Raw genomic sequence first — 72,089 nt, forward strand, 5'->3', positions numbered from 1 at the left:
TAATTGGTTGCTAAAAAGCAGGCCAGGAAGCTGGCCACTGCATCCTTGACAAACAATGAGTCATCAGCTGCTTGCCCCCAGATCCCAGCCCCCCCCCCCGCATGTGAATGAGTAGGGGTACATTGTACCCCTGCTCATTCATCAAAAAAAGTTTCAAAAACAAATAAAAACACACGCACAGTTTTTGACAATTCCTTTATTAACAATAAAAAAACAATGTTCCCGGGTGTAAATCCATTATCAATCACACTGGCAGCCACACGAAAAAAGAAAACAAGCCTGCGACGAAGGCTAACCGCCGACTGCCTTCTCCTTCTGACAGTCCGTAAATAGGTAAGGGGCGGGGCCACCCAGGGAAGTCACCCAGCATGCACCACTTGCTCGTCCCCTCTTTTTCCTGACCTGACGGGCTGCATGCTCGGGTAAGGGGTCTGGTAAAGATTTTGGCCCCTCGGTTGTGATATGGATTTGGAGGGGAACCCCAAGGCAATTTTTTTTTAAAAATGGTGTAAGGCCCACATAGTTTTCTTCTCGATTTTTTTTTTTGCTGGCAATCCTTTTTTTTTTTACATTCAGCTGTCAGGGGGGACCCCACTGTCAGCGGGAAACCCCACTGACAGCTAATGACTCATCAGTTATTAAGGACTTCGGGGCCAGCTTCCGCTCCTCAGCAACCAGCTATGTGTTAAAGAGAAAAAAAATGCAAAACGCATTTAAAACGCAACACTTGTGTTTTTGGTGCGGCTCCATTGAAGTCTATTACACGCAAAACGCAATCTGCTGCAGGGAAAAAAATCCCTGACCTTTCCAAAAAATGCAGCGCCGCAAACGTACAGATGGGAACTACATCCATAGGAAATGGACTGTAGCGCGTTTCTGGAAAACGCATACAAAATGCATAGGTGTGAACGTAGGGCTAGAGACTGCAGAAGCAGTGTGAAAAATTGTAAAGACACAAGGCAGAGGCAGGTATTTTCATTGAACAATTTGAATTTTTTAAAATAAATCCCAGGGGATACATCACTATAATATACAGAATTTAATAAAAACCTACCCGAAAAACAGGGAGGAGTATTAGGCAAATTGGGACTTTCAATGCATCTCCCAGGGCTATCCATAATACATATAGTGAACTACATGTAATATTAAAACAATTACATGACATGCCCATCACTTAAGATATATATATATATATATATATATATATATATATATATAGACGCTTTTCATTACATTGCTTTGCTTCTTCAGTATTGGTGCTTAAAGGGGTTATAAAGTCCTGAGGTTTTTCACCTTAATGCATTCTACGCATTAGGGTGAAAAACCTCCTGTGGTGCAGCAGCCCCCCAGAGCCCCCCTTTTGCTTACCTGAACCTGATCTTTCCAGTGACAGGAGCAAGCCCAGCAGCTCCAGTCCTCATTGGATAGATTGATAGGAGCAGGAGCCATTGGTAACCGCTGCGGTCAATCAAATCCAGTGGCACGGGAGGCTGGGTGCGGGGTCGAGTCCTGCTGTCTGTGTCAATGGACGCAGCAGCAGGACTTGGGAGCGCGCCCACATGAGTGCCCCCATGAAAAACGTCTCTCCGAGGGGGCACTCGATGCAGAGGAGGAGCGCCTCCGGGGGACCCCAGAAAAGGAGAATCGGGGCTGCTCTGTGCAAAACCCTTGCACAGAGGAGGTAAGTATAGGCATGTTTGTTATTTAAAAAAAAAAAAAAAACCTTTACAATCACTTTAACTCATGGTCCTATTCATGTATCTCATTCATATAGTGCAGTAGGATCTAACTTCATCTCAAACCAGTGAGAGAAGTGCAACCAACACTGCAATAATGTAATATCCCAACAGGTGCCAACAAAAGGATGATGAATACAAAACAGTATATACAGGTGCATCTCAAAATTAGAATATCATCAAAAAGTTAATGTATTTTAGTAATTCAATTCAAAAAGTTAAACTCATAGATTTTTTATAGATGCGTTGCACACAGAGTGATATATTTCAAGCATTTCTTTCTTTTAATTTTGATGATTAAGGTTTACAGCCAGTGAAAACCCCAAATTCAGAAAATTAGAATATTACATAAGACCAATAAGAAAAGGATTTTTTTTATACAGAAATGTTGGCTTACTGAAAAGTATGTTCATGTATAATATAGTATGCACTCAAAAAACTTTTTCATTCCTGGTAGAATGAGTTCTTACCCCAAAAGGGAGGAGCTTTACCTTTCAGGCCATAGGCCAGGGTGATTAACTGGGAATCCAAAATTAAATAGATGCCCTGGAAGCCGCTTGCCCCTTCTTGGGGCCTTCAGGCAAAACAAAAAAATGCATCAGAACTTCTGATGCTTGCAGAACGTTCCAGACTCTGACTGCCCACACCACATCCAAAAGTGGCAACTGTTTCTCCTCTGACGAACCAGGCTGAGAGAAAAAAAGAGGGCAGAACAATATCTTGATTTAAATGAAAAACAGAAACCACCTTAGGCAGAAAAGACAGAAGAGAGCACCACCTTATCATGGTGCAAAATCGAATATGGCTCTCTACAGGAAAGAGCCACCAGTTCTGAGACCTTCAAGACACTGGCGAAAAAACTGAAGTACATCCTTTATGTGAGGGGTTATATAGAGGGGGACTTCCTTTCTTTTTTGTTCTGCCAGTGTGCATTCACCTATAGGTGGCGCATAACCCAGGTAGTAATGTATATGGCTGCTCGGTGTCCTGTGATGTACGAAAAAGAAATGTCATTTTTGGTGAGATACTTTCAATAGGAAATTACATCTAAAGGGATGCAGACCCTGCAATTCTCCCCATTAGAGCCCTGCAGGTGCACAGCTGATTGATAATAATGAAACCACTCCCATTAGATTCACTTTCCCACAAGGCTATAGACAAACACCCAGGGATTTCTTCAGAATAACAAAAGGTAGGAATCTGTAACAAAGTTTGTTAAAATCCTTGTTATGTACATAGATCACCGGGGGGGGGGGGGGTGTTTCTCAACAAAAGTGGAGTTACGCTTTAAATTTTGTAACCTAAGTAATTGGTCATGTTGAAAATAGAAAGACTGGGCTGCTGCTTTGGTTAAAGCCCTGCTACATTACAATTAATATCCCAGTTGCCTAGAAACCAAGGAGTTCACCAACAAAAAGAACAAAAACAGAACTCTGTAGCTGAGCTGGTCCTCAGCAGATTGCATGAGATACATTAAAACTCTAAGACCCCTTTCACACTGGGGCGTTTTTCAGGTGTTTTTCGGGCGCTGGCAGTGTGAAAGGGCTCGGGCCATCGGCGCACCCAGCCCGGTGGCAAAAACACGAAAGCGCTGCAAAGAAGCTGCTTGCAGGACTTTTGACGCCCTGCCAGCGCAGCGCCCCAGTGTGAAAGCACTTGGGCTTTCACATTGGGATTGCAGATGAGGCTTCTCTAAGGCGCTTTACAAGCGCTTTTTTTTAACACTAAAGCGCTTGAAAAACTCCACAGTGTGAAAGGGGTCCAAGTGTGAAAGCACTTGGGCTTTCACATTGGTATTGCAGATGAGGCTTCTTTCAGGTGCTTTACAGGCACTTTTTTTTTAATGCTAAAGCGCCTGAAAAACACCCCAGTGTGAAAGGGGTCTAACTCTCTTTTCACTAGAACTGAATGGAATGGCTGCTCTGTTGTCTGCAGATCCCCTGATATTCTGCGCTTGGTTGTGGCTTTGTATCATGTGACAGTCTGTATAGTCAGATGTAGTCTGAGTCTCTTCCACAGCCACTTCCTGCTGCATCTCTAGCCTAGAATACACCCTTCTGTAGTTTTTCAGAGTCTGCAAATGATGTAACTTCCTTCACAGCTCTGATGGTGGGTGGGATGGAATACAACCTAATTAGCATTCAGTCCCACCCAGTCACACTTACAGAAGTCCGAACCTCCCAAGTGCCACCTCACAGATCACATCAAAGTGAGTGCTTTCTGTGTGGGTTGCAATGCATTCAGAAACACGCAGATGCAAACCCAGCCTAAATGACACAGTGAGAGTGATGTGTTTGGTGGGCGTAGTCATGCATGTTCTGTGTGAGTTGCGTGATGCAAGCATTCATAAGTGCCCTCTTAGCAAACATTACACAGAGCAGGGAAGTAAAACAATCCATGACACAGAGCAGGGAAGTATGATATGCTTATTATTTTTAAATAATAAAAAAAATGCCTATAGAATCACTATTACAATCAATTTTCTGACTAAAGTTTCACTTTCTGCTTGTTCTCTCTTCACTGCAGAGAGGAATGGTGTGTGGGTGGGGATAACACCATTCCATTCTTCCCCCAATCACCACCCACACGAAGGCACAGAATCACCCACAGTAACGCTTAGACACATCAATCCTCAAGCTATACAATGCTGGAGGGGGAAAATTAATTTATCTCTATGGAGATGGTTCACATCTCCACTCCAAAATGCCTGAAGCCAGAAGCTCCAAAATGCCTGAAGCCAGAAGCTCCAAAATGCCTGAAGCTCAAACAAGTTCTGGAACTTTTTTTAGGCAGATTTGGGCTTTTTTTTTGTCTTTTACATTGGTGACCTTTTGACCTGTACAAAATTGCATCAACAATGCGGTAAAAACCACTGGAAAAATTGCGCGACTTTCTGCCTGAAAACGTTACACTCGGGTGTGAATGGGGAACAGGAAGTCAGAGAACTTAGAAATTCAGCCAGGAGGAGGGATGACATCACAGACACAAAAAACTGTATACAGCTAAATGCCCTCATTTAAGATACAGATTAGCTGGCATTGTTGGGCTTGTGGTTCATTTACATGCACAATGCATCTCTTGTTTTATGGAGGAAAAGCTTGAGATCTTCTTTAAGTACCCTCTATAATGGAACTGCTGCCAGTAAAGATTGGCATATACAAGTCAGATTTGGCCAAGTCCAGTCAGGTGCATGCTGCCTGGCTTATCTCTATTTGTATATGGCTGCATTTACAGCTAAAGCGTGTTGTAGCTCAAAGCTTGAAGCTCGAGCTACAACTTTCAGATGTGAACAGGAGCCATTGAAACAAATGGGATTTTGCTTGTTGAGCATCTTCGAGCTTCAAGCTTTGAGCTACAAAACGCTCAAATGTGAAAGCAGCCTAAATAGCACCTGTGACGAACCCCTGTCCTCAACAGGTCTATGTCCGCCATAAATACTTCCTTTGTCCAGAACCAGCACTATCCAAGGCCCTTTAGCCCATCCAGTCACCAGCAGTAACTCAGTGTAGGGTGAACAACATCAAATTCCTTTATTCAAGCACATGTTACCACAGATATACAACTCAGAGACACTCCCCCCCACCCCTGGATTCAGGGCAGTGTAAACTGTCCAATCACAATAGACACACAGGTCAGGTGTATTCAAATTTCTCATCAGTAAACAGTCTTATCAGCAGGGAGAGCTGTTGGAGGAATTTGTCCTCACCAATCTCACAGCTAATCTACATACACATCCCATAATATCCAAGGCAGACAGTGGGGCTGTGTCAGTGGAGACCGAAGTACCCTCCACTTTCACAGGAATTCCCTCTTCTGTTAGTTGAAGGCAGAGGCTAGCAGCACTCTGCCGTGTTGCCAGCCCTTCTGCTGGGTTGCTGTGAGTGGAGACCACAGTCCCATCCACTGATATCAACTCAAGCTGCAGTTGCGCGCAGAGGCCAGTAGCATTCTGCCCTGTTAGCACTTCAGCTGAGGACCCAACATCATCCACTCCGGCTAACTGTTGGGGAGTGACCGTCACCTTCTCACCATGGGCCCCTGGCACTGCTGCAGGTGTGGGGCAGAGGTCTTGGACCCTTTGACCAGTGGCCAATGCTTCAGCTGGGGAAGTCTCTGGTAACTCCACAGATGCTGCTGGCAGAAAATCCCATGTCCCGGTCAGTGCTGTGGGAGAAAGGCCGACTACCTCTCTCTCAAGAAGGCCGAAGCCACTGTAGGTACTAGGAAGAGGTCAGTGGCACTCTGCCCTGTTGCCAGCAATTTAGCTGGGAGTAGAAGCTTCACTACATCCACTTGTCGCTGGGGAGAGGGGCTGACTGTCCCGTCTCCCTGGAACTCTGTAGTTGTTGCCGGTGCTGGGCAGAGGTTGGTAGCACTCTGCCCTGTTGCCAGCACTTCTGCTGGGGACTCCACATCATCCACTTTGGCTAACTGTTGGGGATTGAACGTCACATTCTCACCATGGGCCCCTGGCACTGCTGCAGGTGTGGGAGAGAGGTCTTGGACCCTCTGTCCGGTGGCCAGCGCTTCAGCTGGGGAAGTCTCTGGTAACTCCACAGATGCGGCTGTTGGTGCTGGGCAGAGCTCACTGAAGTTTGGTCCTAATATCAGCTCTTCTTCTGGAGGCTCACCAGGTTGTTCTTCAGCAGAACAGTCTATCAAATCCCCAATCTCTATAACTGGTGTCTGGGGATAGTGATTCACCATCTTCTGTCCGTGTTGCCAGCCCTTCTGCTGGGTTGCTGTGAGTGGAGACCACAGTCCCATCCACTGATATCAACTCAAGCTGCAGTTGCGCGCAGAGGCCAGTATCATTCTGCCCTGTTAGCACTTCAGCTGAGGACCCAATATCATCCACTCCGGCTAACTGTTGGGGAGTGACCGTCACCTTCTCACCATGGGCCCCTGGCACTGCTGCAGGTGTGGGGCAGAGGTCTTGGACCCTTTGACCAGTGGCCAATGCTTCAGCTGGGGAAGTCTCTGGTAACTCCACAGATGCTGCTGGCAGAAAATCCCATGTCCCGGTCAGTGCTGTGGGAGAAAGGCCGACTACCTCACTCTCAAGAAGGCCGAAGCCACTGTAGGTGCTAGGCAGAGGTCAGTGGCACTCTGCCCTGTTGCCAGCAATTTAGCTGGGAGTAGAAGCTTCACTACATCCACTTGTCGCTGGGGAGAGGGGCTGACTGTCCCGTCTCCCTGGAACTCTGTAGTTGTTGCCGGTGCTGGGCAGAGGTTGGTAGCACTCTGCCCTGTTGCCAGCACTTCTGCTGGGGACTCCACATCATCCACTTTGGCTAACTGTTGGGGAGTGAACGTCACCTTCTCACCATGGGCCCCTGGCACTGCTGCAGGTGTGGGAGAGAGGTCTTGGACCCTCTGTCCGGTGGCCAGCGCTTCAGCTGGGGAAGTCTCTGGTAACTCCACAGATGCGGCTGTTGGTGCTGGGCAGAGCTCACTGAAGTTTGGTCCTAATATCAGCTCTTCTTCTGGAGGCTCACCAGGTTGTTCTTCGGCAGAACAGTCTATCAAATCCCCAATCTCTATAACTGGTGTCTGGGGATAGTGATTCACCATCTTCTGTCCGTAGAACGAAGAAGAGGTTACTGGTGTTGGGCAGAGCTCAGTGATGTCTGACCTTGATGCCAGCTCCCCTGCTAGGTTGGTGGCATCATTCTGGGGTGCCATCTGCTGCTGGAAAGTGACCATTTCCTTCTCGCCTTGGGCCTCCAGACCCACTGCAGGTGTGGGGCAGAGGTCTTGGACCCTTTGTCCAGTTGTCAGTGCTTCAGCTTTGGAGATGGCAATCTCCTGAGTTTCCACTGCCGATTCTCTGGCTGAACGTGTTCTAGCAGTTTTCTGTATGTCCTTTCCAGATACTGTTCCTTCCTTAGCAAATAGTCCAGGTCAGGTTTAAGCTCTGAGACCCCTGCAAGACCAAGCATAGCCTCTCTGTATTCTCTCAGATCTTCAAGGGTAGGTTCCCCTTCATCGCCAAACACAAAACAATCCAGGGCCACCAAAGTCATATCCCTCCGGAGAACATTCTGTTGTCTCCTCTAAATATTCCTCCACTGCGTGCCATTGCAGAGCCCAATACCGATTGTCCAGCTATATCTCCTGCTGGACCAGCCTGTCCAACTCAGTCACCCATTGCTCCTGGGGCCGCTTTCTCAGGAATTGCAGCCATAACTCCCGTTGTTCACTGGCCTGTTGTTCAAGGGTTGGAAAGCACTTGCCCGGTTGCATACCAGCAACCTGGATGGCTCTAATCCAGAGTCCTACACGAATCTGCTGCCTGACCTCCAGGTATTCATCTGCAGACACAGACATGGTGTATGCTGAAAGGATGATCCGCAGCAGCCCCTGAAACTCTGATGCCAGATCCATATCTTTGCTATGGTGACTGAAGTCTGCTATCCTGATCTTGGATCTAAGTGGAGGTTTGGACATGTTCACAGCCAGGAAGCATGAGCCCGCTGGTGTCAACCAGTTGTGATGAACCCCTGTCCACAACAGGTCTATGTCCACAGTAAATGCTTCCTTTGTCCAGAACCAGCACTATCCAAGGCCCTTTAGCCCACCCAGTCACCAGACGTAACTCAGTGTAGGGTGAACAACAACATCAAATTACTTTATTTAAGCACATGTTACCACAGATATACAACTCAGAGACACTCCCCCCACCCTTGGATTCAGGGAGGGGTAAACTGTCCAATCACAATAGACACACAGGTCAGGTGTATTTAAATTTGTCATCAGTAAACAGTCTTATCAGCAGGGAGGGCTGTTGGAGGAATTCGCCCCCACCAATCTCATAGCTAATCTACATACACATCCCATAATATCCAAGGCAGACAGACACAATAGAACATTGGAATACAACCCCACCCCAAACGATCACAGCAGAGAGTCCACAACAGCATGAGAAACACACAATATTTACATATATTCCAGTGTGGCTGTACAGTGTGTCTAAATAGCACAGATCATAGTGGGGTTCTCAGTCACCCTGTGCCCCTAATGGACGCAGGGTGATTTACTCATAAGAGGAGCAAGGGGAGCTGGACACGGAGTCTCCAGAGCTCTCCAAGGTAAGCTGAGTTCCACAAACCACCCACCCAAAGTGACTCTTGTCACAGCACTCAATATAATTATGCAACTTTTTACAAATGCCAAAGATGTGGCACCATTTAGTTTAACCAGGTGCAAAAAGTGGAATGATGGCATCATTGCCACAAATCAGCAATGTAATTTGACTCGCCTCTGCTGTTTATGTAATTGATCCCTAAACTTTTAATTAATATAAGTTCCAGAGATCTCAGCAAACCTTTCCAAAGCTGACATGGTTAAGAAAATTTAAGGGTCCTCTTATTCCAATTAAAGTCATTTTATGTTTTCCACAATAAAGCATGATACGCACTTGGCTCAGGGGTTCTGAAAATTAAAACCTATAAGAGCATTAGCAGAGAGCATTTTGTGTTTGATGGTGTTTTAGAGATTTTGTACTGATTTATACCTGTCTTTTCTTTCAGCAGTAACTATGCTATATCACAGGCTCTGCCTATACTTAATAGTACAAAATATGTGTTACCTTGGTTGTAAAGACTCATTAGACTTCTCTCTTGTTTACATTCTTATTTTTCTACCTTTTGTCCTAAAGTCTGCTCCTACTTTTAACCTCATACTCCATCTTCAACATTTTTCAATATTTTTAAAACGGATAAGTACTCCCACAACCTTCCCCCTCCCCCAAAAAATTATTAAAAAAAACACATATTGTAGTTATGCATTATTATCAGCGAGGAGTGAGGAGAAACCTCTCATGTGACCCTTGCTTGGCGCCCAATGAGAGAGGGAAGCATGGACAACCTGACGGACCATCAGTCAAACCCCCCCTTACACGCCCACCCCCAAAGGAGCCACTGAAAATATGCCCAGGTTCCCCTTGCTAGTACAGATGCTGCCTGCCAGTGACACAGTTCCAAGCACACTTACAACACAGGCTCAGTCTAGGTGATGTCTTTTTGTGTATTTTATTTGCAGGAACCTTAACAGGAGGGGCTTTAAGGGTTCAGGATACTGCAAACCAATTCAAAAGGAAGACAAACTTCTTACAAAATCCACTTGAAACAGCCTTGTCTGGAGGTTATAGGGAATGGCCACTAATTCTAGGTTTCTGTAAGAACAGACCCAGTCCGTCTAGTAATCACTGGTGAGAGTCCAAAACTAGGTCTTAAATACAATGTCCTTGGACAGCTGCTACCACCCAGCTTCCACGCAACACTCAGTGAAGGAGACAAAGATCCTACTCCAGACCAGACTCCAAGATGATGCCCTCCAGCAAAAATAATTTTAGCAGATTTTCTACAGGCTCTTAACACAGCACCAGCTGAGGCCCAAACAACAACTCCAGTATACAGGCTGCCTTCCAGGGGCAGCAGACCCAGGCCAAGAACACCCTGAGCATGCATCCCAAACATTTTTCTCCTTGCCAGGAATTAGCTGGGGTCTGATAAATATTCATAAATTACAGATTGACCTTCGTATTCTATTTTCTTGAAGCTTCCTCCAGAAGCAGACAGAAGCAATCTACCACTGACCTTAGAGTAACCCTGACCAGACCAAAAAACAGATCATTTCTTCACTGAGTACAGTGAAGAAAAAAAACTAAATTTAGCCTAGCCTTTGGCAAGGCGCTATATCTAGAAATCTATAAGCAGGAGCTGTATGGCAATATATTTGTTGTCCACAATTGTTGAATTTTGGAGCTGCTGGACTGCATGATGGTTCAAAGGGACACATCCAAAAGGCGCTGGGACTTCAATACTCAATAATACAGAGCAATAAAGAAAAAGAAAGCTCACTTGCTCTGATTAGGTGGCTAACGTGCAACCAGGGGTACCCTCCGATACCTAGGAACATCACTAAAGACTGCATGATGTGACTAAAAACATAATATTCATCTTCTGTAAATTAGCATATTTCTGCTATGTTCTTTTGTTAAAAAGGTCATTTAATAGCCAGATCATGTATGATCCTGGAGGCAATGTGTGATTGTTTATAAGCAAGCCAAATGACTAGCCATTATACAAGTCAAATGACTAGCTGGTCTTCTGTTTCCCAAAGCTTTCTCCAGTGGCGGCCAGATGCATCTTTAAGTTATACTTGTAAACAACTAGGGAGACCTAAAAGACCTTTTTAATCAAGATACAGATCCAATTTAATTATTTTTTGAAACATGCATGGGATATGGCAACTAAAGAACCTATACTGGAGTGCAATTGTTCATTAAAGAGTAGGGGACTGATCTGAAAGCCTGAGTGAAAGTTACCTAACATTACTCCCAATGAATCACAACGACTTAATAATGGAAAGTACATTTTGAAGATGCTGATGATGTGCTACTTCAACACACGATGGAACTATAGATTGCTTGCTTCTTTTCCTAGTCCCCTTAGGATTCGTTTTAAATTGTTCTAAAGCTGAACTCCAGGCAAAAAACTAAAAATGTATTGAGGATCTGGCACATCTCACATGTGATTTATGGAGGATGGCCATGAACTAGAGGAAAAGCCTTCTTTAGGAAGCATTAACAGTACAGCACTGCAGAAATACTTAGTCCAGATTCTTCTCAGCAAGCACCTTACATCACTTCAATCTAAATGAGTTTCTTGGCCACTCTTCCCTTTTTGTGTACCTGACTCTTTGTTTTAATTTTGCAAAGAACCTTTCTTGGGTCTAAGCTTTTTTTCTTTCTACTGGTGCTTGTCCAGTCGGGCATGAACAGATCACCACAGTTTTTCATGCCTCTTCCATGCATACAGCAAGTCACTTTACTCACTCTCTGGGCCTTCCTAGGGTGAACAACCAATTTCCAAAACAAAGACCTCCAAAGCTGGGCAACTATACCCTGGTTCTCTGGCCCTATTCGCCTCTCTGTAGTCTTCATAAACTCCCTTTTCCTACTGAAGTAACTGTATTGCCTTCAGAACAGGTGTTCTCTTTTGACACAATGGGGTTGATTTACTAAAACTGGAAAGTGCAAAATGTGGTGCAGTTGTGCATGGAAGCCAGTTTCTAATCTCAACTTGTTCAATTAAGCTTTGACAAAAACACCTGGAAGCTGATTGGTTTCTATACAAAAATGCACTAGATTTTGCACTCTCCACTTTTAAGAAATCAACCCCAATGCCTGTATCATAAGATTTCTATTGTAATGCAACGGATAGAAGTTCACTCAGCACTCCGTTTAAAGAGGATCTATCACTGGGAAAGCCCAATAAACTTTGGACACGAAGACACCTTCCAGTTTGTTTATTTCTTACTGCAGTCATTTAGCAATGATGCTGATGCACTTAATGACATACAGACAGCCACACGAGGGCATATGTACAGAATATAAAATAAAATTAGAAGTAAGAAATCATAACAGCTCAAAATTATTATATGTTGAAATCTCACAAAAATATTCTTGAAACAGAAGTGGTGGCCATAGGCTATCCACATTTTCAGGATTGCAAAATAGAAAGCCGAAATACAAAGGAGCACTGGATGACAGTTGGAACTTTGAGAGTGAGAGGACAACCTGCAAAGGGACCTTTTAATAGTAACAGGCCCAGTGGGACAATTGCCATGCTGCTACCTAATAAATTTGAAGGAAATTTTCGGTTTGTTTTTCGGTCCTTAGAATGTTCATTTTAAATAGAAAAGATGGCAGTGAACAAAGCTGCACAGTCAATTGCTCCAGCAAAGACTGGGTTAAGTATAAAATGAAAATATCTACTGTGGTGCTGTTCTGAAATGTATTCAGAGCTGGATCGGCTGCAAATTCCACATGGCCCCCTCCGTATAAAAAAAGGAAAAAAATCCTTTAAGAGCCTAATTGCCGGTTTAGGTAGAAATAAAAACTTAATGAGAAAAACAATCTGGTTAGAGAAATTGGCATCACCCGTCCCTTTCCGATTAGCTACCCTCGTCCATATGTGCAGGTCTGAAGTGGCCCTGAGAGGCTCGTCCCTAATACCCTTTTGCGTCTTTTGCATTCACTCTTCAGCGCAGCCTCTCTCGTTTTGGGGAAGGAAGGAAACCCATTTTGGCAGCGACAACCCTCCCGTGCCAGATTCTTTTCCCCTTCTCCCCCCCCTCTCTTGATTCTCAGTAAATATTTTATGCGAATCAAAATTGAATTCTTTTGCTTACTCGAAGCAATTTGCCCTGTAAGTTGTGTGTCTGCATAAGGAATTACAGCATTTGCCTGTTTGTTTATAATTTAATTTTTTTATGTTATGGCTGGCGGTAGGAAAGCTAGAACACCTGTGAGTTTTGTAAGGTCCCATTTCTTTCACAGCTGCTCCTTTTCAAAACACCTCGCCGGCGTAATAATTTCATAAAATTTCATGATTTACCATCTGCTCCATCAGGCTCTGAGCACAGGCAATAAGCATTTGCATGGCAGCATGCCCAGGAAGGTACAATAACTGTATATTTTAACTTAATGGCTTTTTGGGGCATGCAAATTTTCCTCGCGAGCAGATTGTGGAGCGCAACAATTCGAGGTGTAGTCCACGTGAGCGCAATGGCTCCATTCAGAAAAAAAAAAAAAAGATCCCCCCTCTTCTCCCCCAAATTTGGCCACAAAGGTCACAAATGTTAGACCCTAAATATCATATTCTGTGCGCAAACAACAAGGTAGGCGGTACGACGGGGTTATTTTCCTTTTAGCGTTTGAAGTCTGCGCATTTGGGTAATTAAAATGATTACTACAACAATTAAAGCAAGTAATTAGAAACTAATTACACCAGCATTTTTTGTGATTACAGGAGCAGATGAAAATAGTGTTCAAAATTAAATTCATTGCATATTCATGGATTGAAATTAAATACTGCTGGGTGGATGCGATAATAGAGAAGGAAGCCGGGATCAGCAGCATTGTGGGAATCGGAATGCAGTCTGTTGCTAATGCTCTAAACAGACATTCGGTTAAATCAGTGATAATCTTTTAATGGCTTTAAAAGGAGCTAATATTTGGAAAGGAGTCAAAACCGCTGAGGGTTAGTGTTTTTTCTACGCTCCCTCCGTAATAATATATACCAGCTGTAACACAATGGAAAACATTTAATCATTATCTACTCAAATGGAGGTGCACAAGAAGGCACTCATGCTTTTTTCTTTTTTTTTTTTTTTTCCTTCATGCACAACGATAAATTAAATTAAAGAATCTTATAAGATGCCCCCCTCCCTTTCCTCCCTGCCTTTTGTACCCTAGAATCTCTTCTCATTCTTGCCATGACCGTTTAATGAGATTCCTTAAGATTAAATAGATTTTCTGTTTAACTCAGTACTGCAGAGATAGCGTGTCAAGTGTGAATGGCTATTAACATTTAAATATTTCACAGAACAAAAAAAAGGGGGGGAATATGAATTTTTCATTGTTGCCTCACTCTCTGCAATTCTCGCTCTCTCTTTTTTTTTTTTTCTCTCTCTTTTTTTTCCTCTCTCTTCTTCTCTCTGCAAGACCTAATGAAACTAAAGTAATTAGAGAGATACGAGATGTGCACTCTCACTGAAGTGCAATTAAATTGAGCGGAGAGACGTTATTTATATCTGGCTGGTCAGTGAGCTGCTGCTATGTTCTCAGCCTGCTTGAGTCATAGATTATTACAAGAGATTAATAATGTAAATTTCACTGAGTCTGCTGCACTTGAAAGCCTGGCCTTCATAAATTGATAAGTCTGCAATCCATCAAGCCGCTCCATCCAGCCCTGTCTCTTCTCATTTCTCATCAGTTTTTACCCCCCCCCCCCTTAACCCCCCCATCCTTCGCTCCGTACAGCCTCCGCCCTCTGCATGTCAGAACAGGTTCCCTTTTGAAGGAAATACCCAATGTATTTTGACTGCTTTATAAAGATCTTCAGGTTTTAGAAGTGTGAAAATAGTTTTTATGTTTTTTTGTGATGCTAAAGTAACCATAGGATCAATCCATGTCAGTCGTTTATTGGTTTTAGGCATAACCCCCAACTGTCCCTGATTTTGAGATTTGTAACAATATCCCTCTTTCCTCCTCATGTGTTCCTCATTTTGGTCTGATCTATATAGTCTTATCTAAAATGCACTATTTATCTTTCAAAAAGTGTTTCCCAGTGTTAAACCTTTCATCCAATTTCCAAATTGCTGCATTTGTAAATTTCAAAAGCCTATAAAGGAATAGGAATATTAAAAAAAAGCACTTATGAGTTTAACTAATTTTTTTTGTTTAATTCTCCTTTAAGGGGGCGTGGTGCGGTGGAGGGTGTGTCCTATGCCTACATACTTTTGCTAATAGGTGTCCCTCGTTCCCATCTCAAAAAGTTGGGAGGTATGTTTTAGGTCATGGTATAAAGTGTATGGCTTTCATTTTATTTGTTACACCAAGACATCATTACACTGAAGCTAATGAACTCACGTATTACAGTATTTAGATTATGCAGATTATGCATGGCCATTATTAAATGGTTCAATAGTTGAAATTCTCTATGGTTTCTATGCTTGTCAGGTAAGGTTACAGAGCACAATCAATGTCTATTTTTTAATCTGATGTCTGTCCTATCTACAGCAGTTAGTCTGCCCATTTTTGGGTCATTTTTTTGATCAGCTGGTTGGCTGATCCAAAACAAAAAAAAAAGTACTGATTCCCTGCAGTGCTACCCACGAAGGAGCCACTAGTTAAGATGGGTCCTCTGTTGTTGGCCTCCGCCTTCCCAAATAACTTAGCCCCTTTGACACACCAGGCTGAATATTCATATACACAATTTTACAGAGAAATCACGGTGACATTACTAGTCAGCTATAAGGCTATTTTAAAGAACCCAAGCACCAGATCATTTAGTAAAACAAACTAAATATATGGTCATAAATAAAGTGTGTAAAGGTGTACAGAGATAAGGGGTGAAATTAATAACAATGGTATTGATACACTTAAAATACGGGATAATTATGTGTAACTGGGCCAGGTTTTACCAGTCAGCTTAAACTATAAGAGAGTCACCTAAAGTATCATAAGGGCACCCAGAAATGGATAGTATAAACACCTGGAAGTTATGTTGCCCTAGAGTGACTTTGCTAGGTCCAAGTCTGTATGCAGGACTTTAGTGTTCCCAGAAGGTGAAAAATTGATCAAGATGTAAAAACAAAGAACCGGGAGGCAAACACTCCCAAAAATAATGGAAAAAGGCCCAGTCATTTCTGCCAGCATGGTCGGGGCCTTTTCGATGGTGCACAAATGATGATGCTAAGTGGCTTCCAGATACTCCCAGTTCAAGAAGGTGAGAACTTGAGAAAGAACTCCGGCAGGAATAACATGAATAAGGCTTAACAGTTTTAAAAAAAGCAAGCAGCAAGTGTAGGGAGGGTTTAAGTCAAGTGGATCTGAGCAAATAGGGTAATACAGAACAGGTGATGTGGCACTGCTCAGTGGTATGGTGCATGAGTACGCTAGTGTCTAAGGAATTGGATGGCAAACTGTTTTAGCTAGATATTTGCTTTTTGTGGTGCAGACGGCAGGGGGGCCCCTCATGGATCGATAGCTTGACTGCGGCAAACCTGCTCTGTCTGGCTGTAGATGCAGATGAAGACCACCAAACCCACTCTTTGTGGCTGACGATGCTGATGCTCTGGCCGCACTGGAAGGTAAGCACCTGTGGACTCAGCACTCTAGCCTGGATGTCCACTTGCTTCTCCGATCTGGTACCAAGTTCTCCTCTCTAACTGGCTCTTGGGCAACAGAATCAGACCGACAGAGGTCCTTACTCCTCAGGATCCTGGGCGCAAATGCCACAAAATTTCCCAGGCAAATTCACTGTCCCCCTCCTGAGGTTTCCCAGTATTGGGATCTGTAGTTCAGCAGATATCCTCCAGAGTGCAGCAGTCCCTCTAAGGGATCCACTTTTTTGGAAAATTACATATGTAAGTATGAGTTTAATATTGGGCCTGGCTACCACATCAAGGATGTATGAAATAAAAGCACCTTACCATGATAAGCTAGGGATACTCTTTCCCCACAGATAGCTTCATCCACAGAACATGGTGAGCAATGACCCTTTCAACGAGTCTACAGAGCTATTTTTATTTGGTATCCCCTTAAGTTCCAGACCACTTCTCTCTGTGCCACGCTCACTCCTAATATTTCCTAAGCCTCTCAAATCCCCTGTCTTCTTTAAAACGGTAACTGTAAACCCCCTGGATCACTGAACATGCACTGAGAGTGATCCATGTCCTGTCCTGAATGCCACTGCACTCAGTCGTTCCTCCCATTGGTATCTACATCAAGACTGTGTCCTTTAGCGACAAAGGGGTCAGCAGGAGGAGACACTGCACAGTGGGGGGTGCAGGAGTTTGACCCTCCTGGAAGTGCTTCTAGGGAGACTTCAGATAGCGGTGTTTCATTGTCATTGTGAGGTTCATAAGTGCACTCAGCAAGAGAGGTAAGTATTTACTAACTTCTTTGCAGGTACATAGATTATTCAAGGTTTCATTTTTGTGACAGAGTTGCCTTAAAGGAAATCCCATTTTTCGTCAGTCCTGCTGGTTACTTAAGCTGTTCAGTTCAGTTCCTCTCCGTCTTCGCATAGGTCAACACATCCAGAGACTCTCTCCTGTGTACCTGTTGAAGACTTGCTTGGCTGACGTCCCTTCTGGTTCCTGACCCTGCTTGCTGTTCCACTACGCTGATTCTCCGGTTTCCTGATTTCCTGGCCTGTCCTGAAGTACACTGATCTCTGGCTACCTGACGTCCTGGCTTGTCTGACTATCTGTTAAGGTTACCGAACTTTGGCTATGATTTGATTACGTTGCTCTGTTTACCATTTACTATTATCATTATTATTAAACAAGTGCGATTTTAACTGCACTTCTGTCACGTTCTGATTCATGGTTTCTGACAGTAGGCGAAGGTCATGAATTTAGAAGATGCAGTCAATCCACTTGTTGGTAATATTTTTTCCAGGTTGGATGAGCAGGATCACCATATGGATCAGTTTGCCTTAGCGTTACAGACGCTCCTGAATTGCACGGCTCACCTGGAATCTCCCACTGTGGCTGCTCCAGTCTCTGTGAAGGCACCTGCTTCGAGCATTACCTCTATAAGAGGTATGTCTGGTTCCGCTCTGCTTCCCCAGCGATATGGGGGCGATCCAGTTCAAAGCAGAGGGTTTCTCAATCAGGTTGAGATATACTTTGAGATGCTGCCCCAGGCGTTTCCCCCTGACTGAAGCAAAGTAGGTTTCGTGATATCTTTGCTTTCTTAGAGAGCCTTGGCCTGGGCAAACCCTCTATGGGAAACGCAAAAATCCATTGTCCTGAGATACCCAGAGTTTGTGGCTTCCTTTAAAAGGGTATTTGATGTTCCCGCACGCTCCACTTCTGCTGCCAAGTGCCTCATGTCCATCAAACAGAATACGAGAACTGTTGCCGATTACGCCATTGTATTCTGTACTCTGGCAGCAGAGGTTGCATGGAACAATGAGGCCCTCGTGGCTGCTTTTTCTCATGGTCTTTCGGATACCAACAAAGATGAGATAACAGCTCGAGATATACCCACTGAGCTGGAGAAGTTGATTACATTTGTACATTTGTCTCCGAGCTTTGCAGCCCCACCCTTGCCCCCCTCACCCTCCATTCCTCCTGGTACCAAGTCGGTCAGTGAAGATGAACCCATGCACTTTGGCTTCACACGTCTCTCTGCGGATGAGAGAACCTTAAGGTGAAGGGAGAGATTGTGCCTTTATTGTGGCCAGGAAGGTCACTTTTTGAAGTCTTGTCCTACCTGTCCAAGGAATGCCCGAGTCTTGAGGTCCTGTAGCGGACAGACCTAAGGTGGTGTTGTTTCATCCCCAGTTATCCAGAAGGATAAGCCTCTGGTCCGGTTATCCTTTCTTGGTCTGAGTCGTCCATTGAGATACAGGCTCTAATCGACTCTGGGGCTGCAGGCCTGTTCATTGATGCTGCCTTTGTATCTAAGCACTCGATTCCGCTGCAGCTTCATGCCACTCCTCTTGCCATTGAGGCTCTTGATGGGAGACATTTACAGCCTGCCCATGTGACTCATGTGACTGTTCCGTTGTCCATGGCCGTAGGGGATCTTCACCGTGAGATAATCCAATTCCAAGTTATTTCCTCAACTAAGTTTCCGCTGGTTATTGGTTACCTTTGGTTACAGAGGCACAACCCCTCTTTTGATTGGCTTTGTGCTGACGTTCTCTCCTAGTCGCCACAATGCAGCAATCCATGTTTGCAGAATGTGGCTAAGGTCCTATGCACATCTTCACTCTCCTCCCTGCCAGAGGAGTACCGTGATTTTAGTGATGTCTTTGACAAAGGTCAAGCCGGTAGTTTGCCTATACTCCGGTCAGATGATTGCGCAACAGACCTTCAACCTGGTGCCGTACACCCTCGTGGCTGGGTTTACCCTTTGTCGGTCTCGGAGGAGAAGGCCATGGAGGCGTATGTTGCAGACTCACTTTCTCGAGGATTCATCCGCAAGTCCTCATCTCCTTCTGGTGCTGGTTTCTTCTTTGTGAAGAAGAAAAGTGGTGAAATGATACCTTGTATTCATTATAGGGGTCTCAATCGTTTCATGATTAAGAACGCTTATCCAATTCCATTGATTACGGAGTTATTTGACCGCCTCAAGGGAGCATGGGTTTTCACAAAGATAGATTTTAGAGGCGCATACAATCTTGTGAGAATCAAGGAGGACAAATGGAAAACTGCGTTTAATACCAGAACAGGCCATTATGAGTACCTCGTAATGCCATTTGGCCTTTGCAATGCTCCGACAGTTTTCCATGAATTTATCAATGATGTCCTCAGAGATTTGTTGCAGCTTAGTGTGTTGGGTTATCTCGACAACATCCTAATTTTTTCCAAGTCTCTAGAGAGCCACCAGACAGATGTCTATCGTGTGCTTCAGAAGCTGAGAGAGAACAATCTACTGTAAATTGGAGAAGTGTGAGTTCCATCGTGAACAGGTTAAATTCCTGGGTTATGTCATTTCTACTGCCGTTTTTTTGATGGACCCAGAGAAACTTTCAGCAATCCTACAGTGGCCCGACCCATGGGTATACGTCCTCTGCAACGTTTTCTTGGCTTTGCCAATTATCGAAAGTTTATTCATAACTTCTCGTCTCTGGTTAAGCCCCTGACTGATATGACCAGAAAGGACGGTAACCCACAGAGTTGGTCTCCGGAGTCCATTAGGCCTTTGAGAGTCTCAAGGCTGCCTTTGTTTCTGCTTCTATGTTGGCACATTCTGATCCTACGTTACTTTTTATCCTTGAGGTTGATGCCTCTGAGACTGGAGTTGGTGCCCTTCTGTCTCAACGTCCTACCTCTGAGAGCGCTATGTATCCTTGTGGCTACTTTTCCAAGTCATCTGCAGAATGCGATTACGAGATTGGGGACAGAGAGTTGTTAGCGATCATTTTAGCCCCTAACCTCCCTGGCGGTATGATTATTTCAGATTTTTTATGCTGAAAGCGGTACAATTATTTTGCATGGAAATTGGGCGTATTATATTGTAGGCCTGTAATTCTTAGGAATAACTCACTTAAATCTGTCCAAACGAGAGTCTAGTAGACTTCCGGGGTATGATAAAGTTTGAAAAACAAAATCATAAATTATAATATAATAAATAACTATAAATAATGATACCAAATAATAATATAGTAATAATAATAAAAATTATTCAATAATGTAATCAAATCAAAAACACTAAAATTTGCTCAGTTGCAGAATACTGTCATTACTTTTCAGTGTTTGATGACGGATCTCCCCACAAATCACTATCGCTCAATTTTGCGAGTGATTCTAATTTATTATTGCTGTTTTCTAGCTGGTCTAAAACCCCGTTTGATGTAAAGGGACGGTTTTGGTTGCTATTAACAATCTCCTGTTTCCAGGCAGAAAGAACAGTTTTTATAATATAAAACTGCATGCAGGGCACTGGAGAAACCACTAGGGACAAAAGGGAGGTGAAATAATTTCATACAGTATTGTAATCTGTAAGATTACAGTATACTGTATGTATTGTGTGTTTCAATTTGAATTTGGCGCTGTTCTCCGTCCTCGTGCGCCGCAACGCTCGCAGGTAACGGAGCTCAGCTCCCTGATGAATCGAGCGGAGGACGAGACGCTCACACTGTGGGGAGACATGGTAAGTAAGCTCTGCCTGGATCCTGAGATGCGACCCTGAGTGTGGCTCGGGGTTACCGCTTTTGGTTCTGAAATTCCACCCCGAGCCAGACTCGGGAATATCACCAGGGAGGTTAAAGAATGGAGGGATCCCCTCGAAGGTACCACTGTGCCGGTTCTCATTCTCACTGATCATAAGAATCTCACATTCTTGTCTGAGGCTAAACGGCTCTCTCCCAGAATGGCTCGATGGGCTTTTTTCTTGTCAAGTTTCAATTACATTGTCTTATTTTTACCCGGTACTAAGAATGTAAGGGCTGACGCTTTGTCATGACAATTTTCCTCCACTTCCAAGATGGAATCGATTCCTGTTCCTGTGATTCCCCCTGATCGTATTCTGGCTACGGTTCGCACCAGTCTCACTTCTCCTTTGGGTGACAAAATTCTTCCCGCTCTGGTCCATGCTCCTCCTGAGAAACCTTATGACCGCTGATTTGTCCCTGAGAGACTCCGTACGGCCATGCTCCCAGACTTACCATTCTCCCAAGGCTGCTGGCCACCCTGGGAAGAGTCAAATCTTTTGGGCCATTGCCCACATCTAAGGAACTGGCTTCCATTTCGCTCAGTAGATCTTTCGCTTACATGGGCTACCCAAGGTGATCGTCTTGGACAGGGGTTGTCAGTTTGTGTCCCAGTTCTGGCGAGCCTTTTGTGCACAGTTGGGAAATCAGCTTTCTATCTCCTCTGCGTATCACCCACAGTCTAATGGGGCCACAGAATGAGCCAACCAGTCCTTGGAGTAGTTCCTATGTTGCTATATTTCAGACCATCATAACATCAGGTCAGACCTTTTACCTTGGGTGGAGTTTGCTCACAATAGTGCCTTGAATTGCGCTTCCTGATTGTCCCCGTTTCTGGCAAACTATGGTTTCCAACCTTCCATGTTGCCTGACTCATTTGTTCCACAGAGCATCCCTGCGTTAGGGGAGCATCTCTGTGGTCTTCGTTCCACTTGGGCAAGTCCAGGAGGCTTTGCGACATGCCAATGATAGGTACAGACTCCATGCTGACCGCAGACCTCTGCCTGCGCCTTCCTACCAGGTTGGGGACAGGGTCTGGCTGTCATCTCACAACCTCCGCTTCCGTGTTCCCTCCCTGTCACGTACCTGGTAGGAGTCTGAAATGATGAGGTCAGCCTCTCTTGTATCTCCAATCCAAGCCCCACTGGAGATGGAACAGATGGTGGCAAGGATCAGGAGGAACACGAGTGCCTGTGAATGCTGCGTGCAGAACTTGCTGGAAGTGTTGCAGACTGGGAAGTGCAGGCAGGGTTTCTGGTGAAGAGCTGGAACCAGCAAAGCTGAGAGGATGGACGGCCAGCACAGGTACACGGAAACAGCGTGGAGCCAAACAGGAGACAGGAGCGAGGTCATCAGGTAAGCTGGGTTCAGTAACGGGCGGGCAGCGAGGTTCCAAGGTATAAACAGGAGCAAGGTCAAACAGGAAGCCAGGATCAGGAACCGGTAATCAGAGTCCAGAAACAGGGTCAGGAAGGCCAGGGTTTCAGCAACAGGAAGTCAAGTCAAACAAACAGGGTTTCAGAATCTCAGGACACAGCTAAAGATCAAGCAGCACCTGTCAGAAATCAGAGCAACCCTTAAATAGGCTGTCAGGCGCCAATTGTGGCCAGATGTGTGTTCCTGCACAAGGAAATCTGCCGATGCCTGTGAATGCGCGCATGCGCACATGTGCGTTCCGGGCGCATCCTGACAGTTCTCTTACATTGCCCCCCCCCTTAAGGACAGCCTCCGGATGCCCTTCAAGTGTCTTTTCTCTGGGTGGCGTTGAAAAAAGCCTTGCACTAGTTTGGGAGCATGCACATCTGAAGCTGGTTCCCAGGAATTTTCTTCCGACCCATAGCCTTTCCATTTAATGAGGAACTGTGTTTGGTTATGCCTTCTTCTACAGTCCAACACGGCTTCCACCTCAGATTCCTCATTCCCTTCGATGAGCAGTGGAGGAGGAATTTCAGAAACCCGATCTGGAAATGGATTTGGTACAGCTGGTTTCAACAAAGAGACATGGAATACAGGGTGGATCTTTAGATTCTTGGGTAATGCCAACTCGAATGCTACTGCATTAATTTTCCTCTTGACTGGGAAGGGTCCCAAAAATTTTGGGCCCAGTTTTCTTGAAGGACAGCTCAGTTTCAAGTTTGTTGTGGAAAACCAGACCTTGTCTCCAGGTTTAAGATTCAGATTACCTCTCTTCTTCTTGTCGAAGAACTTTTTATTGCTTGCTTGAGTCTTGGAGATTGTATCTTGCAGTAATTGGTTATTAGTACTGAGGAAGTTTAATCTGTTTTGTACAGCAGGTACAGATGATTCAATGGCCAGCTCAGGTAAGAAAGAGGGGTGGTACCCATAATTGGCAAAAAAGGGTGATTGCTTGGTTGCAGAGTGGATGGAATTAATGTATGAAAATTCTGCCAGTGGGAGAAGTGATAGCCAATCATCAAAAGAGGAAAAACACCGTAAGTACTGGTCGAGGGTTTGATTGGTTCTTTCAGTTTGTCCATTAGTTTGTGGATGGTAGGCTGTGGAGAGGCAGAGTTCATTGTTCAGTGCTTGGCATAATGCCCTCCAAAATCTAGACGTAAACTGCACCCCACGATCACAGATGATGCTATCAGGGACACCATGTAATCTTACAATCTCCTTGATGAAAGCTGAGGCGGTCTCTGTGGCCGAAGGAGTTCCTTGTAAGGGTTACAAAATGGGCCATCTTGGTCAGGCGATCCACCACAACAAACATGGTGGTGAAGTCTTCGGATGGGGGAAGTTCCACAATGAAATCCATGGAGATCATGCTCCATGGTTTCTCAGGTACAGGGAGTGGCTCAAGTAGGCCCCAAGTTTTGGCTCTGTCCGTCTTATTCCAAAGGCATATCACACAAGAGTTAACATATCTTTTGCAGTCTTGCATCAAGTCTGGCCACCAGAATGTACAAGAGATCAGATTATCCGTTTTGCGAATTCCAAAGTGGCCCGCTAATGGGTGGTCATGACATCGCCTCAGGACAGCAACTCTGAATTGCTCAGGGATAAAGATTTGCTCCTTATGAAAGTACAGACCATCCCTCAATTGAAGAGCCAGATCTTTGGAAGGTGGTTGGTTTACCATATCTGCTTTTATCTGAGTCAAATCCACCTGAAGAAGCAAAAAATTTTTGGCTGGTAGAATAGTATCAGGTTCTGAGGATACCACTGGGTCGCTGAACATGCGGGACAAGGCATCCGGTTTACCATTCTTTGAGCCAGGACGATAAGTTATATGGAACATAAAACGAGAGAAGAAAAGTGCCCACCTTGCCTGCCGGGGTCTTAGTCGTCTAGCCGTCCTCAAGTATTTGAGATTTTTATGGTCCGTGAAGATGAGGATGGGGTGAGCTGCTCCTTCCAGGAGGTAGCGCCATTCTTCAAGCGCAGCCTTGATAGCCAGCAATTCTCATTCTCCAACATCATAGTTCCTTTCAGAAGGATTTAATTTCTTAGAGAAGGCCACAAAGATTTGGGACCTTGGCGTTGAGACAAAATAGCGCCCAGTGCACTCTCAGAGGCATCCACCTCCAAAACGTAGGATAAGGATGGATCAGGATATTTCAAGATAGGAGCAGACATGAATAAAGTTGTTAACTGTTCAAAAGCTGTTTGAGCTTCAGGGGTCCATCGGAAAGGAACATGCTGCTTTGTTAACTGAGTGATGGGAGTGATGATGCCAGAAAAGTTCTTAAAAAATTTTCTGTAAAAGTTGGCGAATCCCACAAATCTCTGAACAGCTTTCCTGTCGACAGGGGCAGGCCATTCCAGGACGGAAGTGACTTTCTGTGGGTCCATGGAGATACCGTCAGCAGAGATGACAAGTCCCAGGAATTGTATGGTTGGTTTTTCAAAGTCACATTTCTCAGCCTTTGCGTAAAGGCGGTGTTCCCTCAGCCGACCCAGTACTTTCTTTACATGAGTCCTATGGGATTCTAGAGTTTCAGAGAATATAAGGATGTCATCCAGATACACGATGACGAATAAATCAAGGAAGTCCCGAAAAACGTCATTAACCAGATGTTGGAATGTGGCAGGGGCGTTGCAGAGTCCGAATGGCATGACTTGACATTCAAAATGACCGAAGCGTGTTCGGAAGGCCATCTTCCATTCATCTCCCTCCCTGATTCTGACAAGATTATAAGCACCTCTCAGATCCAATTTGGAGAACACTCGTGCCCCACGCAGCCTTTGAAAAAGTTCAGGGATCAGAGGCAGAGGGTACCGGCTTTTAACAGTGACCCTGTTAAGATCACGATAGTCCACACAGGGCCTAAGGGTATGGTCTTTCTTTTCAACGAAGAAAATACCGGCCCCTGCTGGTGAAGTGAAGGGCCGGATGAACTGTTTTTCAAGGCTTTCATCGATATAAATCTGCAGGGCTTCTAGTTCAGGCTCAGAGAGAAGAGAAATTCGCCCAAATGGGATCTCGGCCCCTGGTAAAAGTTCAATAGGACAATCATATGTTCTATGGGGAGGAAGAATGTCCGCTCCTTTCTTGTTAAATATATCCAGATACTCGTGGTAGGCAGCAGGGACCAGATTAGAGGTTTCATGGTCAGGGAGGATACCCAGGAGGGGTGTGGTATTGAAAGTCTTTTAGGTAGGCAGTGAATTTGGCAGTAGTCAGAGGAGAAGGAGATGTCTCCGGTAAGCCAGTTAATGTGAGGATTATGTGCCTTCAACCATGGAATGCCAAGGATGACCGGGAACATGGGAGAAGCTATGATATCCAAACGGAGGAATTCATGGTGGCCGGAGGAAGTAATAGGTAAAGTCTCTTGGGTAACTGGGCCTGATTTAATGCCGGAACCGTCAGCCAGATGAACATGGAATTCCTGCTTCCTGGCACATACAGGCAGCTGGTGGAGAGAAGCAAATGCAGAGTCCATAAAACAACTACAGGCCCCAGAGTCTATAATTGCGAGTACAGGAACAGTCTTTTCAGAAAACTGGAGCACAATGGAAAGAGAGACACGAGACTGGTACCTCCCTGAGAGATGAATCATGTGAGGCTGATGGGAGAAAGACCTGCGGGTCTTTGCCTGGCAAGTCTGTATAAAGTGACCCGCCTCCCCGCAATAGAAACACAGATTGTCCTGTAATCGATGAAGGCGTTCATCAGGATAAAGGGATGGTCTTCGAAAACTTCTATAAGGAGTCTTATGCAGTTCCCTTCTTCTGGGGGATGCAATGGATGAGGATGTAGGAATGTCAGACCTTGAAGCCACAGAAAGGGTTCCTTTGGACCTTTTGGATTGCCTTTCACGTAATCGCTGATCGATCTGAATGGTTAGATCGATAAGGTCTTCCAGGGATGCTGGAACTCCCACTCTGGCAAGCTCATCCTTTAAGGTGTCAGACAGTCCTTGTCGAAACTGGTGGCAAAGTGCGGAATGATTCCATTGGGTATCTGCACTCCATACACGGAAGTCAGTTACATATTCCTCAGCAGGCCTTGGATCTTGCTGTAATTTGCCAAGCATGAATTCATCAGTCCACTGGTAGAAGGGGTCTGCATAAAGCTGAGCCATGGCTGAGAAGAAAGAATCCGTAGTTGTCAGGACAGGGTCATGTTGTTCCCGGAGATGATGAGCCCAGGAAAGTGGTTCATCCAAGAGTAACGTAATGATAATTCCCACCTTGATGTTTTCAGACGTGAAGGTCCGGGGTAACAGGGAGAAATATAGTTTGCAGGAATTCCAGAATGTGCGAAACTTCTTGCAATTTCCGGAGAATCGCTCAGGCATAGGCACCCTGGGAAGCAACCTCATGGAACAAGCCGGGCTTTGTTTGGGTATATGAATCAGAGACCAAAAGCAGAGCACAGGCCAATGCGACATTCTCATCGTGGGGAAATCGCTCTTCCATGCGACTCAGATTTTCTTGTAACTTCTGCACAATATTGGATAGCACAGAAATAGATCTGTAAATGTCCTCTGGTGGAGAGGCCTCCCTTTCAGACTCCATTTGTGGCTGCTTGATACTGTCACGTACCTGGTAGGAGTCTAAAATGATGAGGTCAGCCTCTCTTGTATCTCCAATCCAAGCCCCACTGGAGATGGAACAGATGGTGGCAAGGATCAGGAGGAACACGAGTGCCTGGGAATGCTGCATGCAGAACCTGCTGGAAGTGTTGCAGAATGGGAAGTGCAGACAGGGTTTCTGGTGAAGAGCTGGAACCAGCAAAGCTGAGAGGATGGACGGCCAGCACAGGTACTCGGAAACAGATTGGAGCCAAACAGGAGACAGGAGCGAGGTCATCAGGTAAGCTGGGTTCAGTAACGGGCGGGCAGCGAGGTACCAAGGTATAAACAGGAGCAAGGTCAAACAGGAAGCCAGGATCAGGAACTGGTAATCAGAGTAATCAGAGTCCAGAAACAGGGTCAGGAAGGCCAGGGTTTCAGCAACAGAAAGCCAAGTCAAACAAACAGGGTTTCAGAATCTCAGGACACAGCTGAAGATCAAGCAGCACCTGAAATCAGAGCAATCCTTAAATAGGCTGTCAGGCGCCAATTGTGGCCAGATGTGTGTTCCTGCGCAAGGAAATCTGCCGATGCCCGTAAATGCGCGCATGCGCGTGCCGGGCGCATCCTGACAGTTCTCTTACGCTCCCTGAAGTTGGCACCTCAGTTTATTGGGCCTTTTCTCCGCAGGATTAACCCAGTGGCTTTAGACCTTCCTACTAATATGAGCATCTCAAATGTATTCCATGTCTCCTTATTAAAACCTTTGGTCTGTAACCACTTTACCACCTCGGTGCCACATCCTCACCCAGTACAGGTTGAGAACCATAAGTAGTATGAATTACAGTCCATTGTTGACTCCCGTAGGTTCTGTGGGTGCATACAGTACCTGGTGCATTGGAAAGGGTACTGTCTTGGGTCTCATCCTCAGACATACATGCCCCTGTCCTCCTCCATGCTTTACATAGATGTTTTCCCCTCAAGCCTGGTAGTCCTCTGAGGGGGAGGGGTCATTGAGGAGGGGGTACTGTCAGGGCTGGGCTCAGCCCTTCCTTCTCAGAGCAGGCCGCTCAGCTGTCGGTAAATTCCCAGCTCCAATCTTTTCCACAGTGACTCACCAGATGATGATCCTGTTTGTCAGTCCTGTTGGTTACTTAAGCTGTTCAGTTCCTCTCTGCCTTCGCCTTGGTCAACACATCCAGAGACTCTCTCCTGTGTACCTGTTGAAGATTCGCTTGGCTGATGTTCCTTCTGGTTCTTGATCCTGCTTGCTGTTCTACTAGGCTGATTCTCCCGTTTCCTGATTTCCTGGCCTGTCCTTAAGTATGCTGAACTCTGGCTCCCTAACGTCCTGGCTTGTCTGACTATCCATTCAGTAGGGTCACAAACTGACTGGCCAAATATTTTGGTACATACACATCTATATATATATATATATATATATATATATATATATATATATATATAGGACTCCAGTGGTGACCTGTGAAGCTCTGGTCAACTCCATGCCCAAGAGGGTTAAGGCAGTGCTGGAAAATAATGGTGGCCACACAAAATATTGACACTTTGGGCCCGATTTGGACATTTTCACTTAGGGGTGTACTCACTTCTGTTGCCAGCGGTTTAGACATTAATGGTATTGTGTTGAGATAATTTGAGGGGACAGCAAATTTACACTGTTATACAAGCTGTACGCTCAATACTTTACATTGTAGTAAAGTGTCATTTATTCAGTGATGTCACATAAAAAGATAAAATAAAATATTTACAAAAATGTGAGGGGTGTACTCACTTTTGTGAGATACTGTATATACACATACATACACAGTATATGTACTGTATATGCTGATGCTTGGTGTTTAGTTTTTAGATGTACCAAGTCCCCCATGGTCCTTTTTGTTCTGTATCTTAACTGTATCATGGCCTCCGGGTTTAAACCTGCCTCCGGCAGGTTCAATGTGAGGCAGATGCATTTATTGGCTACATTGACCTGAGCAGAAGTAGAAGTATTACAGAAAAAGCGCCCAGTTTCTCCCTGAGGTAATCTGGTTCTTTTTGGTTCTGTCAGTATCTCTTATGCTTTAAAGCTGCTTTAGTCTTATAAGGAACCTGTCCTAATAAAAATATGGGAACTGGGTCATTTTAGATGTAATGACAATACAACTCGCCTAAGTTGGCCAAAGATGGATCAAAATTCAGCTGAATTTCAATCCGTTTGGGTGCTCCCACCAACAGAAGTTGATCTAATGATCAACGTCTGTTGAATGGGCATATTGGAATTCTCAATGAGCTGCAGCCACTGATTATTGTATTCTGGCAGGGGAGAATCCCCACTCAGAATACAATGTCTCAGCTGGGGGGTTTCAACTATGCTCAGCATTAGTACATTATTAAATACAAGAATGACAAGCCTGGAGAATGTATGTTCACTTTCTGACATTACCACTAGGGTTGGTGTCACCCGGTGTGGTAAAACATGGTATCACCCCCCCTCCCAGTAGGGCACTGAGCAGGCTAGTGCATCGGTGAGGCTCTCCCCCTGTTATTGTTCATAGTGACCCAATTCCTGTCCTTAGTCCCCCCCCCAGTAATGTCCTCAGACCCCCAATTAATAATCTCAGCGACCCAATTACTGTCCTCAGTGCCCCCGAATAATATCCTCAGTGAACCAATTACTGTCCTCAGGCCCCACCAATAATGTCCTCAGCCCCCCCCCCAATAATGTCCTCAGCAATCACATCTCAGTGACCCCATTACTGTCCACAGGCACCCCATTACTGTCCTCAGTAACCCCATTACTGTCCTCAGCAGAGGGGGGCAGAGGACAGTAATAGAGGCCTGAGCAGTGCCATCACTATGGGGGTGCAGGGGGTAGGGACCGCACTCAGTTGCCACCCGCCAAAGGGGTGACACTCAAGCTGCAATGCCACTGTCATTCTCTCTGGCACTTGCCATCTGTGGGAGGCAGGATAGCTCAGGGTAGAGGGCGGGTTAGCAGCCGGTGACTGGTTGAGCGCACCATTACTGTCCTCAGCCCCTTCCCCCATTGCTGTCCTCAGCTCTCCCCCACATCGCCCCCTCATCACTCATCCTCCTGTCTTACCTAACATAGACAGTCTGGAGGGTTGGAGACACAGCGGGTCTGGACAGAGGGCGGAAGCCGCTGGGGATTGGTTGATAGGACCACCCTACATCCAAACAACCAATCACCAGCTGTTAACTCAGGCAGCCCTGCCCTCTATCCTGAGCTCTCCTGCCTCCCGCAGACAGCAAGTACCGGAGAGAATGACAGCACAGTGGCTTGGCTGTCACCCCTCTGGCAGGTGTCACCCAGGTGTTTTCCTCAGCTCCCCCTGCCCCCACAGCACCCCATTACTTTCCTCAGCCCCCCTCACAGTGCCCTATTACTGTCCTCAGGTCCCCCCCAGCACCTCGTTACCATCTTAAGCCCCCCTCATAGTGCCCCATTACTGTCCTCAGGTTCCCCCCAGCACCCCATTACTATCCTCAGCTCCCCCAGTGTCCCATTGCTGTCTTCAGACCCCCCCCCCTCACAGCGCACCATTACTGTCCTCAGGTCCTCCCAGTGCCCCATTACTGTCCTCAGCTTCCCCCCCACTCCCCAGAGCCCCAATTCTTTCTTCAGACCCCCCTCACAGCCCCCCATTACTGTCCTCAGCTCCCCCCTTCCCCCTAGCTGTCCTCAGCTCTCCCCCACATCGCTCCTCCTCCTGTCTCACCTTACATAGACAGTTGGGAGGGCTGCAGACACAGCGGGTCTGGACCAGGGCTGGAGCTAAACAGCTGAGAGGGCGCACCCCACGTAGGAGCCGCTGGTGAATAGGGATCCCCCAGCCTGCACTAACCGGGCATACTAAATCTTCAGAGGCTTCCAGAGTCGAGGAACATTCCAGTGCTTGTTTTCGTATTTTTATTTAGGGGATAAAACTTGGATAGGGAATAGGGAAATTATGGGATGCCCACTTGACTTTAAAGAACTCATGGGGCAGCTCTCCTATATACAGTCTATATACACTCTGCTTCCTCCAGCACACTTGCTTACAGAAATCCTAGCTGGCGCCTTGATACTTGATCTGGCAAAAAGGCACCAGTCAGATTTTCTAGCAAAAGCCCTTTACAGGTAGGGCCCCTTGGCCCCTTTGGGTTGTGTAGGAAGATACAGTGTCCTGCTTACATCCCTGTGGCTACTGATCCCAGCACCACCTCTTCAGGCACTGCCAGCCCCTTTCACTAGCTCATTTGGCTACTTTTCTACAGTTCTCCAAGACTGCACACTCACCAGCCACCCGGCTGACTTCTCCCTGGAGATCTCCTGGACATGCTGGCTCTCTCCCGCTGTCCTTACACCTGCTCCCATGCATCCAGGATAGGACTCCTCCGTGTGTTGTAAGAGGATCCCTCCAGCACCCGAGCCCCAGGCCCGAGGTCACCCCCCAGACTAGGGGGCACCTGCAAGGGCCACCAACAGCCTCCTCAGCACTCTATCTTCAGTTTCCACCCGACTGCCCTCTGCTGGCATGACTCAGAGCATTTAAGAGGTGCCCTCTCCCTGCCAGCCCACTTGCTGGGGCCCTCCTCAATACTCCAGGCAGCTCTTTCTAACCCCCCACCCATTCTTCTGGAAGCTTCTCCAAGGTTTCAGCAAGTAGGGGGAGATACCAGAGGTGCTGCCAGATGAGTCATCCAGCCTCCCTGAGTTACTCACCCTAACTCAGGTTCAACCCAGCTTGGCTCTCAGCCAGGCTAAAATTTACCTACACTAAACACTAGTTCAGGCATGACACTGTCACTGGTGAGGTGAGTCTCCAGTAGAGCACAAATGGCTGGTAGATCTACACTAAACACTAACCATTTACAGCTAGCACTGGTCAATACCCAAGCTCCTGGTACATTTATGGTTTCTGTGTACTGACAAAACACTTCCTCCACTCAAGTGCCTAAAACAAAAGAATCTTGCAATTCTGATTCTAATATTGGTAAAGTAGGCAGTAGATGGGCAGAAAATGAAAGAATTACTCACAGATCTGCTCTCATTTTAACATATCAATGTATTTATAAATAAGACTCTATAATAACAAAATCTAGCTAAAACCACTATTTCAGTAAAACAGATTTGAACAGAAATGGATACTTGCGCTTTTCCTCATAAACAGCATCCCTCTTTGTGAAGTCCAAAGTAGCTCTGGCACAGGCAAAGATCAAACATTCTACCCACAGTAGTTGTGTCTTCCAGAGGAGTTCAATGCTATTAGGCCCCTGCCTTGCTACCTGTGACCCAGTTCTGACAGTGGAGGACTTCTGATCTGGCTGCAGATCACTTGCCAGCTACCTCATCAAATGTGGCCACTCTGAGCCGTTAAGGGTGGAATACAGGGAAGCATTCTATAACATGCTATCCCTGGCTACTTCTGCTAACAGGTACTACTCCACTGTCCTGATACATTGTGCAGTGTTTGCTGTCTTTGTACTGCCTGAGGAGATCTGCCAGGGCTCTTTGCAAATGAACCACTTACCACAGCTGCTCTGAAACTTGTTGGTTATCTTGGAGTCCTTATGCCTGTGCCTGGTTGCCTGCAAGGACTGAAAATGTTCAATCGTGCGGGATCATCCACAAATCAGGGGATTTCGCTATGGTGACATGCATGAGAGAATAATGCTCTACGCCGACGATATGCTCCTCTTTTTGGAGAACGTGGACAATTCATTGTCTCATGCAATGTCACTCATCGCAGATTTTGGACACTATTGAGGTCTAACCATTAATTGGTCTAAATCCGCATGGATGTTTTCTGGATGGGACACATGGGTCGGGCGCAGAGCTCCCCTGTCCTATCCCCCTTCAAATACTTGGGCATTTACATTTCACCCAAACTGACTGACTATTATAGCTTAAATACCCCTTACTGAAAAAATAAACATACGGAACCACCTTAAAATGTCCTTGGCAGGAAAACAAACCTTATTAAGATGATTCTTATGCCCCAACTTCTATACCTGCTTCACAACATACCAGTGGTCATTCCACTGGAAATATTTTGAGTGGTCAACTTCCTATTCTGATTACTCTTATGACACAACAATCCCCCCAGGTTCAAACTGGAGCAGCTGCAATATCGTCAGCCACACTCCTGCTTGTTGGCACAGGGGCGGAATCCATACTGGAGGGCCTGGAATCACAGCTGTTTCAACGGCCCAACAAACAAATGCCCACTTACATACTCATTCATAAGGTATGGCATAAGACCAAACAACTGCAGCGGGTAACAGGGTACACAGCTTTCAGCCCACTTTGGGGGAATAAGTCATATGAGGAATTAGCCAAAATCAAACAGGGACCCAGGTGTGGTCCCCTGGAAATAACTCACCTCAAGCATGTCTTTCATCAGGGGAGACTGCTCTCTTAGACCTGCAATCTAGATATGCACTGCCTTCAAGCATGCTCTTCTACTACTTACAATTGAAACATGCTGTTAAAGCACAAGGGGCCTCAGTGGAATGGGTACAATCACCCACCCCTGTTTTCCATATACTGCAAACTGCAACGGACACAAAGGGTACAATATCCCAGAGCTATCTTATGCTCTTATCCGCGTTCTTAGAGGGATACCCTATGAAAGCAGGGGCCCTGTGGGAGGCAGACTTAGGCCCCATTACAGGAGAGCAATGGGAAGAGGCCCCTCAAGCTGTTAACACTTGCTCGCTGAATGGGACGCAAAAAGTGTCCCAATTGTATATACTGTTAAGAGCACACTATACCCCAGTAAAACTACATAAAATGGGCAAACTACCTCGCGTGGTAATATAAAATCACTAAAAAACACTAAGTGAAATCCACAAAAGGATTAATAAAGTGCAAACATTTTAAAGTGTAAAATGTTATATGTCCACAAAAAAGTGCAAGAAATATGTATCATAAGTGTCCAAATAATGTGCAAAGTCCTGTGCAAAATGATGCTATATGAAATATATATATATAGGAAGTCTCAAAAAGCAGACAATGAGTACCGTCCTACAAGAGAATGATGGTGCTGAGGGGGAATCTGTGACAGACTCACCCGGGATAGAGGCTTTTGGAGGGGACTGAATGCAAGCCTCTTGCCGACCGATTATGGGCCCTGGCATTTGAGGGAATGGTGCTCTTTGTGAGCTGTATGCCTGGGGACCCTTGAGGTGGTATTACTGTGGATTCGGGTCCTGGTCCCCCAGGACACACAGACTCTGGGGACCCTGTGTATGCCATGTGGGAAATGGTGTCTTGGAGGGTATGTCTTGGATTGCTTAAAATGGGACAGTAATATTTATCCCCAATATCTCCCAGGATATATATGTAAAGACTATTATTGGTTTGTTTGATTCTGAACTCAACGTGGTAATTGAGTGAGCTGATCACATTGGCCTCCAGGACTGGCTAGGAGACGAACAGTCTACTCCTACTATAGTTTGTTGATGACTAGGCTGAGGAGGGGGGAGAACACTGTTTGTATTGTTAATTGTAATTAGCTCCTGCTATTGTGAAAATACTACTGTGTGAAGCTCGGTGACCACAAGTCTGTTCTAAAAGGTCATGTCTCTTAGTCACCTAGGCTAGATAAAGGATTAGATAATTAGCTCATGTTAATTAGGTTAGGTTTTAGTCATCCTGCTGTATATATTTGTGTGAGATCTCAAATAAAGAGTCAGTCCATTTTAGCAGTGAAACAAGTGTCGCCTTGTTTTGTGCTTATGAGCGGTTGGAATATCGGATATCTGTATCCAGACTGGGAGGAAGTGGTATACTGACGGAAGCACTCAAGTGGAATGTGGGACGTTCCGTTACAGAATCAAAGTTCAAAAAATAGTGGACATAATGGATGAAAAATATGGCAAACGAATAACAATTGTGACATTGGGGATTGTTCAACTCAAGTGGATAGATGCGTTTTGGTGCAGTGAGTCCACATCAGAGAGGCATTTATAGTTAAGGGCCTGGTAGCCCACGTTTATTAAAGGGAAAAACAAAACAAAATTCCATCCAGGAATCCCACGCAGGGGTCCAAGCTTCAATTAAACACACAAAATCCAAATGAAAATGATAGCCCACCTGACTACTCTTTAGCAGTACTGCTGCTATAGGTACAGGCCCCTCAAATGAGCTGCTTGGATGCACACAGTCTTAGGCTCCTTGGCTGCACACAGCTTCAAGATCTTCAACGCACACAGTTTCTGGCTCCTTGGACGCACACAGCTTTGAAGCCCTTCAACGGACACAGCTTCTGGCTCCCTAGACGCACACAGCTTCAAGCCCTTCAATGCACACAGCTTTGGGCTCCTTCGACGCACACAGCTTTAAGCCCTTCAATGCACACAGCATCTATTTCCCACACAGAGACACTTACTAGCAGCCACTGCTCCAACTTCACTTTCCTTCTTTCTCTGACTCACCAGCTTCTCGTTATATGGGCTGTGTGCACCTGGGTACACACCCTGCTGGCTGTCCACAAGACCTGGACACAGGGTTGGAGATCCCGTCCCACCAAAGACTCAGAAGGATCTCCAAATTACAGAGCCCCATAGGGAACTAGCAAAACCTGGAGAAAACTGTCAGAGCAGTTTTCTCTGTTTCAAATTTACGCTCTGTAGCTCTGCACTCAGCCAATATGCAGACTCTGTGTCAACTTTAACCCCATTTACATAGGGAAAGAGCCTTGCTCTGCCACACAATATATTGTCCATAAATAACTCCACGAATTGCCTCCTGGAACAATAGTCTCACAGAACTCTCACCTCATATACATGAAGAAAATCACATCAATGAGTAAGTAAGACTCTCCACAGCATCCTATTGGAAACTTTTCCTGCTCACATACACTGATGATAGGGCCATAGGCTGCTTCTCCAGCTATATAAAACCTCCACTGAGCCGTCCTATTGTGCTCTGGTGTAGCGTCACAGCAAAGGTGAGGGGAAGAAAGAAAAAAGGATGCCTCCAATGGTGTAGTATGTTAAAAGACTATAAGTACATTTATAGAAGTGCCAAAAGGTGGACTCTTACATAAAACACATTAAAAACAGGCAAGAACAGTTAGAATAGCATTCTCAGCGCCTTCTCACGTCACTTCCGATGTGCGTCTTATTCTGGCCACTCCCTATGCATTACGTCACGTCACCTGACTTCATCTGGGGAACTGGATTAGTTGTACAAGCATCGTTTATATATCGTAAAACCGGAAGTGCTAGAGGGGCCATTTCCTTGTAGACCGCTCTATATCTACATCGCAGCCATTGTATTGGTTATCTATGCGGCACATAAAGCGGCCATTTTCTTGTAGTTCAACTACTACAGCATAAGACATTTCAATGAGGCCGTATCTATATAAAAGACAACTGGAAATCCAGCGAAAATGGCAAAAATATACATGCTGAATCAATTCCTCTCTCAACATTGGTAAAGAATAAACATATAGCATATTATCAGAGGCTAATTAAGATGGCATATGTTTATGTAAACCCTGATTCAGTAAAAATAGATTAAAATGCAAAAATAAAAGTAAAAAATAGTCAAAAAAGTAAACCTAAAATATATATATATAGAATCCCAATGGTATATGAATTGGCCGAATAGACTATTCATTCAAGGCTACACCAGTAGCACAACAGAGCTATAACATTTTAGATGTTAATATTTTTGCACTTTATTAATCCTTTTGTGGATTTCACTTTAGTTTTTTAGTGATTTTATATTACCGCATGAGATCACTTTATATATTTTTATTTGTCTTTTGTGTAGTGTGAACACTATTAGGTTTTGCTGCTGGTTTTACATATTATAATCACTTTCTTTCTGTCAATAGGCACATTTTACTAGTTACTCCAAGTAGCACGAGGGACACCTTTACACAAACTACCCAACTCATTGTGTGGCAAGTGTAAAATCGTGCCCACTGACCTGATACATCTCTTCTGGCGTTGCCCCAAACTCCATAGATATTGGAGGGGGGTCCTGGCCATGCTTAACCAGATATTTCAGACCAGTGTGCCTCTGGATCCATTGTGCTGCCTTCTAGGTGTACTGGAGGGGGTAATCCCAGAGGAGATGACAAGAATGGCCTTCACCAGAGCCTTATTCCAAGCTAGGAAAATGATACTTATAATCTGGAAATCTGCCATTCCGCCTTTGGTTAAATCCTGGGTTCAACACATGGGTAATACCATTATACTGGAAAAATATTTATACCAACATAGGGGGAATCCTGGGAAATTTGCCAGACTATGGGCCGCATGGCTTGACACACCAGGAATTAGCCCCAGAGAACTGGTGCAGATGAGGCTGCTCAGATGCCCATAGACATAGTGGGTGCCGGAGAAATGATTGCCTGTGTAATATGTCACATTGTAAGGAAAAAGCGGAAACGCTATGGCTGCCATTACAATGGCAAGGGTTTGCAGTATCTCATCATATCGCATTTAACACTGTATGTGCCAAGCAATAAATGCTTAATGTTGCCTGTTTAGTATAAGGTATGACTGATGTTTGTGTAACTGATTTCTCAATGTCAGATCGAAGTGTGATGTACTATTTTGTTGCTACTAGTGTCAGAGTAGGTAAAACATAGTTTGACTCAGGGCTAAGTCTGAGTCATGAAATCTGGGTCAGAGTTTACTGGAGTTCAGGGCTGGATGACTCATGCAGGCAGCTCTCTGGTGCCTTCACCTGGTTCTGGAATGTTCGAGAATATTCTGGAGGGCAGAGGCTAGGAGGGTTGTTCTGCATACTCAGGGGAGCTTGACCAATCCCCAGGTAGTCAGGCTAGCCCTTAAGTATGAATAAACCAAGCCAGCAGGGGAGTCGGGTGGAAAATGGAGATGAAGTGCTGATGGGACAGTCGGTGGCCCTTGAGGCAAACCCCCCAGTCTTAAGGGTGCTCTGCCATGGGCTGGAGCTCGGGTGCTGGCCTGGGGGGGGAATACTAACAACAGAAGCAGTTTGGAGGGAGCCGTCCCTGAGAGGCATCAGGAGCAAGGAGGACAGTGTGAGTACTGGAGAACAGTCAGGGACTTACAAGGGAGAGACTGCCAAATGTAGCAGTGCTTAAATCTTCCCTAACCTTGCCCTGGGAGATCTCTGAAACATTCGGTAGTGTCAGGAAAAGTTCCATCTGCTGGTAATATCTGTCATTTGGCGTGCAGTACTGGTATGGCTTCTGGAAGATGACTCCCCTTACTTTTTTGAACATTACACAGCCTGTTCCCAACAGATGATAAAAGAATGTGTTGATTCTGTACAATCCCTTGTCAGACAGGCAGTATGTAACCTGCAGTTTGTGCAACCTCTACTTTTAGCTTGGTCCGGTATTTTGCAATCAGCCCCAGCTATCCCACAACAAACCATCTCTGCTGCCAGACACCTGCCTGCCCAAGAGTCTTTTTCCCCTTTACCCATGGCAACCTTAGTTTCAGCCCAATATACCCTGCTTCTCACCAAATATCAATACCCTGTCTCTACCCGCTGCAGTTATCCTGCCTTTAAGCTGCCTGCCTCTTCTCTGCTACCTACAACTTCCCCACAAGAACTTCCTCTGGTCGCTGTTCCCTTTTCTTTGCCATATCCCAGCCCTTCTCTTCAGCACGCCTCACCTCCTACCTACAGTCCTGCAGTCACCTACAGATCTCCAGCAGTTAAGCCAAAGAAGAAACGGAAGTTCTTTCCAACCCACACGATCCTGCCAGTAACCCAACCTGCCTCCACACCAACCAACCTGCTCCAGTCTGCTTGCATGCCAGCTGAACCTGATAACCCACCTGATTCTGCCAAACCTCTGCCTGCTATCCAGCCAGTGTCACCACCTGAAGTTCCTGTGCCCCAGTCTGATGTTCCTGTGTCGATGTTCCAGTCCAATATTTCAATACCTGCCGACCAGTCTGATGTGCCTACTGTTCAACCTGTTGTTCCAGTTTCTGCTGTTCAGCCTGTTGTATCGCTGTCTGCTGCCCAGCCTGATGTATTGCTGTCTGCTGTCCAGCCTGATGTGTTCCTGTCTGCTGCCCAGCCTGATGTGTTCCTGCCTGCTGCCCAGCCTGATGAGCCGCTGTCTGTTGTTTTAGCCTGACGTGCCTCTGTCTGCTGCCCTGCCTGACGTGCTTCTGTCTGCTGCCCAGCCTGACGTGCCTCTGTCTGCTGCCCAGCCTGACGTGTCTCTGTCTGCTGCCCAGCCTGACGTGTCTCTGTCTGCTGCCCAGCCTGACGTGCCTCTGTCTGCTGCCCAGCCTGACGTGCCTCTGTCTGCTGCCCAGCCTGACGTGCCTCTGTCTGCTGCCCAGCCTGACGTGCCTCTGTCTGCTGCCCAGCCTGACGTGCCTCTGTCTGCTGCCCAGCCTGACATTCCTCTGTCTGCTGCCCAGCCTGACGTGCCTCTGTCTGCTGCCCAGCCTGACGTGCCTCTGTCTGCTGCCCAGCCTGACGTGCCTCTGTCTGCTGCCCAGCCTGACGTGCCTCTGTCTGCTGCCCAGCCTGATGTATCCCTGCCTGCTGCCCAGCCTGATGTATCCCTGTCTGCTGCCCAGCCTGATGTATTCCTGCCTGCTGCCCAGCCTGATGTATTCCTGCCTGCTGTCCAGCCTGATGTGTTCCTGTCTGCTGCCCAGCCTGATGTATTTCTGTCTGCTGCCCAGCCTGATGTATTTCTGTCTGCTGCTCAGCCTGATGTGTCCCTGCCTGCTGCCCAGCCTGACGTGCCTCTGTCTGCTGCCCAGCCTGACGTGCCTCTGTCTGCTGCCCAGCCTGATGTGCCTCTGTCTGCTGCCCAGCCTGACGTGCCTCTGTCTGCTGCCCAGCCTGACGTGCCTCTGTCTGCTGCCCAGCCTGATGTATCCCTGCCTGCTGCCCAGCCTGATGTATCCCTGTCTGCTGCCCAGCCTGATGTATTCCTGCCTGCTGCCCAGCCTGATGTATTCCTGCCTGCTGTCCAGCCTGATGTGTTCCTGTCTGCTGCCCAGCCTGATGTATTTCTGTCTGCTGCCCAGCCTGATGTATTTCTGTCTGCTGCTCAGCCTGATGTGTCCCTGCCTGCTGCCCAGCCTGACGTGCCTCTGTCTGCTGCCCAGCCTGACGTGCCTCTGTCTGCTGCCCAGCCTGATGTGCCCGTGCCTGCTGCCCAGCTTGAAGTACCCGTGCCTGCTGCCCAGCTTGATGTCCCTGTGTCTCAGTCTGAAGTCCCGGTGTCCCAGTCTGAAGTCCCAGTGTCCCAGTCTGAAGTCCCGGTGTCCCAGTCTGAAGTCCCGGTGTCCCAGTCTGAAGTCCCGGTGTCCCAGTCTGAAGTCCTGGTGTCCCAGTCTGAAGTCCCGGTGTCCCAGTCTGAAGTCCCGGTGTCCCAGGCTGAAGATCCAATGTTCCAGCCTGAAGATCCGGTTTCCAGGTCTCAGCCTGAAGTTTCAGTGCATGTGCCTCAGCCTGTCATGCCAGTGTCCGTCATCCGGCTTTCTGAGCCAGTGCCCGGCGTCCGGCTCGCTGATCCGGGGCTCGTTACCCAGCCCATTGGGCCGGGGCCCGTTACTCAGCTTGCTGAGCCAGTGCCTGTTACCCAGACTGCCGTTGCAGTGCTCGCTGCTTGGCCTGATGTTCCAGAGCCTGCTGCCTAGCTCAATGACCCGGAGCCCGACTCCCAGCTCGATGACCCGGAGCCTGTCGCCCAGCTCGATGACCCGGAGCCTGTCGCCCAGCTCGATGCCCCGGAGCCTGCCACCCAGCTCGATGCCCCGGAGCCTGCCGCCCAGCTCGATGCCCCGGAGCCTGCCGCCCAGCTCGATGACTCTGGGCCTGCCGCCCAGCTCAATGACCCAGAGCCTGCTGCCCAGCTCAATGACCCAGAGCCCACTGTCTGCCCTAATGTGCCCGCTGTCTGCCCTGATGTGTCCGCCCTGATGTGCTCGCTGTCTGCCCTGATGTGCTCGCTGTCTGCCCTGATGTGCCTGATGCCCAGCCTGAAGTGCCTGATGACCAGTCTGACGTACCCCCATCCGTTGTTCTGCTTGATGCCATAGACTATGGACAATTACAACCAGTTGGAGCGTCTGGGGGCCGCTCCTTTGAGGGGGATACTGTCAGGAAAAGTTCCATCCGCTGGTAATATCTGTCATTTGGCGTGCAGTACTGAGGTCCACCAGCAGATGTCTCCTGGCAGTTTGGAACTGTCAGGAGAGCTTTTCCCTGCTGATGTTATATCATCTTTGGGCCCCAGTACTGGCGCCCACCAGCGGATGGATCCTGGCAGCGTGGAGCAGACAGCACCTCCTACAATCAGGTGTCACTTGAGGCCAATTACAGGCCTATAAATACCCAGCAAGCACTCACATGTTTGCCTTGGTTTCTTCTTTGTGCCCTGACCTGCTTGCGATCCTAATACTTTCTAAAGGGACAGTGAGTTCCTAGTCCTTATGGGGCTTTTGCTTTTCTAACAGAGGCTGTTAGCTGCCAAGACAGGAATCAGAGTTCTACAAAGTAAAGGAGAAGAATCAATCAGAATTGTACAAAGGGAGGAAGTTGTCCCTGGTTTTGTTACTGTCAAATTGGGCATCCCATAATTCCTATTCCCCATCCAAGTGATGCCCGGCTGTGTAGGAGTGGGGAACCCTGTTATCTGCAACCCCTACGGGGGTAGTCCTAGACACGCATAATTATCTTATATTCTACAAAAGCATATGGACAATCTCAGAAAATAAGTTGAGTCCGGTTCTATGGTACCACAGAACTGAACATTAAATGTCCTTAGTTGGATCTTGACAGAGCATCTTATACTGTACAACTTGCAGCAAAGAGCAATACAAAGACAATTTGAACTATACTATTGGCCAGGCATTAATGTCCAAGTACTAACTGCCATCCAATCTTGCTTTACTTGTCAGAATCTGTAAAAATCTACTGTCACAAATGCTCCACCACTCTGGCCAGTCATTTCTTAATTCTGCTTTGAAAAAGCTTGCCAATGGTATTGTAGGTCATTTCATAGAGGCACCTGTGGACTGCCCATTTGCTCAGACAATAATGGATTATTACCATAAAAAGCCAGAAATTGCATTTTTCAAACATAACATCAGCTACATTTCTCTCTACAGTTTTCAGTAGTAACCTAGGTATCATCAGCCAAACCACTACATGGCAGACAAGTGCACACCAAACTACATGTTGCTGACATACAGCCCGAATCCAATGCCTCTGAAGTCAATTCGTTGCTTGCTTTGTTAAAGATCAACATAAAGGTAAAGCATATACTGATTGGAAAAATGACACCAGAAAAGTATGCTTTCATCCTGGAATTCTAGGTAAAGTTAAGATACCTGACTTAAAGACATGGCTTAGATAGCTTTGGTTATCTTGTAAGCAAGCTCCTGCTCCAGTCTGTGGTCTTAGAGGCACATAGTACCACAAGCCTTTTTAAATTGGGAAGCAAAAGATGCAAAAGGAACCCCAAAGATATCTCCCACAACTACCCTTTACCCAGCTCAAAATCCTCTATTAAATTTTTTTTGTTGAGCTGGGTCTGCACAGGCACACAAGACTGACAAGATAGCACCTGCACTTACCTTTTGCAGCCTGCCTGCTGCAAAACCAGGGGTGCAAGAGGACACCCCCCCCCATTCCCCGGTTTCCCTCACAGGACTCCACATAGTCATTCTCTATCCCCACAGTAGCCCAGCAAATCTGGCAGCAGTGAACAGCCAACCAGAGCACATTTAGACACCACACTTCCTCGCCGCACCCAATTAGACCAAGGCAGAGGAGAGCTGAAAGACTCAACACCATCATAGCCCTGCCTACTCCAAACCAGCTCCTTGCAGGCCTCCCAGACTTGAGCAGATAAATCAGGTATCAGAGATAGAGGTAAGCAGGTCTCCCTGGTATGTATCCAATTTTCCCCTGGCACATGGGGATCCTAAGCACTTGACATGGGGCAAAACAAGGGACAAGATCCAGATCCTACTCTCTCAAAGGACCAAATGCTCAGAGACTAAAGTGCACCATCCCCGCCATGTCCTCTCACCACTTATTAAGCACCCACATTTTGACCCTGACACCCCTGTCTACTCTACCTGGTGTGACTACAGTATGTACACATGTATATCAAAGATAACTTTTGTTTATTGATACAAGAGGTTAAGGAGGCCTGCAGATCTGAGATAAACATGTTATGCAAATTTTCTAGCAAAGTGGAAAATCTGGAGGTCTCCAAACTCTATAACCAAGTAGATGTCCAAGGCTCCTCGCAAGTTATATTTAACAATATCTTCGGTTGCCCCGCTACTGATTCAGTGAAAATGGACCAAGCTCAGACCCTCGAGATTCTATAACTTACCACTTAAGGAGGAGATAATGTGCGTAGCATGAAACAAGAGAACAAATAATTTTGATAAGGCAAAGATGTAATCATTCCCAGATCTTTCATGGCTCATTTTAAAGCAACACCAGTGGGCTCTAGTATATGTACTACTGTCTTTCCTCCCCCTCACCCAGACTGATACTGTTACCTAGCTTTTTACACCTGTTCTGATCCTCTACCTGTGTTTCTACTTTCTTATGTGTAATGAAACATTGGACATGACTACACTATGCACTATGAATTTCAATTTGCCTGCTGTCACATAGGTGCCAGTTACCCAGATGATGAACACACACATGTAACCATGTATGATCAGGTATGCTAATATCCTACATTTCCACTGCAATCCATTTCCACTTGATCACTATTTCGAGAGAGCACTTTATAGCCAATTAAAGCAGGGTTTGAAGGAGGAGATATTCTCACATACTCTATGTGTACACATTCTAAAAATGTTTCCCCACTTCTCCTAAAATAAACTATTGCTTAATGCCTAGAACCTAAGTTTTTACTGACCATAAGCCTAGTTCTACTGTTACAAAACGGTGCCTAATTTCAAATGACTAATTAGATAGGCGAGAATAGAGATGCATTTTGCCTTGTATAACACTAGGGCTACAAAGTCGTCCTCTTCCACTGTAGCATCCACAAAAGTAGTTGGGAACCCCACTCCAAAGGAACTCAGATATGGTTTAACAGGTGCTTTACTTGCACAGTTCTTCTGTGTTTTTCATGTGTTCTCCCCTGTATTCCTTTTTCACACCCCTCTTTTTTTTTCCACTGCCTGCCTTTTGAAAGTTGTCTTTGGAACTTAGAACGAGGTCCTTCACTGCAGAGCAAAATACTTTCAGGGTACCACTTGAGGAGTCGGAGAAGGACATAGACCTTCACAACTTCAAGTTCAAACTATTATTAGGCTACTAACCTTAACCCCTTTATAACAGCCTAACACATATATGCAGCAGCAAAAAGGGTGGGCTTTAACGCACACACACTGCACAAAAGCATTACTAGGCGGCCAATGTTTCAGTGCTGAGAGTGTGCATACTGAGTGCTCCCAGCACACAGAACGTATCTACACTTTCTGCTGACACCACCAAGTGTAAAAAGGGAGTTCCAAATCCTTACCACCCTAACTGTAAAAAACCCTTTACACAGTGTAATATTGTATTTCTTCTTGTCCAACATCATTGTGTGGTCGTCTTGTGTCTTTTGTAAAGTCCAAAGATTAAAACGTTTTTTTTTCATAATGCTAGGGTTAAAGGATTTCTATATTGCGATCATATCCCTTCTTAAGCGTCACATTTGCAAGGAGAATAAGTTTGTTTGTAGTCTTTCCTCATAACTGAGGTCCTTCAGACCTCTTATTAGCTGTGTTGCCCTTCTATAGGTTCTCTCCAGTTTAAGAACATCCTTCCTAAGGATTGGTGACCAGAACTAGAGAACATATTCAAGATGTGGTTGAACCAGTGTTAAAATAATACAGTCAGCGCAAAAATACAACTAACCAAAAAGTAACTAGCTGCTGAACACTGAAGGTAAACATATAAAACCTCAGGGAACGTATGATAAACAAAGCAGTGCAGCGCTAGACCCAAAAGTCCAAATAAAAGTCCCTTTAACCACTTCAGCCCCGGAAGGATTTACCCCCTTCCTGACCAGAGCACTTTTTACAATTCGGCACTGCGTCGCTTTAACTGCTAATTGCGCGGTCATGCAATGCTCTACCCAAACGAAATTTGCGTCCTTTTCTTCCCACAAATAGAGCTTTCTTTTGATGGTATTTGATCACCTCTGCCGTTTTTATTTTTTGCGCTATAAACGGAAAAAGACTGAAAATTTTGAAAAAAAATGATATTTTCTACTTTTTGTTATAAAAAAAATCCAATAAACTAAATTTTAGTCATACATTTAGGCCAAAATGTATTCGGCCACATGTCTTTGGTAAAAAAAATGTCAATAAGCGTATATTTATTGGTTTGCGCAAAAGTTATAGCGTCTACAAACTAGGGTACATTTTCTGGAATTTACACAGCTTTTAGTTTATGACTGCCTATGTCATTTCTTGAGGTGCTAAAATGGCAGGGCAGTACAAACCCCCCCCAAATGACCCCATTTTGGAAAGTAGACACCCCAAGGAAATTGCTGAGAGGCATGTTGAACCCATTGAATATTTATTTTTTTTGTCCCAAGTGATTGAATAATGACAAAAAAAAAAAAAAAAAATTTACAAAAAGTTGTCACTAAATGATATATTGCTCACATAGGCCATGGGCTATGTGGAATTGCACCCCAAAATACATTCAGCTGCTTCTCCTGAGTACGGGGATACCACATGTGTGGCACTTTTTGGGAGCCTAGCCGCGTACGGGGCCCCGAAAACCCAGCACCACCTTCAGGATTTCTAAGGGCATACATTTTTGATTTCACTCCTCACTACCTATCACAGTTTTGAAGGCCATAAAATGCCAAGATGGCACAACCCCCCCCCCAAATGACCCCATTTTGGAAAGTAGACACCCCAAGCTATTTGCTGAGAGGCATGGTGAGTATTTTGCAGCTCTCATTTGTTTTTGAAAATGAAGAAAGACCAGAAAAAAATTTTTTTTTTTTTCTTTTTTCAATTTTCAAAACCTTGTGACAAAAAGTGAGGTCTGCAAAATACTCACTATACCTCTCAGCAAATAGCTTGGGGTGTCTACTTTCCAAAATGGGGTCATTTGGGGGGGTTTTGTGCCACCTGGGCTTTCCATGGCCTCCGAAACTGTGATAGGCAGTGAAGAGTGAAATCAAAAATTTACGGCCTTAGAAAGCCTGAAGGCGGTGCTTGGTTTTCGGGGTCACGTACGCGGCTAGGCTCCCAAAAAGTCTCACACATGTGGTATCCCCGTACTCAGGAGAAGCAACAGAATTTATTTTGGGGTGTAATTTCACAAATCCCCATGGCGTGTTTGAGCAATATAACATTTAGTGACAACTTTGTGCAAAAAAAAAAAAAAAAAAAAAAAATTTGTCTCTTTCCCGCAACTTGTGTCACAATATAAAATATTCCATGGACTCGACATGCCTCTCAGCAAATAGCTTGGGGTGTCTACTTTCCAAAATGGGGTCATTTGGGGGGGTTTGAACTGTCCTGGCATTTTATGCACAACATTTAGAAGCTTACGTCACACATCACCCACTCTTCTAACCACTTGAAGACAAAGCCCTTTCTGACACTTTTTGATTACATGAAAAAATTATTTTTTTTTGCAAGAAAATTACTTTGAACCCCCAAACATTATATATTATTTTAAAGCAAATGCCCTACAGATTAAAATGGTGGGTGTTTCATTTTTTTTTTTCACACAGTAATTGCGCAGCGATTTTTCAAACGCATTTTTTGTGGAAAAAACACACTTTTTTAAATTTTAATGCACTAAAACACACTATATTGCCCAAATGTTTGATGAAATAAAAAAGATGATCTTAGGCCGAGTACATGGATACCAAACATGACATGCTTTACAATTGCGCACAAACGTGCAGTGGCAACAAAATTAATACATTTTTAAAAGCCTTTAAAAGCCTTTACAGGTTACCACTTTAGATTTACAGAGGAGGTCTACTGCTAAAATTACTGCCCTCGATCTGACCTTCGCGGTGATACCTCACATGCATGGTGCAATTGCTGTTTACATTTGACGCCAGACCGACGCTTGCGTTCGCCTTAGCAGGGGGGACAGGGGTGCTTTTTTTTTTTTTTTTTTTTTTCTTTATTATTTTTTTACTTTTTTATCTTATTTTTAAACTGTTCCTTTCATATTTTTTTTTAAATCATTTTTATTGTTATCTCAGGGAATGTAAATATCCCCTATGATAGCAATAGGTAGTGACAGGTACTCTTTTTTGAAAAAATTGGGGTCTATTAGACCCTAGATTTCTCCTCTGCCCTCAAAGCATCTGACCACACCAAGATCGGTGTGATAAAATGCTTTCCCAATTTCCCAATGGCGCTGTTTACATCCGGCGAAATCTAAGTCCTAAAATGCTTGTAGCTTCCGGTTTCTTAGGCCATAGAGATTTTTGGAGCCACTCTGGTCTCTGATCAGCTCTATGGTCAGCTGGCTGAATCACCGGCTGCATTCTCAGGTTCCCTGTTGAGACAGGAGAGCCAGAGAAAAACACGGAAGACGGTGGGGGGGGGGGCATTCCCTCCCACTGCTTGTAAAAGCAGTCTAGAGGCTAATTAGCCACGAGGATTGCTTTTACATGAAAGCCGACCGCTGGCTGAAAAGAATGATACCAAGATGATACCTAAACCTGCAGGCATCATTCTGGTATAACCACTCAAAGTCGTGAATGGCGTACCTGAAGACAAAAAAATGGTTAACAATAAAGCACAGTAAACGGTAAAGTATAAAAAATTGCATACCTGAAAAGCAAACATGATAAAACATAATAACAATAAAACATTGCAGAATAGAATACAGTAAAAAAGAGCAGAACACCAGAGAGAGAATAGAGAGAGAGAGAACAATAAAACGACAACTATTTTTTTTTATTTTTGTTTGTGTTTTTTTTTTTTTTTTTACACTTTTTTTTTGTAACTGTAACTTTTATAACTGTAACCGGTTCCAGGTTCGGGTCTCTCAAAATGCGATGGCATCTTGGGAGACCCTGTGAAAGTGTGTCCTAGTCTGTGCAATGCTGTACCCTACGCTAATACTCAACTAGTGAATGGTAGCGTTCAAAACATTCACCAATGCAAAGACCAGGATTATCAGGACAGGAGGGACAATAATAGCGGGTGTCACGTCTATATACGCGCTTGCTGCAGACACATCTTTTTTGGGGGGGTTCATTGGGTAGGGGTACTCGGGAGGACATATAAATGCCTCTCATTCAGCCGACTGCATTTGGTTGGGGATGTGAATGGGGGAAATACGGGCGCTGCAGAAGTGGTGGGTTCCCAATTAGGATTGGCGAATGCAGCAGGAAGGGCATTATGGGCACGACGGGCCTGTGTTTGTCTTTTTGGTGGCAGCGGGACACTACTTGTGCTTGCCACCTCACCAGCTTGAACTGCACTTATGGGACTCGCCACGTCACCAAGTGTTACTGCAGTGCTGGTATGACTACGACTGGGGTGTACTAGGCCGCTGGCGCTTGCCAGTTCACCAAAACGCTACAAAAAAAAGTGACAGTGATCGATCGATATTGCACTTGGGTGGGCTGGGCTGGGCCGGGCGGAGGGGCAAAACGCAGGTGCTAGCAGGTATCTGGGCTGATCCCACTAACACTGCGTTTTTGGGAACCCTAAACTGCTGGGGATGCTAGTATAGATCTGATCGGATCAGATATTGATCCGATCAGATACTATACCACTAAGGGAGGTGTACGGTGTGTGCGTGGGTGTTAGTGGTACTGGCGCTAATCTGACGCTGCCTGGGGCTGGTGCTTGCCAGTTCACCAAAATGCTACCAAAAAAACTGTTAGCGATCGCAGGGATCAGGCCTGACTCTGCGAACGCTGCAGTTATGCGTTTAGTGTTTTGTAAGTGACAGTGATCGATCGATACTGCACTTGGGTGGGCTGGGCGGAGGGGCAAAACGCAGGTGCTAGCAGGTATCTGGGCTGATCCCGCTAACACTGCGTTTTTGGGAACCCTAAACTGCTGGGGATGCTAGTATAGATCTGATCGGATCAGATATTGATCCGATCAGATACTATACCACTAAGGGAGGTGTACGGTGTGTGCGTGGGTGTTAGTGGTACTGGCGCTAATCTGACGCTGCCTGGGGCTGGTGCTTGCCAGTTCACCAAAATGCTACCAAAAAAACTGTTAGCGATCGCAGGGATCAGGCCTGACTCTGCGAACGCTGCAGTTATGCGTTTAGTGTTTTGTAAGTGACAGTGATCGATCGATACTGCACTTGGGTGGGCTGGGCGGAGGGGCAAAACGCAGGTGCTAGCAGGTATCTGGGCTGATCCCGCTAACACTGCGTTTTTGGGAACCCTAAACTGCTGGGGACGCTAGTATAGATCTGATCGGATCAGATATTGATGTGTTCAGATACTATACCACTAAGGGAGGTGTACGGTGCGTGCGTAGGTGTTCGCGGTACTGGCGCTAATCTGACGCTGCCTGGGGCGACGCATATCACCGCCGGGCGATCAGGGGGCTAAACCTTTATTCGGTAATAAACGGCGGGTGCCCTGACACTAAAAAAAATAAACAAACTAACCAGCGTCACCCGTAACAGTTATACGGTGATCAGTGGTGAAAGGGTTAACTAGGGGGCAATCAAGGGGTTAAAACATTTATTAGGTAGTATATGGGGGTCCCTGTCGCTATAAAACGCTGACAGCGAACCTAAATATTTACGTTCCTAACTAGCGTCACCAGCGACACTAATACAGCGATCAGAAAAATGATCGCTTAGCGACACTGGTGACAGGGGGTGATCAAGGGGTTAAAACTTTATTAGGGGGGGTTAGGGGGGTACCCTAGACCTACAGGGGGCTAATACTAACTGTCCTACCACTGCTAACTGTCACAAACTGACACCATGCAGTAATCAGGAAAAAAACAAAACAAAACAAAAAAACCTGCTTGCTGTCAGTTTGTGACAGGGGGGGGGTGATTGGGGGGGGATCGGGGGGCGATCGGGGGGGGATCGGGGGTGTTTAGTGTGCCTGGCATGTTCTACTGTGTTGTGTGTGTGTTGGTGCACTTACATGTCTTCTCTCCTCGGTGCTGGAACGGAAACTGGCCAGCCGAGGAGAGATGACATCACATCCTCTGCCTCTGTGTACTATACAGAGGCAGGGGATGTTTCTCATTGGCTGGGAGCGATCGCGAGGGGGGGGCCACGATCGGATGGTCTCCCCCTCGTCTCTCAACTCTCCCAGCCAAACGCCGACCGCCGATGGCACCGGGGGGGGGTCCGATCGGACCCCCCGCCCGCGGGAAGGCAATCACGTACCAGGTACGTGATTTTGCCTGCCCGTGCCGCTCTGCTCACGTATATATGCGTGAGGCGGTCGGCAAGTGGTTAAAATAGAATCAAATATAGGTAGAAAAAAGTTCTCCTCTGCAGTGATAAAGGTGCTCAAGATATTCCATGCAGTGCTACATGTCCGTGATACCACCACTGGCCAGCCAAACTGCTCACCTCAGCATATGGACCTCTGAACTAACAGATGGGTCAAGACAGCATTTACCACGCTCAGTGGATGGGGATGAAGACTTGTCTAGGAAGATAGTCCCACGATAGTAAAGATGGCACTCAAAATTGTAGATCATATAACATGCAATAAAAATTAAAGTACATAGTGCACACTGCGTGGCTTAAAAACGATAACATTTATTAAAAGTCAGGTACTCACATACACAGCACTATGCCCTAGTGCTGGGATACAGATAAAATAACATCAAAGGATAACGTAGGTTAGATGGTGGCTGCAGTGATGTCCAAAACCTCCCGCACGCGTATCGTCCACCTCCGGACTTCATCAGCGGTAATGGAGATAAAAGACATCACATCTATATATATAAAGCCCAAATATCTACTTTCTATAGGGTAAAACACCCCCCCCCGGGTACCGTCCAAACAGCTCCGGCCGCCATGGGGTCAAAGGTATTGCTTCCTACTAAAGCTACTAAGTCACTATAGTAACTCAGGCTTTTGCATCATGACGCCCGGTCATGTGACATTATACTCAGGAAGCAGGAAACACCTATTAGCATAATATTAAATTAAAAAGACCGTTGTGACGTCAATGGCGCCGGGATGGCCGGTCATGTGACCCTACATTCTTTATTACCAGCAGAAGCTGGAACACACCTAGATCGAGAGCTCCACCCCTGATAGCCCAAGCCTCCCCCTCAAGCCGCCACTCAGGAGGCAGGACACTCCTATTAGCATGAGTTAAAACGGCCGCCGTGACGTCACTGACATCGGGACGGCTGGTCATGTGACCCTACTAACATGTTACTAACAGAAGCTGGAACGCCCCTGGTAGCCAAACCTCCTTCTCGAGCCGTCACTATGGCGATCGGCTCAATAGGACTGCAGCCCTTGTTCAGCTTGTTTAATGACATTTGAATGTAACAACCAAATGTCACCATTAATAAAACCATTGCTGGGCCCATGAATGGAACAGAAATTCCTGATCACATTACATGCCCCAAGCTGAAAACAAAAATAAAAAGAAGATTTAAAAATGAATGATAATATTAAATGGTATTCAAAATGATAACTGTAAAATCAGCACATGGAAGAAAATTCCCCATAAACTACATATACGACATCACTGCAGCCACCCAAACGCACCCACCCTTAACATCTGATTCACAATCCGAATGGATAAACATATTACGAATGTGTGTGTCTATTGTATTTCGATTCACAGTCATAATGTATACGACACACACATTACAGATGTAAGTATCAAGATTATAATAAAATGCACCATGCACATAATTAACATTCTATAATGATACGCCATACGAATATTATCCAACTCTCTATCACCAAGCTCTTGATTAACCAATCCGAGATAATACACCGTACAGATTATTATCTATCAGAGATAAAACAATTCAAGTCGAATTCGACATTGAGTCCCGTGGGTACCCCCACTTGGGTCTCATAAACCCAAAACGACTCACGGTGGCTCAATTGTTGAATAAAGTCCCCCCCCTCCAGTGAGGGGTCACTTTTTCAACCCCCCAAAATTTTAATTTGGCGGGGCTTCGAGCATGGAATAATCGAAAATGCTTGGAAACATTATGGGTAACCAAACCTTTTTTTGATGTTATTCACATGTTCTCCTATTCTAATATGCAGAGGTCTAGATGTTCTCCCTATGTACTGGAGGCCGCATTCGCACTCCATCATGTACACTACCCCTGTGGTAGAACATGTGATAAAGTCCTTTATTTTATAAACCTTCTTAGTTGCTGTGGTGATAAACTCCTTACGTTTCTTAATATTACTTTTAGCCTGTTTGTATGGTGGACACTGACCACAGGCATAAAATCCGGTCAGTATATTGAAAATCCTATTCTCAAACGGAACAGGTGGATCTATAACCCCAGGGGCCAGCTTATCATGCAAAGAAGGGGCCTCTTTGTGTACAAACTGAGGAAACTGAGGAAGGACTGGACCAAGCATCCTGTCCCGTTTGAGAATAGGCCAATGTTTGCGAACAACCCGTTCAAATTGTTTGTACTGAACATTGAAATCAAGGATCATTTTGATATTCCCTGGTGTGTCCTGTCGGACTTTGGGGCAATTGGACACTAACGTGTTTCTATCGAGCGCCCGAACATATTCTATATCCTTATCAATGCTGGCCCTGTCATACCCCTTTTGAATAAAGCGGGATGCCAGTACCTGTGATTGTGAGATGTAATCACTTTCCTGTGTACAGTTATGCCTAATGCGCACAAATTGTCCCTTCGGGATATTGCACAACCACTGAATGTGGTGGCAGCTTCCTAGGGGGATGAACGCATTGCAATCAGTCGGCTTGAAATAATTCATCAGCCTAAACTGATTCCCCTCCATAGAGATGTCTAAATCCAGAAATACAATCCGTTCGCTACTAATGTTCCAAGAGAGGACTATGTTGCTGGTGTTCCTATCCAGTTTCTGCATAAACAAATCCAGCTTGGTCCTATCTCCCGTCCAAATCATAATAATGTCATCAATATATCTCTGGTAACAGACAAGTTCTGGGGGCGTATTTTTGTAAATAGCATCTTCCTCCCAGTGTGCTATAAATAAATTGGCCACACTGGGAGTGAACCGAGCCCCCATAGCCACACCTCTAGTTTGGAGGTAAAATTGTCTGTTGTACCAGAAGTAATTTTTTGATAGACAAAAGTTTAAACAATCAAGAATGAAGCTCTTATGTCTCCTTGTAAGATCGGATGTTCTGAAAGCCCACTGCACAGACTTCAAGGCATCCTCATGACTAATGATTGTGTACAGTGAGCTGACATCCGCTGTTATTAGAAAACAGGATAAGAAGTCAGGTAAGGTTTCAATAATCTGAAGGTTATGTTTAGTATCTTTCAAAAAGGAACGGGTTTTTGAAACCATGGGTTGAAGAAAAAAGTCAATGTATTGACCCAGTCTTGACGAGACTGAGTCAATACCATTGACTAAAGGTCGGCCAGGTGGGTTGGTACTACTCTTGTGTATTTTTGGCAAAAAGTATATTATTGGGGTGCGGCATGCAGATGGATCTAAATATGACGCTTCTTTAGCATTCAGCACTCCAATATGCTTCCCCCTTTCTATCAATGAATGTAATTCTTCCTTGAACTCAAGCATGGGATCTTTCGTAAGCTTAACATATGTGTTATAATCGCTTAACAAGTTCTCCATTTCATTATTATAATATACTTTGCTTAATACCACCAGACCCCCTCCTTTATCTGCCGGACGTAACACCAAGTCCTTCCGTTCCATCAGTGATTGAATACCCTTCTTAATATATACTGGATCATTCACTTTCCGGATCTTAAGTAATTCAAGATCCTTAGCAATCATGTTTTTAAATACATCAATATGCTTAGTATCCAGGTTAGGAGGATTAAAGACTGATTTATTACGGAGGGTAGAATGTTTACCAGATGGTTTCATAGTATTAGAGTCAGTCCGAACTGTGGTATTAGAAAGATAATACTTCTTTACATTCAAATTTCTGATACATTTTTTTAGACTAATGTATGTCTGGAATTTGTTTAGATTACGGGTAGGGGCATATTTAAGACATGTGTCTAGAACCCTAATCTCATCCTCATTCAGAGGCGTACCGCTAAGGTTATATATTCCTGCTCCTACTGGGGTTTTACTCTTTTGAGTTCTCCTGCCTTCTCTTCTTCCTCTGCTATTTTTCTTTTTCTGTCGAGGGTGGCAGGAGGAGGCGCCACATTCAACCCTCCTCCTGGATTGGGAGGGACTGATGGAGCCCCCCTCCCTGCCCCCATTGGAATCCTGTGAAAATCCCCCCCCCTCCGCGGTCCAGGATTCTGAAGAGGGGCAAAACGATTTTGAATGGATATGGGATTCCCACCAGGGAGGGGAAACCTACCTCTATTAGGATATGGGTTGGTGGATCTAGACGTGTTCAGATGGTCATTCTGATATCGTCCAGATTCCATCCTCCCATATTGGCCAGTGCCACTAAAGATTCCACCTGGATAATGGCCACCTGAGAAATAATTGGGACCTTTGCGTGATTCCTCATTATTATAAGGAGGGTTCCAAGGATATTGTCTAGATGGTGATCATGGCAGCACACACATTGGGTTGTGACTCCGCCCTCACAACCTGACAGGATTGGTTAACTATAAATTTGAAGGCCAAGGCACCCCACCTCATTCTTTTTCCCTCATCTGACAAGCCCCATCTTGGAGTGGGCTCAACTGTTCCTGACGGACCTATGAGCTGTGAATGTTCTGGCAACTCAGAACCTACTAGCTGATTGTTTGAGTAGGGAATTCCTGTCGAACAACAAATGGTCTCTGAACAACCAAGTCTTCAGTCTCCTGACCAAAACTTGGGGAACTCCAGATATCGACCTGGCCGCAACACCTACAAACACCAAGTGCCCGAGGTTTCTGTCTAGGATAGCTTTTTCATCAGCGGAAGAAGTAGACTGCCTTCTTCATGCATGGGACTTTCATCTGGGGTACATATTCCCACCAACTCCACTAATCGCGAGGTTCCTTTCCAGACTCAGGAAGTCATCAGCATTAGTAATAGCAGTGGTTCCATTCTGGCCGAGGAGACCGTGGTTCACGACATTGCCTCAGCTCAGTTTAGAAGATCCATTACCTCTTCCGGTGACTCAGGATTTGCTTTACCAGGGACAGTGCTTATATCCAGCTCCAGAGAGGTTACACCTAATGGCATGGAAGTTGAGAGGAATAGGCTCCTAGAACAGGGCTGTTCCCAGGAAGTCGTTTCTACTTTGCTTCAGGCTAGGAAGAGTACCACTAACGCCACTTACGACAAAATATGGGAAAGATTCTCATCCACGGATCAACAAAATAACTGGGATCCATTATCTCCAGAGGCACCTCAAATTCTTGAATGTCTTCAAACAGGTCTAAATAAAGGTTTAAGTTCAAGTACCCTGAAGGTGCAGGTGTCAGCCTTATCTGCAAAGACGGGCTTCAGATGGGCATCTCATCCTCTTCTGATACAGTTTATGAGGACATGTGTGAAAATCAGACCTCCAAGAAGACCAACATTTCCAGCATGGGACTTATCAGTAGTCTTGAACGCACTTTCAAATTCTCCCTTTCATCCAGCTGACTCTATCTCTCTGTGGAACTTGACGTTGAAATGAACTTTTCTCATCGCTATCACTTCAGCGAAGAGAGTATCAGATATGCAAGCGCTAATGATCACAGAACCCAGAACATGGTGTTTTACCCAGATAGGGTAGTACTGAAACCTTCAGACCACTTTGGTGGCAACATCTTTTCATTACAGTAAGGAGATCAATCTTCCAGTCTTCCAGCTACAGCCTCCTTTAGGAAAACAAACAATCTTTTGATGATTCCTCATGGGAGTAGGAAAGGTCATATGGTGTCATCTTGCACCATCGCATCATGGCTGGTCAAGTCAATCAAAAAATCCTACGGCATTCAAAATCTACCGATACCTGGAGGCATTAGAGCTCACTCAATGAGGGCAGTGGCAGCTTCATGGGCAGCATATTGCAGGGTTTCCCTTGAAACAATCTGCAGGGCAGCGACCTGGTCCTCCAGGCACACTTTCATGTCTCACTATAGGGTGGACTCGGTCCAATTATCTACAGTAGATTTCGGAAGATCTGTTATTCGGGCCAATTCTACTGCTATTTGATTTAATAAATGTTACTTTTTTCCTTGTAGCCACCCGACTGGCGAGTTGTTTCCCAATGTGCGTGCTGCCATGATGCGTCAGAAAAATGGAAAATTGTATACTCACCTTTCCGTAATTTTCCTTTCCTGATGCGTCTTCATGGCAGCACACAGCATCCCACCCTTCTTTAGGTGATAGTTACAGAGAATGAGGTGGGGTGCCTTGGCCTTCAAATTTATAGTTAACCAATCCTGTCAGGTTGTGGGGGCGGAGTCACAACCCAGTGTGTGTGCTGCCATGAAGATGTGTCAGGAAAGGAAAATTACGGAAAGGTGAGTATACAATTTTCCATTTTTCTAAAGTAGTAGGATTATAGCTTTATCTCTTCAGTAAATAGCATTTTTAATGCATGCTAATAGTTTGCTGGTCTTGTTTGCTGCAGCCTGGCATTGCATTATATTGCTTAGTCTGTCATCTACTAGGATCCCATCCTCGATTCCCGTAGAGGTACTCCCCCTAGTGAGTTCTTTGTATGCATATTTTTAGCTCGCAAGTTTTATCCTTGACATTTTTCTACACTGAATCTCATTTGCCATGTAGCTTCCAACCCCTGTATTTTAACTAGGTTGAGTCCTATTATCCCCTCTCTCACACATAAGGACCAGGTGGAGTTCATAATGTACTAGCGGGCTGGAGACAATACCAGACACACTATAGATCTAGGATGCTATCCAAAAAATTGGAGCTGAAGCGCCCTTACTCAGTTTAGTTGCTGAAAAAGCATTTTACTGCTAACGCTTGCCATCCACGCTCTCCACATTGCAATACATTGGTGTCAAAGAACCCTTCCCTGAAGACATTCAAGCCCTCAATTTGACCCTGACAGCAGTTGTTACATTTCAAAAAAATGTATAAAAACCAAGCGCTGATGTGGATAGATATGTGTGATATAAATAAATTGTGCTTAAAAATATAATATACCAATATAGTTAGTGCTATGAAAAAATCAGTAAATTAAAGCTGCTATCAATATAGGGTGATCAGATAACCAAACAAATAGTACTAAGTATAAAATTGATGCGCTTTAAATAAATAGTGCGACTAAGCTTAAATCCAGGAATAAAAAATGCATACATGTGAATAAAATAAATACATAATTATGGTGCTAATACATGTGTTAAAATTGCCAAAAAAAAAAAAAAATCTTCAAATTGGTGATGTGACGGTTAGTATAAATAAAATAATAATGACACTCTGAGTACAATGTCCAGGCAGAGATAAATAGTGGGAGAAAGTAAAAATAATTAAACAGTTCCTTCCCTTAATCCAGATTGATTGACTCACTGGGTTAGATCGTTTGTATCAGGATATTTAGTTTTTCTTGCATCCCACTTCAGCAATTATACTGCTGGTGATTCGGCTCTCAGGATAAAGGTTTTATGCAAAGCAAGCAAAGAAAAAATAGATCATTGTGCAGTGAACTTACTAGATAGTACATAAGCAAAACAGAGACAAGAGATACACTCACAAACTCCCGGTCTATTAGAAGCATTCAAATAAGCAGATTGCAGTCAGCCGCTGTGGACGAGGTTTCCCATAGAGAAACAGCTGCTGTTAACCTTCAGGTGTATTGCAGCACTGAACGTCCTAAGCTCCTCCCACGCGTTACATCACTGACACATTGAAAAAGTCACGTGTCAGTGATGTAACGCGTGGGAGGAGCTTAGGACGTTCAGTGCTGCAATACACCTGAAGGTTAACAGCAGCTGTTTCTCTATGGGAAACCTCGTCCACAGCGGCTGACTGCAATCTGCTTATTTGAATGCTTCTAATAGACCGGGAGTTTGTGAGTGTATCTCTTGTCTCTGTTTTGCTTATGTACTATCTAGTAAGTTCACTGCACAATGATCTATTTTTTCTTTGCTTGCTTTGCATAAAACCTTTATCCTGAGAGCCGAATCACCAGCAGTATAATTGCTGAAGTGGGATGCAAGAAAAACTAAATATCCTGATACAAACGATCTAACCCAGTGAGTCAATCAATCTGGATTAAGGGAAGGAACTGTTTAATTATTTTTACTTTCTCCCACTATTTATCTCTGCCTGGACATTGTACTCAGAGTGTCATTATTATTTTATTTATACTAACCGTCACATCACCAATTTGAAGATTTTTTTTTTTTTTTTGGCAATTTTAACACATGTATTAGCACCATAATTATGTATTTATTTTATTCACATGTATGCATTTTTTATTCCTGGATTTAAGCTTAGTCGCACTATTTATTTAAAGCGCATCAATTTTATACTTAGTACTAGTTGTTACATTTCCTCATTCTTTCTCATGGAAAATTAACATATTGAATGGCACTAGGCAGGGCTGCCCCTATCGCCATTGCTATTCACCTTCCGTATTGGCTTCCATTCAGTGCAACCCAGACACCACAGGAATAAAAATCAGGAACAATCTGTTCTTTTCTTGTACATAGATGGGGCACTTCTAACCCTTACAAACCCACTGACCTCTCCCCCTAATTTTCACATTCAAATTATATAGTGCTATATTGGGGTACAATATACATTCTGCTAAAACAAAAGCTTTAGCCCTCAACATTAAATCTGACCTCCTTCACCTCAGTTATTGATACGATTGGAAAATGGACACCTTGAAGTACCTAGGATACAACTAAGACCCATATATAATATTTTACACTGTATATAATAAGGGATGTGCCAAATTGCTCCGGGTTAGGTTTCGAGCAGGGGTTTTTGTGACTTTTTTGTAATATGCAGGAAATTTGTGGTATTTATACCTCTAGCCTGAAGATGTCACAGTTATTACATGTTTAATACATTTTATACTCTATACAAGTCAGTTCCTGTTCCTACTATGATATATTGAAAAGAATGCAGATGTTTTTTTGATCCCTAAACATGTTATTTAAGAACTTCATCTAGTTCAGGACACAACAGTAAGATTTTACGTGATATGGCATATACTGTTGAACTTTTCTCAGTGGGAAAGGTCAAAATGGTATTGTGTGCTTTAGAAGTATCCACTTTTCAGTGGGGTTTATTTACTAAAGGCAAACATACTGTGCACTTTGAAAATGCAGTTACACTAATGTAATGTGGTAAAGCTTCACTTTGTAAAGAATACCCAATAAGATGCAAGGAAATAAAATAAAAAAAATAAATAAAAAAAAAGCAGAAACAGTGCACAATCTATTTACCTTTAGTAAATCCATCTCCTCTCCACAGCTTGCTGTGTGAAGTGGTAAACTCTGTTTTTGAAACCAGAACTCAATTTTTTTCAGAGGTGCCCAAGCCTTCTTTATACCCACCTCCTGTACCTGTTTTTAACCACCTACGGACCGCCCGCCGTCGTTATATGTCGCTACTTTGAAGAGGAATATCGTTGTTATGGTAGCAGCTAGCTGCCATAACCCCGGTATCCTCTTCTTCAGCGGGCGGTCCGCTTTCAGATAAAGGTGGTCTCAGGTTCGCCACGAGATCACTTTTATCGGCGGCGGGAGAGGGCTTCCCCCGCTGCGCTCCGGTGCCCTCTGCCGCTTACCGGATCCGTCGGTAGTGGTGGAGGCAATCGGGTTCTTCTTGTTAGGCATGGAGACGAGGGAGGGGAAGATGGCCCCAACCTGTCTACATATCATTGCAGGGCGGAATCGACATCAAAATGTCACTTCTGTAAAAGTTTGTCGCCATTCCACGAGCGGGCGCAATTTTGAAGCATGACATGTTGGGTATCAATTCACGCGGTGTAACATTATTTTTCACAATGTAAACAAAAATTGGGCTACCTTTACTGTTGTTTTATTTTTTAATTAAAAAAAGGGTATTTTTTCCAAAAAAAGTGCGCTTGTAAGACCGCTGCACAAATACGGTGTGAGTGAAAGTATTGCAACAACCGCCATTTTATTCTCTAGGGTGTTAGAAAAAAAATACATAATGTTTGGGGGTTCTAAGTAATTGTCTAGCAAAAAAAAGCTGTTTTTAACTTGTAAAAACCAAATCTCAGAAAGAGGCTCGGTCTTTAAGTGGTTAAAAATTGCCTTCAAACATACCTTTTTCCTACAATCTGTCAAGCAGATGATGTCCTTGGTCTCCGTTTCTTTTCTCCTGCAGCAACAGTGTGTGATATACAATACTGCAGAGAACAGCGCTGATGTTATGACCAGGCCAACAAGGTGGCGTACACCAAGGTTGGCCTTCCTCCCCTCCCTTCTGTGCAAGATCTCATATAGTCTGTGGACCTATGTATGTATACATATGGCTTTGGCTTCTTCACTGTGGAAGGCATGTATATTTGTGTAAGGACACAAATGGCCCTGCTCCCCTATGTAAGGGGCCTTAATTGAGGCCCAGAACGGTGGAGAGAAATGGAATTAGTGAAGGGCCAGGCATGACAATGTGTCTAGGGAGACACAAATGTTAAAGGAATGTCAGGTATTAAGGGGGAGGAGGCAGCAGGGAAAACTGGGGGAGTGGCCATATTTAGGCAAGGGGTGTGGTTGAGATCGAAGCAGAGTGCGGAGGAAGAGAAAGGAGGAGGCAGTTTTTCACACTGCTCCTCCAACATGGCAGAGATCGCTGTTATCCTGGCCAAGCTGAGACATGTGGCAGCGAGCAGGGGACCGGACTGGCTACACAGCCAAGTCGCGGCCCTGATTGAAGATGAGGCAGGCGGATCAACTCAGGGAGGTGAGGCGGCCCCATGTGCGCTGAGGTCTCGGCCTTCAGTGTGCTTCTCGCCAGGGCCTACAGCTAGGCCCGTTCGTCAGCCCAGGAGCCCGCTGGAGGACTGATAGGTGCCACCTGCAAAAAAGAGCCAGCAGCTGGCTGCAGCAGGGCCCGGGCAGACTACACGCCGCCGGCCTTGCTCGGTGGGCAGGGCCACGGGCCGTCATGGCGCCGCTTTCCCCTCCGCAAATCACGGGACTACCACACATGCGACTTCCCCTGCGGCTCTACACGATCCGAGGGGGAAGCCCGGAGGAGGAGATCTGCAGGAACAGCCGAGTCTAACAGGGCCAGCAACACCGTGGGGGGGCGTGGCCTATCAGTATGACGGGATTCGAGGCAAGATTGCAGTCATTGTCCAGTACAGGCCGGCTGGGCTCCAGCAAGATCAGTGCGGCGCGGCGCGGCACGTCACGGCAGCAGGGGGTGGAGCTTCGGGGGCGAGACAGGCCCCACAGCAGAAAGAATACATGGTCTCCAGGACCTCTGCATCTGGAGGGCTTGCAACACCATCGGTCCCGGTTCAGGTAGACAGGTCGGAAGGTGAAGTGTCCGATGAGGAGGAGCCACGCTAACAAGAACCATCGAGGGAGAACAGCGCGGCGGCTGTTGGGAAGACTCTTGGTCAGCCTGGTAAGTCCACTGATAATTTATCTCTGTCAAATGCTTTGAATGACCTGTTAGGGGTGGTGACGGCGGGTGCAGCGGGGGCAGCCACCCCTCCGCCGCGGTTAGTGGGGGAGGTTCCTGGTCAGCAACTGGTGGACAGCAGGCCCACCAGTGCAGGGTCAGTGGCACAGTTACGGGATTTACTGGAGGGCCTGCGGGCTTTGGTAGGCCGTTTTGAGGGGGGCAAGGACAACCCCCACAAGTGGCCCCATGGACACACACAGTGAGTGTGACAGCGGGGGATGGCAGAGGGCAGACTCCGCTGGGATGGCAGGGGCCTCAGCGGCCCCTGCGGTGCTGACTACCGGGCTAACGGGAGCAGGATCTGGCACTGAGAGAGAAGGCAAAAAGGGGACTCCGGAGGTTACTGGGAGGACAGATGTGGTAAGGATTGCGGACGCGGCAAAATGTGAGGTGTATGTGTGCTTTGAGGGCCCGCTGGGAGCACATTTGAAGCAGGAGGTCCGGGACAAGATTTGCAAGGGTGAGTATGTGGAGATTTTCTCGCTGTTGCCCTTAGAGAAATTCAACTTGGATAGGGTCAAGCCGTCAAGGAAGACTCCAAGGAAGACGATGAGGAAAAAAGGAGGTACAGGTTGATCCCACATATGTTCGTTAACTGGCTACAGGTGTTTGCCATTATGGCAAGCGTCATTGGTGAGAAGAACCCCAAACATTGTTCGGCATTGTTCTGTTACATGGATGCCATCGGGGAGGCGCACAGGGTATACGGGGGTTCTGCTTGGCTAAGATATGATGAACAGTTTAGACAGCTCAGGGCAGTTCGGCCAACTCTTCGGTGGGACCATAAAGATATTAACCTGTGGATGGACGCAGGGGGGACATGCGGCAGCGATGGGATCATTGGACAACTACAATCCTGCAATGCTGGTTTGTGCAATACATCCTCATGTCTTCATCCACCCATTGAATATAATCCCTCTGAAGAGACCGGAAATCGTAAGGGTCGAAATGCATCAGGGTTTTTCATGTGGATACATACGTCATAATTACTATTGACAAACCATGCTTGTACTTAGGGTGTTCCTTGCTATGAGTGATGTTCCATGTTTGTTTTTGTGTCGCACTACCTATATGGATGATTCATTATTGTTCATTTGAAATTATTATTGTCTGTTAAATAAATGATTTTTCACATCAACTATTTTTATACAAATTCTCTGCTGCTAAAAAACCCCTGGGGAAACTTTCTATTTTTCGTATACATTTGGGTTATGCAGCTTTGGGGTCTCCCACATTGTGTTTTCCCTTCTATCCATGATCTGGGAGTGCGAACGGTCAGGAAGCTGATCTCTGACGTCAAGTTAAATTTCATACAGCTGCGCACTGTTTTTCCTAACACTTTGCTGCTATGGTCTGACATTGTTGCTCGGACGACATGGCGCAAGGCAAGGTCAGTGGAGCGACTTAATAAGGCCCGCATATGAATGAATAAAGTGGTGGGGAGGTTTGTGCTTCAGAACAGGGGTATGGTAATAAGGCACATAGAATTGGAGACTAATGTGGGCCTATATTTACGGAAGGATGGAGTTCGCCTCACGGATGTGGGGATTTATCTCTGGGCCATGGGGCTGCAGGAGGTAATTCAACAGGCCCTACGGGTGTGGAGGGGCCCTTACGGGCTGTGGCTGTGTTTCTGTTGGTCTTTGACGGTGGCAGTAAACAGAGGTGATGAAAAGGGACGGGGGGGCTGATCGATAGTATGTGCCCCTCTGGTGTATTCCAGCAGAAAGGTGGATGGAATACGGTAATGGTTGCACTGCAGGAAGGGGGTTGTCTCCGAGCAGTTATACAGCTGGAGGCCTATCATGTTGGAAAAGGTCCTGCAGTGTATTGGTGATATATGTGGTGGAATGTGGGGCGCCGACATTGACCAACAGACTGGGGTTAAAACAAGTTGTTTTACTGTTGTTATATTTTGTTATATATTTAATTCTATATTGGAGTTATTTATTTAGATTGTTTTAATAAAAGGCTGTTATGGCCATTTATATTCCAAATCAAGGTGTGGTCTCATCATTTGAGGAGGGTAAGATAATGGGTTGTTGTAGTATAAGTGGTATAGCAGTAAAAGGAAAATGGGTACATCTGGACTACACTGGTCAAGTGAGGCCCGGAACGGTGGAGAGAAATGGAATTAGTGCAGGGCTGGGCATGACAGTGTGTCTAGTGAGACACAAGAGGTTAAGGAATGTGAGGTTTTAAGGGGGAGGAGGCAGCAGGGAAAACTGGGGGGAGTGGCCGTATTTAGGCAAGGGGTGTGGCTGAGAGCGAGGCAGAGTGCGGAGGAAGAGAATGGAGGAGGCATTTTTTCCCACCCTCCCTCCCTATATATATGTTGTTGGTGTTTTTGTTGTGTAAGTGTTTTCTTTCTTTCAGGAGCGTGTGAAGATGGTCGTCATGACAGCTTGGGGCTGGCTGTATTTCTGTTGGTCATGACGGTGGCAGTAAACAGAGGTGATGAAAAAGGGTGGGGGGCTCATCAGTAGTATATGCCCCTCCGGTGTATTCCAGCAGAAAGGCGGATGGAATACGGTAATGGTTGCACTGCTGGAAGGGGGTTGTCTCCGAGCGGTTATACAGCTGGAGGACTATCATGTTGGAAAAGGTCCCGCAGTGTATTGGTGATATATGTGGTGGAATGTGGGGCGCCGTCATTGACCAACAGATTGGGGTTAAAACAAGTTGTTTTACTGTTGTTATATTTTGTTACATATTTCAATTTATATTGGAGTTATTTATTTAGATTGTTTTAATAAAGGGCTGTTATGGCCATTTATACTCCAAATCAAGGTGTGGTCTCATCATTTGAGGAGGGTAAGATAATGGGTTGTTGTAGTATAAGTGGTATAGCAGTAAGAGGAAAATGGGTACATCTGGACTCCACTGGTCATGTGGTTTAGAGATCCTAAGCTAGCCATTCCCTTTTGCATTTTTTATATTGAGGGCTAAAAAATATTACAATTAAAAAAATATCTATTTGTTCTTAACTGTATTTTTTGCCTCCAGATCTAAATGGACTCTGGCAGAGGCAAACATTGGCTACCTTGGCCTAAGCACCTGTTTTCACTTGTATCAGTGCCTCTGCCTAATACAGATCCCACCATTTACAGCAGTGGTTCTCAACTCCTGTACTCAGGACCCACTAACAGGCCATATTTTAAGTATTACCTTGGGGAGATGCAGACTAGAATACTGCAATCACTGAGCAGCAAATGATATCACCTGTGATGTATTTCAGTTATCTTGCAAACCTGGCCTGTTGGTGGGTCTTGAGGACAGGAGTTGAGAACGACTGATTTACAGTGTAGAAATAATGGTGTTACAGAAATAGCAGCCAGCTTTGTAATGACCGTAAAGTGAATAACTCTGCACTACATTCACTATATAGATCACTTATGTATTAATGCAATGTGCTCATATCCCCCGTTAAGAGCTTCTTCTCAAGAGAGGATACAACACATGTCTATATTTACTAGACTATTTAGGTATTAAGCAAAAGCTCACAATGCAGATTCAAAAGAAACTTGTATAAGTGATAAGATTTACAAATGACTCACGGAACCATTACTGAATAATGACTTTGCTTAGTGAACAATTCTCATGTGAGGAGCCATCTTGCTAAGTTCCATCTGATAACCCTAACAACCAAAATCTGTAATAGGAGGTGCTTTCTTTAGCATGTTTCATTGACATTTGATATGGTAGAATGCTGGACATTTAGAACAGGTAACGCTATGCTGCAGTAGTGACATATTAAAGTACAGCTAAAGGCAAAACTTTTTTTTTCATTTTGGAAAGAGTGAAGAGAGATTAGAACGCGTGTCAATTGTTATTGTTGTCTGTGATCCCGTTGGGAGATTCACGCTCTCTATTTGTCCTGTTTACGTTCTCGTTGAAAGTGAAAGTAAAAGAAAATTCCAAATTTTGGGTTGTCCCCAGAAAAGTAATAGAGGGGAAATCTTCCAATGGGTACACTAGTTCTGATGACCTGGGGTCCCCAAGAAATTCCCTGAATTTGCAGGGATTTTCTTTCACTTCCTGTTTGACTATGGGACAGGAAGTGAAGGGAAATCTCCGTAATGGGACACAGATGGCAAAAAAAAAACAATCTGACAGGGGTTATAACTAGGACTGTTACTGATTAAAATTTTCGTGTTTGATTAATCGATTTTTTTTAATCGATTAACTGACTAATTTCAATTAATTATAACGCACATACAGATCCGATTACTTTTAGCTGATTTAGCACCGTTGTTATGGCAACGGTCGAAGCCGGACATAGCGGGGCATGGCTAGGACGTCACATATCATAAACTCAGCCTCACCGTGCCCATAATCTCAGCCTTACCGCGCCCATAGTCGCAGCCTCACTATGCCCATAATCGCAGCCTTACCGTGCCCATAATGCAGTCTCACTGTACCCATAATCGCAACCTCACCGTTTCCATAATCGCAGTCTCACCGTGCCCATAATCACAGCCTCACCGTGCCCATAATGCTGTCTCACCGTGCCTATAATTCTGTCTCACCGTGCCCATAATCACAGCCTTGTAATGCCTATAATGGCAGCCTCACTGTGCCCATAATGCCGTCTCACCGTGCCCATAATCAAAGCCTCACTGTAGTCAGTGCCTGGATTACACAGTCTGAACACTGCGTCTATCACACGAGCTGATCTAGGAGGAGGGCAGGACTTTTCTCACAGCGCGGCCAAAGTTTTCACACTCAGCTCGGAGACTCACAGCAGGAGATGCCTGCAGACTGTATATGACATATAGTGGAGGAGGAGGGAGCGGAGGACTGCTCTGCAGCCACAGCTTGGCCCAAAGCGGCCCCAGGGCAGGCAGCCTACTGATCAAAAAATTTTGGTCGATCAAAAAAATTAACAATTAATCGAGGAATTAATCTTTAATTTCCACAGCCCTAGTTATAACCCTCCTTTGCTTTCTCCAAAATGAAAAAAAAAAAGTTATGTCTATAGTTCTACTTTAAAGTCCTCCCTTATCTAACATACTTTCCTATAGGCCAGGGAAGCAGCCAATTATAATGATGGGCTAAAAGAAATTGGGCAGGGAGAGAAGGCAAGGTTTGGCATTACCTGGAATTTGTCAGGGCTTTTCCTTTTCTGAACAGCCATTCATATGGGCATAGTATATGAAGCATTGAAGTTGTTGTTGCCGCTTTTTTATTTTATACATCCCGATAAAGCACCTGTGACCTCCTACTCTGTTGCCTATACCCAAAGTGAAGTTTCATAGCTGAGGAAGTGCCAGGGGGCCATATCCCACCCAGGATGACACCCTTGGCCATTGTCACACAACTTCCACTATATGTTTTAGACCCATGGGGCAAATCACAAGCCTCTACACCAAGCAGTGGGTTCAAAAATGAGCATGTATGTTCTCCTGCTGTCCTCAAACCCAATGTCCCACAATTAAAAATATTTTGCATAGCTGAGAACCATAGACTTGTTCTGGCATTGCTTGATGTAATGAGTCTGTAATGAGCTGAATGAGATAATGCACATAATAATACAGTAAGGCTTCCAGTGCTTATTTAAATGGTAGTCACTTCCGCTCTTCAAAACTAATTCTTCTTTGCATATGTCAGATTGATGATCAGATAAGCCTTTTAATGATCCTTCCAATGACTACTTGTCACAGAATTGTTCCAAGTCCCACACTATAATTATCAGCCTATATATCTTTTTCTGAAGTTAGGTTCTTTAAAGTGAATGTAAACCTGATTCATGAAATTTGACCTAAGCACATACAGTATATCTGTAGTGTTTACTTATCTCTCTCCAAAGCCCTAAGTCTCATGTCTTTTTGCTGCTTCGTTCTTCTGTTATCAGCATGATAACTGCTGACAAGTTCTCTGACACAGGAGATAAAAGCAGCTAAAAATTTGTTTCAGGGTGGGTGCTATAAATAGATTTGCAGAGAGCTGATCTATTCACAACACAGCCCTGCATGTATCTGCCTATGTGGAGGGGGGTGCCTTTCCTCCTATCAGCTGTCACACATTGTATGCCAAGACTTCACTCCCTCTCCTGGAACAGTAAGTAAAATTTTTAACAAGATGTGCACTTTCTAAAGAATATAGCAAGCTGAAGGCAGCACATATGCATGTAAAACGTATGTAGGGAGTATTGTTTAATCTCTGTGTAAGATCTTAGGCTGTTCACTTCACTGTGTATATGTAAGGGTTTACATCCACTTTAAGCATGGGAAGCTAACACTTCAACTCCTGAAATGTCCTCTCAGCATCAAGGCCTAATTTGACCAATGTGGTATTTCCTTTGGTTAAGTCTGTTAAGGAGGCACTACCATGGCAAAAAAATAGGATATACAGTAAATTTCTGATAGCATCCCACAATGCACAGACAAGTTCTGGACTTATTTTTTGTGCCCTTTCAGTGCCCCTTTGTTGTCCCATTTTGGGAAATTGGGGTTTTATTACACCTTTCCCTGTGGAAAACTCAAGCTATTGTGCATCTTCCAGGCCACTGCATATTTCCTTGGGTTTTTCATCACCTACATAAGTGAGTACACCCCTCACGTTTTTGTAAATATTTTATTATGTCTTTTCATGTGACAACACTGAAGAAATGACACTTTTCTACAATGTAAAGTAGTGAGTGTACAGCTTGTATAACAGTGTAAATTTGCTGTCCCCTCAAAATAACTCAACACACAGTCATTAATGTCTAAACCGTTGGCAACAAAAGTGAGCACACCCCTAAGTGAAAATGTCCAAATTGGGCCCAATTAGCCATTTTCCCTCCCTGGTGTCATGTGACTCGTTAGAATTACAAGGTTTCAGGTGTGAATGGGAAGCAGGTGTGTTAAATTTGGTGTTATCGCTCTCACTCTATCATACTGGTCACTGGAAGTTCAACATGGTACCTCATGGCAAAGAACTCTCTGAGGATCTGAAAGGATCTTGCTCTACATAAAGATGGCCTAGGCTATAAGAAGATTGCCAAGACCCTGAAACTGAGCTGAAGCACGGTGACCAAGACCATACAGCGGTTTAACAGGACAGGTTCCACTCAGAACAGGCCTCACTATGGTTGACCAAAGAAGTTGAGTGCACGTGCTCAGCATCATATCCAGAGGCTGTCTTTGGGAAATAGACATATGAGCACTGCCAGCATTGCTGTAGAGGTTGAAGGGGTGGGGGGTCAGCCAGTCAGTGCTCAGACCATACGCCACGCACTACATCAACTTGGTCTGCATGGCTGTCATCCTGGAAGGAAGCCTCTTCTAAAGATGATGCACAAGAAAGATTGCAAACAGTTTGCTGAAGACAAGCAGACTAAGGACATGGATTACTGGAACCATGTCCTGTGGTCTGATGAGACCAAGATAAATTTATTTGGTTCAAATGGTGTTAAGCGTGTGTGGTGGCAATCAGGTGAGGAGTACAAAGACAAGTGTGTCTTGCTTACAGTCAAGCATGGTGGTGGGAGTGTCATGATCTGGAGCTGCATAAGTGCTGCCAGCACTGGGGAACTACAGTTCATTGAGGGAAACATGAATGCCAACATGTACTGTGACATACTGAAGCAGAGCATGATCCCCTCCCTTCGGAGACGGGGCCACAGGGCAGTATTCCAACATGATAACGACCCCAAACACACCTCCAAGATGACAACTGCTTTGCTAAGGGTAAAGGTGATGGACTGGCTAAGCATGTCTCCAGACCTAAACCCTATTGAGCATCTGTGGAGCATCCTCAAATGGAAGATGGAGAAGTGCAAGATCTCTAACCAGCTCCGTGATGTCGTCATGGGGGAGTGGAAGAGGAGTCCAGTGGCAACCTGTAAAGCTCTGGTGAACTCCATTCCCAAGAGGGTTAAGGCAGTACTGAAAAATAATGGTGGCCACACAAAATATAGACACTTTGGGCCCATTTTGGACATTTTCACTTAGGGGTGTACTCACTTTTGTTGCCAGCATTTTAGACATTAATGACTGTGTGTTGAGTTATTTTGAGGGGACAACAAATTTATACCGTTATACAAGCTGTGCACTCACTACTTTACGTTGTAGCAAAGTATGATTTCTTCAATGTTGTCACATGAAATGATAGGATAAAATATTTACAAAAATGTGAGGGGTGTACTCACTTTTCTGAGATACTGTATGTCTTCCAGATGGTCTGTACTTGTGCCAATAGTTGCTAAAGATTACCACATTGCCTTTAATAGCAGTGATGAAGCACTAATGGGGCCTAAAAAAATCAACTAACATCCTCTAAAACAGGACTGGCTTTTGAGCCCAAAAGGCACTCTGACATATTGGAAAATACCTACAGGGATACTTTTCACAATGTGCAATCTTTTACTTTAGTAATTCCAAAGTTTTCCTGGGAAAACTCTAGTTCTGCGATCGACCAATTAAGTTGAAAGGAGAAAATATTTGATTTCCTTAGTGGACACCACTAACAGCATTTATACTCAAACATTCTATATATGCATCAGGTAAACATTAAGAAGTCTAAATATCATCCTTGGGTATAAAAATGTATCTTTGAATTACACAAGCCTTGAAACTGTGCTGTGCATCAACTGGATGGCATGGCCAATTAATGACAGGCAGCTATTGTTTTAAAAGTCTCTATGGGATAGGATAGTTGTCATTATTGGTTGTTTCGATCCAACTCACTGGAATGAATTAGTGTTGCCAAACTTCCAGGGTCCCGGTGGACTATAACACTCATAAAGCTTATGCAAATCTGTATCTCAGGGAAATACTGGATTGGCAAATACATAGGCCTGACAGTAACACATTTCATAAATAGAGGAGCAGTTACCAAACTGTCACCACTGTGATTGCTCCTGGTTTGTGTCCAGGCCCTCCAGATGATGCTTTCCAACATACAGTATTTAGGCCAGAGACTCTAGAATCAGGCATGACACCTTCTCCTTAGAAACATCCAAATGGTAAGAAGTTTTTTTTTATGTTTTTTAGGTATGCTGTGTGAATAACAAACACATAGTGGGGCTTTCTCAAATTTGACTGCAAAAGTGGCCTTCTGGCTGAAACCATACCTTTAAAAATTTGGACAAGGTCATGCACCTGTAAGCAGGAAGATATTTACTTTTGAGAGACCCATCCATGCACAGAAAGTTTAAACTCCAGATTCTTTAAAATTCCTGCTTTATGCTTTATAGAATTGTTGGTATTTCCTAGAATTCAATCAAAATTAGCTTTCTGGGAGCCCAGAAAAAAAGGCCATCAGAAGCCCAGCCCAATGTGCATTAGGTCATAGCTCCCTTTTAGCAGTTCACTTATTAGTAGTAAGGAAGCCTTCCAGAACACAATGAACGGTAATTGCTGAAAAATGGCTTATCCTGATTGACCCAATGTTGTGAAGAGGGACTGCAGATATATCCTTGCACTGGGCCAATCCTGCCAGCTGGTTATTCGTGGATTTATTCAGTCTTGTAATCATGTTTTCCCTCAGAGCTGCCACCTGGGTGTATATGGACTCCTGCAGACATGCCAACTGGGTGCCTAAGTACGGTCCTCTGCTAAGGTAGTAATAGCCTGTTGCTAAACTGGCATGCTCTGCTGTTGGGCCAACTTACTCTGTTGCCAATAATCTTGCAAGTGTCCCAAACTCTATTGTAGTTTGGCATTGGTCTCCTGCTGTGCAGCTGCTTTACAATGTTTTCTATAGTGTAGGCATAGATTTTCACAGACTGAAGCAAATAGCCTACTGCCTCTTTAAATGCTGGTCCCATCTGGACTTTTGCATGCCTGTATCCACCACCAAATGTGAGATTATCATACAATGGCAGGGATCTTTGTATTACAGAGGAACAGATAGGTAGGTCCACATAAAATGTCAGTTCAGGTAATTCATACCTTCTTATTTTCCCAAAGGGTAACATATCTTCCCTCATGGAGTACATCAAAAGGCAAGCACAAACATTCCAGCATAAAAGTGTCTTAAAGCTGCCTTTTCTCCAACAGCACACTCAGATTTTTAAAGCACTCACTTGCTGGCTCCAGTAGCTTTTCTTAAAGGAAATTGGTAATGAGATAATAATGAAGGATATACTGTAATTGTTAGCCTTTCTTTTTGAGAATGCTAACTCTCCTTTTGAGAAAGCTAATTTCCTAGCAGTCACGTTAATAGTTTAGCTTCAAAGTTGACTGATCACTGGCCTGGAACAAGTTTGGACATGTGGGCAGGACCCCAGCTTCTGTTCACATGGCCGTCATGCGCAGCTGGGTCACCACGTCAACATACAGATTGCAGGGCACCACAGGCTGCTCAGACCAGACCACAGACTGTAATGTGCACGGATGGTGGTCCTAGTTAACTCCTTCCTGCCCATGGAGTACTTACACACAGACCCATGTTTGACACATGGCTCAAACAGAGGCTCCAGAAGTTCAGCCAACCACCCTGGACCCATGCAACATGTGGGCCA

The sequence above is a fragment of the Aquarana catesbeiana genome, linkage group LG09 (genome assembly GCF_042186555.1).
Source record: "Aquarana catesbeiana isolate 2022-GZ linkage group LG09, ASM4218655v1, whole genome shotgun sequence".
Taxonomy (NCBI): Eukaryota; Metazoa; Chordata; class Amphibia; order Anura; family Ranidae; genus Aquarana; species Aquarana catesbeiana.